This window comes from Miscanthus floridulus, chromosome 3, assembly GCF_019320115.1.
Source record: "Miscanthus floridulus cultivar M001 chromosome 3, ASM1932011v1, whole genome shotgun sequence".
NCBI lineage: Eukaryota > Viridiplantae > Streptophyta > Magnoliopsida > Poales > Poaceae > Miscanthus > Miscanthus floridulus.
The window spans coordinates 16,042,114-16,114,030 of record NC_089582.1 but is presented as its reverse complement, the minus strand read 5'-3'; the positions used below and the strand labels follow the sequence as shown (position 1 = coordinate 16,114,030).

Sequence of the window (71,917 nt, the reverse complement as noted above, 5' to 3'; positions counted from 1 at the left end):
GTTAAGAGTTTAATTGAACAATTACATTTTGGTGATGTTTACCTTAAAGATGGGATGGATAGGGTTCCTTATGTGGGATACTGGTGAGTTGTTGGATTAAAACTTTGTGATTGAGTAAGAAAGATATACATCTTGTCCTAAATATGGATTGATGAGTTGAAATGCCAGTTTGCGTAACCCAATTTGCGGTAAAAGTACATGACCATGTATGTGACAGGGCTTAGCCTAACCCCACCCCACCGGCCTCGCTCTAACCGTCCCCGCCGCGGTCGCGCGGCCGTGCTGCGCCGCTGCAGCAGCGCCTGCGCGCGTGGCCAGCAGGCCACGGACCGCCTCCCGGTACCGCGCGGGCCCGGCGCAGCTCGCCGGCCGGCCAGCCACCTCCGCCGTGGCCATCCCGGCCGCTCTGCTGAGCGTTCATGGGTCTTCCCTTTGTCGCTGGTATTTGGTTCATCAGTATTTGCTGCCGGTACTTGGCTCATCTGGGATCTTCCATTTGCTACTGGTGTTTGGCTCATCAGAGTTTTCTCATTTGGTGTTTGGCTCACCAGCTGCCTTCCATTTGCTGCTGATGTTTGGTTCACCACGGTTGCTACTGGTGTTTGGCTCACCCGGGTTACCTCTGGTGTTTGGTTCACCTGGGGCCTTTCATTTCTATCAACTGGTAGTTGGTTCATCAGGGGCCTTCCGTTGGTTGCGCATCTCTGGTCCTTCAGTCAAGATGAAAAACATATTACCAACTCTTTATGAGTCATAAAATTAAATGTCTATGAAACTCTAGAATGAAACTTTACATTGAGGGAGGGTGTTTTATCAAGTTTCATTTCATTCTATATGATATAACAGTCTTAGAAACAACACTATGAAACTATCTACTGACACTGACCAAAATTGTACTAGACGAAGTAACAAATTTCGTAGCAGTCTCGCCGTCTCGGTCTGGTCCAAACATCTTTAACAGATAGCATACTCAGTCGTCAATTTAATAAGATAAGATGCCGTGCTAAACAATTTCAACTAAATTTTGTTGACCTCGTTCCCTCTCGTGGAAGGAATTAGGAAATCACCATCGTGGTTAATTATGATGTCCTTGCTTTCTCTGGTCCGGTCCACAACGTTTCTGTAACGGTTGAAATCACTGTCAGGGTTAATTGTGTGCACTTGCCATTACTTGGAGGGAATTATGCCTCACTAATCACTATCCCTCCCAAATGGACCTTGCGCACAAATAAATTTGACCGACCACCCAGTGAAACTGAAAAGGAGGAATTTCGTGTGGCTTGAAATTGGCTTAATATATATCATTGTTAAATCGAAGGCATGCTAATAGTGTTTATTTCATAGAGAAATAAATCTGTCACTATTTATAAAACCTTTCATCGTCACCTAACATGTTGACCAGGCAAAGTTGACTTCTATCACATAACATGTATAAATGGGGACGATGTTAGACATTAACTTGCATTTAGAGCATTAGTTTTCTTTACAAAAATATCAAAAAAGTTATGATCGTTTATTTAGTGGGCAGGAGGGGCATACCCCCACTAGTTAGTACAGTATACAGGAAAAAGGTCTAAGACAACAAATATACAAATAAAAAGAAAGTAAAAGGCGAAATAAAAAGGTTACAAATGGGATCTTGGAGACTTTGTGTAGCCATTCTGAGATTTGAAGCCATCTCTGGAAATCACCGATTTCTAGAGGCCTTTGGCCAAAGGAGGGCTAATTAATCGCCTCTAAAAAATTCATTTCGTCCACCTCTAAAAATACATTTTGTAGTAGTGGTATTACTTTTTTATTCCATGATGGATAACCATTGCAGCTGTTTGAGTAATTGAGTGTACTAAGATGTGTTCATTTCTTGCAGTGCAGAGCCTCCAACATTTGAATGAAGAAAGGCACAACTAAGCATGCCTTAAAGAATTAAAGTATCTGATATGAGGGGACTGATTCAGATTTTCATGTTGACAATATTCCAACGTTGTTTCGCAAAGATGCATTGGTAGAAAGTATGTTCCATCGTTTTATCTATCTGTTTTGAGCATAGAACACAATGGTTGGAGGGGATCTGCATGTTCTTTCTCAAAAATATTTGCCTCTCTTTCAAGAGAAGCAAAAAAGAACTAGTTGCAAGATTATCCTTTTTAGTTGTACTGGCTTCCTAGAAGTTGGCACGGGTGGTTAAGAACATTTTTTTTCGAGGCACATGGGTGGTGATATAGTCCGCGCATGGATGGAAACTAGAGTGTGTCTGGTTCCTTGTTTTATGGTTGTGTGTTTTTTAATGGGTAGGGGTCGAAAGAACTTTTGAATGCTTTGTATCACCCTGAGGTGCTGCTCTGGAAATTCTAATAAAATCTTTCTTTAGCGAAAAAGTATCACTATTACAGAAAATATTGGTACAAGTGTTTAGAGAAATGTATCGCTACCTCGATGGCAGAGATATGTAGATTTCGAAAGGGGGAACTGAGAATCAGTTTGTAAAAAATACAAAGCTAAAAAAGGCTCCCAGGACAACTAGGTGGAAATATAATATGTTTTGTTCGTATGAATTGGTTTGGGGTCTTGTTAAGAGTTTAATTGAACAATTACATTTTGGTGATGTTTACCTTAAAGATGGGATGGATAGGGTTCCTTATGTGGGATACTGGTGAGTTGTTGGATTAAAACTTTGTGATTGAGTAAGAAAGATATACATCTTGTCCTAAATATGGATTGATGAGTTGAAATGCCAGTTTGCGTAACCCAATTTGCGGTAAAAGTACATGACCATGTATGTGACAGGGCTTAGCCTAACCCCACCCCACCGGCCTCGCTCTAACCGTCCCCGCCGCGGTCGCGCGGCCGTGCTGCGCCGCTGCAGCAGCGCCTGCGCGCGTGGCCAGCAGGCCACGGACCGCCTCCCGGTACCGCGCGGGCCTGGCGCAGCTCGCCGGCCGGCCAGCCACCTCCGCCGTGGCCATCCCGGCCGCTCTGCTGAGCGTTCATGGGTCTTCCCTTTGTCGCTGGTATTTGGTTCATCAGTATTTGCTGCCGGTACTTGGCTCATCTGGGATCTTCCATTTGCTACTGGTGTTTGGCTCATCAGAGTTTTCTCATTTGGTGTTTGGCTCACCAGCTGCCTTCCATTTGCTGCTGATGTTTGGTTCACCACGGTTGCTACTGGTGTTTGGCTCACCCGGGTTACCTCTGGTGTTTGGTTCACCTGGGGCCTTTCATTTCTATCAACTGGTAGTTGGTTCATCAGGGGCCTTCCGTTGGTTGCGCATCTCTGGTCCTTCAGTCAAGATGAAAAACATATTACCAACTCTTTATGAGTCATAAAATTAAATGTCTATGAAACTCTAGAATGAAACTTTACATTGAGGGAGGGTGTTTTATCAAGTTTCATTTCATTCTATATGATATAACAGTCTTAGAAACAACACTATGAAACTATCTACTGACACTGACCAAAATTGTACTAGACGAAGTAACAAATTTCGTAGCAGTCTCGCCGTCTCGGTCTGGTCCAAACATCTTTAACAGATAGCATACTCAGTCGTCAATTTAATAAGATAAGATGCCGTGCTAAACAATTTCAACTAAATTTTGTTGACCTCGTTCCCTCTCGTGGAAGGAATTAGGAAATCACCATCGTGGTTAATTATGATGTCCTTGCTTTCTCTGGTCCGGTCCACAACGTTTCTGTAACGGTTGAAATCACTGTCAGGGTTAATTGTGTGCACTTGCCATTACTTGGAGGGAATTATGCCTCACTAATCACTATCCCTCCCAAATGGACCTTGCGCACAAATAAATTTGACCGACCACCCAGTGAAACTGAAAAGGAGGAATTTCGTGTGGCTTGAAATTGGCTTAATATATATCATTGTTAAATCGAAGGCATGCTAATAGTGTTTATTTCATAGAGAAATAAATCTGTCACTATTTATAAAACCTTTCATCGTCACCTAACATGTTGACCAGGCAAAGTTGACTTCTATCACATAACATGTATAAATGGGGACGATGTTAGACATTAACTTGCATTTAGAGCATTAGTTTTCTTTACAAAAATATCAAAAAAGTTATGATCGTTTATTTAGTGGGCAGGAGGGGCATACCCCCACTAGTTAGTACAGTATACAGGAAAAAGGTCTAAGACAACAAATATACAAATAAAAAGAAAGTAAAAGGCGAAATAAAAAGGTTACAAATGGGATCTTGGAGACTTTGTGTAGCCATTCTGAGATTTGAAGCCATCTCTGGAAATCACCGATTTCTAGAGGCCTTTGGCCAAAGGAGGGCTAATTAATCGCCTCTAAAAAATTCATTTCGTCCACCTCTAAAAATACATTTTGTAGTAGTGGTATTACTTTTTTATTCCATGATGGATAACCATTGCAGCTGTTTGAGTAATTGAGTGTACTAAGATGTGTTCATTTCTTGCAGTGCAGAGCCTCCAACATTTGAATGAAGAAAGGCACAACTAAGCATGCCTTAAAGAATTAAAGTATCTGATATGAGGGGACTGATTCAGATTTTCATGTTGACAATATTCCAACGTTGTTTCGCAAAGATGCATTGGTAGAAAGTATGTTCCATCGTTTTATCTATCTGTTTTGAGCATAGAACACAATGGTTGGAGGGGATCTGCATGTTCTTTCTCAAAAATATTTGCCTCTCTTTCAAGAGAAGCAAAAAAGAACTAGTTGCAAGATTATCCTTTTTAGTTGTACTGGCTTCCTAGAAGTTGGCACGGGTGGTTAAGAACATTTTTTTTCGAGGCACATGGGTGGTGATATAGTCCGCGCATGGATGGAAACTAGAGTGTGTCTGGTTCCTTGTTTTATGGTTGTGTGTTTTTTAATGGGTAGGGGTCGAAAGAACTTTTGAATGCTTTGTATCACCCTGAGGTGCTGCTCTGGAAATTCTAATAAAATCTTTCTTTAGCGAAAAAGTATCACTATTACAGAAAATATTGGTACAAGTGTTTAGAGAAATGTATCGCTACCTCGATGGCAGAGATATGTAGATTTCGAAAGGGGGAACTGAGAATCAGTTTGTAAAAAATACAAAGCTAAAAAAGGCTCCCAGGACAACTAGGTGGAAATATAATATGTTTTGTTCGTATGAATTGGTTTGGGGTCTTGTTAAGAGTTTAATTGAACAATTACATTTTGGTGATGTTTACCTTAAAGATGGGATGGATAGGGTTCCTTATGTGGGATACTGGTGAGTTGTTGGATTAAAACTTTGTGATTGAGTAAGAAAGATATACATCTTGTCCTAAATATGGATTGATGAGTTGAAATGCCAGTTTGCGTAACCCAATTTGCGGTAAAAGTACATGACCATGTATGTGACAGGGCTTAGCCTAACCCCACCCCACCGGCCTCGCTCTAACCGTCCCCGCCGCGGTCGCGCGGCCGTGCTGCGCCGCTGCAGCAGCGCCTGCGCGCGTGGCCAGCAGGCCACGGACCGCCTCCCGGTACCGCGCGGGCCCGGCGCAGCTCGCCGGCCGGCCAGCCACCTCCGCCGTGGCCATCCCGGCCGCTCTGCTGAGCGTTCATGGGTCTTCCCTTTGTCGCTGGTATTTGGTTCATCAGTATTTGCTGCCGGTACTTGGCTCATCTGGGATCTTCCATTTGCTACTGGTGTTTGGCTCATCAGAGTTTTCTCATTTGGTGTTTGGCTCACCAGCTGCCTTCCATTTGCTGCTGATGTTTGGTTCACCACGGTTGCTACTGGTGTTTGGCTCACCCGGGTTACCTCTGGTGTTTGGTTCACCTGGGGCCTTTCATTTCTATCAACTGGTAGTTGGTTCATCAGGGGCCTTCCGTTGGTTGCGCATCTCTGGTCCTTCAGTCAAGATGAAAAACATATTACCAACTCTTTATGAGTCATAAAATTAAATGTCTATGAAACTCTAGAATGAAACTTTACATTGAGGGAGGGTGTTTTATCAAGTTTCATTTCATTCTATATGATATAACAGTCTTAGAAACAACACTATGAAACTATCTACTGACACTGACCAAAATTGTACTAGACGAAGTAACAAATTTCGTAGCAGTCTCGCCGTCTCGGTCTGGTCCAAACATCTTTAACAGATAGCATACTCAGTCGTCAATTTAATAAGATAAGATGCCGTGCTAAACAATTTCAACTAAATTTTGTTGACCTCGTTCCCTCTCGTGGAAGGAATTAGGAAATCACCATCGTGGTTAATTATGATGTCCTTGCTTTCTCTGGTCCGGTCCACAACGTTTCTGTAACGGTTGAAATCACTGTCAGGGTTAATTGTGTGCACTTGCCATTACTTGGAGGGAATTATGCCTCACTAATCACTATCCCTCCCAAATGGACCTTGCGCACAAATAAATTTGACCGACCACCCAGTGAAACTGAAAAGGAGGAATTTCGTGTGGCTTGAAATTGGCTTAATATATATCATTGTTAAATCGAAGGCATGCTAATAGTGTTTATTTCATAGAGAAATAAATCTGTCACTATTTATAAAACCTTTCATCGTCACCTAACATGTTGACCAGGCAAAGTTGACTTCTATCACATAACATGTATAAATGGGGACGATGTTAGACATTAACTTGCATTTAGAGCATTAGTTTTCTTTACAAAAATATCAAAAAAGTTATGATCGTTTATTTAGTGGGCAGGAGGGGCATACCCCACTACACTAGTAGAGAAACGACCTTTGATCCCAGCTCGAAATTTGGCTTTAGTCCCAGTATTTTTTGCGCCCGGGAGTAGACATACCTTTAGTCCCGGTTTGTAGCTCCAACTGGGACTAAAGGTCCCTGCCCAACGGCTACTGCGGCAGGCTTTTGCTGCAGGGGACCTTTAGTCCCGGTTGGAGCTACCAACCGGGACTAAAGGTTCACTTTTACTCCCGGTTTGTACCTCCAACCGGGAGTAAAAGTCTACCCCCGGCTGGAGGCTTCGTCCGGGACTAGAAAGGGACATTTAGTCCCGATTTCTGTATACAACCGGGACTACAGTTCCTCTCCTATATACCCCTTGTTCCTCCCCGAGCCCGAGCCACTTCGAGCTCAGTGTTCTTGCTTCATCGCCGGCCTCTCTTCTTCCTCATCACCGGTGATCACAAGATTTCTTCCATTCCTCCATCGATTCTTCGGTTCTAAAGGTTACCAACTTTATACTCTCATGTTTCATCAGTAGCTTATTTCATTTTGTGGACTAGATCTATGTGGTTTTTTTTATGGTAGATTTTTTTTATTTGTAAGCCATTTAAGTTCAAAATCACTTTAAAGTTTGCATATTTGGATGAAGGAAGGTTAAAGTAGTTATTCAAAACTAGTATTGAGCTTTCATTTCTAGCATGCATAGCCCACTTCATGCTTTAGAGATATAGAGAATTTTAGAGTTTTTTTTTAATTTTATTTGTTTATAAAATGAGAAATTTATATTATATTAAAAATGAGTATAGAGAGTAGATTGCAACTGCTTCCGGGTCCTCAGCCTCTCATCGGGTTACAAAGCGACTGAGGCCGGACCTCCCTCTCATTGCATGTGGCAAGTGTGAGGAGAAGATTGTGATGGAGTACCGGGTGAGGAAGGAGTGTCCCAACAAGGGCCGTATCTTCTACAAGTGTCCGGATCGCAATGTGAGTTATTTTGTCGCATTTGATGATTATGGTTAATTTATACTTATTTTCATGATGATTGTGATTAAAGTTCTAATTTTTTGTTTAAATTTCAGTGGGATGGCACTGGATGTTCAGGCTGGTACTAGGAGGAAGAGTATGTTGAACACGTGCAAAACTCTCTTGCACAGGCGGTTACGGCGGCTGATGAGGCAGTGATCCTGCGGAAGAAGCCCATAGATGTTGAACAAACGCATGATCTGTCTGTTTTAGTTGGGATTGGTCGCGAAATCCTTATGCTGCTGAAGTGCATTTTAACTTTAGTTTTTTTAGTGATAGTTGGGATTGTCTACATTGTAGCGAGACTTTCATAAATTAATACCTTGTGTGGTGGCATGCATGTCGTATAATTAACTAATTATGTTCTAGGTTTTAATATGGTATGTATGTCATGTAATGTAGATGAGACGGTATTGGATGTACAATGCTGATCGCCGCTCCCAAGAGTTCATTGAGGGCGTGCATTCTTTCTTATGTGTGGCCGAAGCAAACAAACGTGATGGTTTCATGTGCTGCCCATGTGTCATATGTAAGAATTTGAAGGAATATGCTAGCTCAAGGAGTCTTCATTCACACTTGTTGAAGTTGGGTTTCATGCCAAACTATATTTGTTGAACGAAGCATGGAGAAACCGGGGTTATAATGGAAGAAGGTGAAGAACAATGGGACGATGATGACATTATTGCTGAATATGGGGCCTTCAATGATACTGCAATGGGGGAAGCTGAAGAAGAGGTAGGGGCAGAAGATGAGCCCGCTGATGATCTTGGTCAGGCCATTCGTGACGCACAAAGAGAATGCGAAAGTGAAAAGGAGAAGATCAAGTTTGAGCGCATGCTAGAGGATGACAAGAAATTGCTATACCCAACTTGTGATGTGGGGCAGAAAAAGTTGGGTACCACACTGGAATTGCTGCAATGGAAGGCAAAGAATGGTGTATCTGACAAGGAATTTGGGGAGTTACTGAAAATCCAAAAGAAGATGCTTCCGAAGGATAACGAATTGCCCGCCACTACGTATGAAGCAAAACAGGTAGTTTGCCCTTTGGGATTAGAAATCCAGAAGATACATGCATGTCCTAATGACTGCATCCTCTACCGTGGCGAGGAGTACGAGAAGTTAGATGCATGCCCAGTATGTCATGCATCACGGTATAAGATCAGGCGAGATGACCCTGGTGATGTTGAGGGCAAAACGTCCCACGAAGAAAATCCCTACCAAGATTATGTGGTATGCTCCTATAATACCATGCTTGAAATGTCTATTCAGAAACAAAGACCATGCAAAGTTGTTGCGATGGCACAAGAAGACCGTAAGGTAGACAATATGTTGAGACACCCTACTGATGGGTCCCAATGGAGAGCAATCGATAGAGAATTCTTGGAGTTTGCAAATGACGCAAGAAACTTAAGGTTTGCTTTAAGTACGGATGGTATGAATCCTTTCGGGGGAGCAGAGCAGTAGTCATAGCACTTGGCCTGTTACTCTATGTATCTACACACCTTCCTCCCTGGTTATGCATGAAGCGTAAGTTTATTATGATGCCAGTGCTCATCCAAGGCCCAAGGCAACCTGGCAACGACATCGATGTGTACCTGAGGCCACTAGTTGAAGAACTTCTACTTTTGTGGAACAGACTAGGTGTACGTGTGTGGGCTGAGCACAAACAGGAGCACTTTGACCTGCGAGCATTGTTGTTTGTAACAATCAATGATTGGCCTGCTCTAAGTAATCTTTCAGGACAATCAAACAAGGGATATAATGCGTGCACGCACTGTTTCGATGACATTAAAGGTATATTCTTGAAAAAATGTCGAAAGGTCGTGTACCTTGGCCATCGTCGATTTCTTCCTGTGAATCACCCCCTAAGAAAGAAAGGCAAGCATTTTAAAGGTAAGGCAGACCACTAGACCAAGCCAGGCAACCGAACTGGTGAGGATGTACTCAATATGGTCAAGGATGTGAAAGTAGTATTTGGAAAGGCACATGGCAGTGAACCTGTTCCGAACGACACCGACGGTCACGCACCCATGTGGAAGAAGAAGTCCATATTTTGGGTGCTACCCTATTGGCAAGTCCTAGAGGTCCGTAGCGCGATCGACGTGATGCACCTGATGAAGAATCTTTGTGTGAACCTGTTAGGCTTCATGGGTGTGTATGGGAAGCCTAAGGACACACTTGAAGCACGACAGGACCTGCGGTGTTTGAAAGAACGAGACAACTTGCATCCAGAGAAGACAGATGATGGACGCCATTACTTAAGTCCTGCCAGCTACACTCTTAGCAAAGAAGAGAAGGAAAGCATGTTTGAATGCCTAGCAAGCATCAAGGTGATGAGGACATGACACCCATGCATATGACCATGTTTGGCGCAAGGGATAGAGGGGAAGGAGGCCAGCAAGGGTGTCCAAGTCAAGAAGGAGGCCCGAGGCTAATTCGGTTCGAGTCCCCGAGGTAGAGGCCCAAAGCAACTCAAGTTCGAGTCTGCCTCGGAATCCAGGACCAGTCTGCCTTAAACTGGTCACCCAGGACGCATCCGGACTCCGTTTTCGATGATCCACATATGGATGGAAAGATAATTTGATAATGAGGACATGACACCCATGCATATGACCATGTTTGGTGCATGGGATAGAGGGGAAGGAGGCCAGCAAGGGTGTCCAAGTCAAGAAGGAGGCCCAAGGCTAATTCGGTTCGAGTCCCCGAGGTGGAGGCCCAAAGCAACTCAAGTTCGAGTCTGCCTCGGAATCCCGGACCAGTCTGCCTTAAACTGATCACCTAGGACGCATCCGAACTCCGTTTTCAATGATCCACATATGGATGGGAAGATAATTTGATAAGGAAGCCAATCCAAGTGGTTTCACATCAAAAGCTCTTCAGAATCAACGGGAATCTTCGAAACAAGTCAGCGTCCAGAATCTGCCAGGGTGCTGCGACACCTTCTTTTGGTCCGTTGGACCGTGTATCGTGTTTGGGCCCATTAGGGGGCGTGTCCAGGGTAGGCGACGACCCTAAGACCTTTATAATCATATGTTGCCGCCGTCATTAGGGTTTGGGTTTTGCTTAGATTATTCTGTCAAGAACAGTTTCGCCGTTCATCGGTTTGTGAGACCCCAACTTCGTGAGATAATCTTTCATCTGCAATTTGGTTGTGTTCTTTCTTGTTCTTGCTTGTGTTCTTCATTGCACAGGCAAGGATTAGCCTTCTTGGCGAGGTCAACCTAGTCCGTGACTTGGTTGATAACCAAAGGAGCTGTGGTGCTAAGATTACAGGGTTCGATCTTTCAATCTGAAGCCAGATCGGTGTGTCATTCTCCGCCACAACGATAGTTACCATCACCTGACAGAAGATCGGGATCCCCGTCTCCATTACAAGGTACTATCTGGATTCTCCTCGAATATAAAGGGTATAATAAATGTGCCAGAGAAGAAATTCCTAAACTTAAAGTCCATGACTGCCATGTGCTCATGACACAATTGCTTCCCGTTGTATTGACAGGAATTCTACCTCCAAATGTACGTCTAGCCACCGTGAAGCTATGTGCATTCCTAAATACAATTTCTTAGAAGGCAATCGATCCAATGGATCTAGCTAAACTACAGAATGATGTGGTTCAATGTCTTGTTAGCTTTGAGTTGGTGTTCCCTCTTTCCTTCTTTAATATCATGACACACCTCCTAGTTCACCTGGCCAAGGAGATTAGCATTCTCGGTCCTGTGTTCCTGCACAACATGTTGTCCTTTGAGAGGTTCATGGGAGTCCTAAAGAAATATGTTCACAACCATGCTCGACCAGAAGGAAGCATCGCCAAGGGCTATGGAACAGAGGAGGTCATTGAGTTTTGTGTTGACTTTATTCCCGACCTTGACCCGATTGGTGTTCCTGAATCGCGACACGAGGGGAGACTAAGTGGAAAGGGGACACTAGGGAAGAAACCATATATTGGTATGCAGGACAATTATTTTAATAAAGCACACTACACAGTTCTGCAAAACTCCTCTTTGGTGGATCCGTATATCGAGACACATAAAGAGTTGCTCCGATCCGAGTTTTAAGGGAAGTCTGAAGCTTGGATTACGTGTCAGCACATGGAAACTTTCAGCAACTAGTTGCGAAAAGAATATCAGGGTGATGAGAGTATTGATGAGCAACTTTATTTGTTGGCTAGGCAGCCATCGTGGCATATCCTCACATACAAAGGGTACGAGATAAATAGGAATACATTTTACACAGTAGCCCAAGATAAAAGGAGCACCAACCAAAACAGTGGTGTCCGCATAGATGCCACCGACCCTAATGGAAATAAGCAAACATATTATGGCCGCATAGAGGAGATATGGGACCTAAACTATGCACCTACTTTTAAGGTAACTTTGTTCAAGTGCCAATGGGTAAAGGCGACTGGAGGCAGGGTAGCAGTCGACAACCAGTATTGAATGACAACCGTGGACCTCAACAATATTGGGTACAAAGACGAACCGTTCGTCCTTGCCAAGGATGTGAATCAGGTGTTCTATGTCAAGGACATGGCTACAAAACCGAAGAGAGGGAAAAACAACAACGATCCAATCAATGAGCCAAAGCGCCACATAGTTCTTTCAGGGAGAAGAAACATCATCGGAATTGAAGACAAGTCAGACATATCAGAAGACTATGAAAAGGATGACCGAATTTCACCCTTCACAGTGACTAAAGACCCAAGCATCTAGCTAAATGATGAGGACACTCCATGGTTACGGCGCGATCATAACCAAGGGATATATGTTAAGAAAAAGTTCACTACTGTGCCCGCTTGATATATATATAGTGATGTATTAGACCTATTATGTAATAATTGCGACTTCAGATTTTATTGTCGTGTTTTCATATTTTCTACGGTTCAAATGAATTTTCTGCTAGACGGTGGATTTCCCGTGGAGAATGTGTGATGAAAAACCAATTGATGAACGTTAATAAGATGTGAAAACTAATTTCCTGTCGAAAAACAATAGTTTTAATGATTTTAATTAAGTAGTATATTTTTGCATGGTGTAAATTGTAATTATTATTTACACTATGTCAAATATTTATACAGTAAAACAAAAGAGTTTAGTTTACAAATTTTTGTTGCGTATAATAATGCAAAACCAAGTCAAAGAAATTTTTTTATAATTTTTTTGGATAATATTTTATTTATTAGGCAATTAATAACTCTCTGCATATTTATATAAAAGAAATATATAAAAAAGGAAAAAACTTACTTTACTCCCGGGTGGATCAACCACCCGGGACTAAAGGTGGTGCTTTAGTCCCGGGTGTATACACTAGCCGGGACAGATCCCCCTTTACTCCTAGGTGGATCAACCACCCGGGACTAAAGGTAGAGCTACAGTTTTTGCAGCCCGCCCAAATGCCCTTTACTCCCGGGTCGTGGGTACACCCGGGACTAAAGCTCAGACCTTTAGTCTCGGTTGTAATAATAAGCTCCAACCGGGACTAAACGTATCCCTTTATAACCCACGCCCTAGTTCTCTTCCTCTCTGTCTCTGCCATGCTGTCGCCTCATCTTCTCCACCAGATCGATCCAGCAGTGCCGCCGCTCCCAGGCGACCACCCTACCCTCACCTCGTCAGCGCGCCTCTTCTCTGGCCGGCCAGCGTGCTTCTTCTCCGGCCGGCCAGCGTGCTTCTTCTCCGGCCAGCCAGCGCGCCTCGCTCGTCCTCACTGGAGCGTGCGCCGTCCTCGTCCCCGGCCCCAACCTCGCTCGTGCTCACCGGAGCGCGCCGAGCCTTCACCGCGCTGCCTCACCGGAGCTCGCCCGAGCCTTCCCCACACGCGCTGCCTCACCGGAGGGCGGCCGAGTCTTCCCCACGCTGCCACACCGGAGCTCGCCCGAGCCTTCTCCGAGCGCGCTGTCTCACCGGCCGAGCCTTGTAATTAGTTTCGATATCTTGTATGTGCCTGTCTGTAGCATTGTATGTTTGAGCGTGTTTGAGTTTCTGTAAAACGCGACGTGCGGGACGGCGGAGACCTTGTGCTGCCGATTGACTCCACGCGGCTGCGGTGCCCAGTGGTGCGGCTCGTTTCCATCGGTAGCGCCAGGCAGGCGTCAGTCGTCATCGTTCAGCTCTGCCGGTAACGGTTTTGCGGTTGTGTTGCTGTCTTGTGCACTTCGTTCATAGAATCAGAGCCCGAACAGCCGGCCTGACAGTTTTCGTTTCGTTGCTGCGGTCCAGGGTGCAATGCAACGTAATGACAATTGACAATTCGTTGCTAGGTCAAAATATGGTTGTTTCTATGGACTCCGCGACTAAACATTTTATTTTAACTTTTTATGAAATGAAAAACTTAGAAAATAGTTAGAAAATTGTAGAAAATCCGTACTAGTTGAACTTGCGGACCATGATCAGCTCGGCGAGCATGTTCTCTGCCGAGCGGTAGTGGACGTTAAGGAGGAGCTTTGATTCTATGAGGGAGAGCGGCAACGGTCGTGGAAGACCGTGTTCCCTTCCTCGTAGAATCGAAGCTCTTCCTTGGCCACGTACGGTGCCGTCTGGTGGAGAAATGCTCACCGAGATGATCACGTAAGCAAGGTCAACTAGTACGGATGGTTATTTATTGAAACATGTTTTTGAGCTATAATTTTATGGATATTTGATAACTTTAGACCTACAAATGTCACAAATGTTACTATCCTCGGCAACCTAAACGCCCGCGAGCTCACCGATATCGAGCAGGTCACTTAGAATTATTTTTTCCATGAAATGAAATACTTAGAAATCATGCCTTTTATTTTTTAGAATTAATTTTTCCATGAAATGAAAAACTTAGAAAATAGTTAGAAAATTGTAGAAAATCCATATTAGTTGAATTTGCGGACCGTGTTCATCTCGGTGAGCATGTTCTCTGCCGAGCGGTAACGGACGTCAAGGAGGAGCTTTGATTCTACGAGGGATAGCGGCAACAGGTCGTGGAAGACCGTGTTCCCTTCCTCGTAGAATCGGAGCTCTTCCTTGGCCAAGTACGGTGCCGTCTGGTGGAGAAATGCTCGCCGAGATGATCACGTCAGCAAGGTCAACTAGTACGGATGGTTATTTATTGAAACATGTTTTTGAGCTATAATTTGATGGATATTTGATAACTTTTGACCTACAAATGTCATCTGCAAATGTTACTATCCTCGGCAACCTAAACGCCCGCGAGCTCAGCCGATATCGAGCAGGTCACATTAGAATTATTTTTTCATGAAATGAAATACTTAGAAATCATGCCTTTTATTTTTTAGAATTAATTTTTCCATGAAATGAAAAACTTAGAAAATAGTTAGAAAATTGTAGAAAATCCGTACTAGTTGAATTTGCGGACCGTGTTCATCTCGGCGAGCATGTTCTCTGCCGAGCGGTAACGGACGTCAAGGAGGAGCTTTGATTCTACGAGGGAGAGCGGCAACGGTCGTGGAAGACCGTGTTCCCTTCCTCGCAGAATCGGAGCTCTTCCTTGGCCAAGTACGGTGCCGTCCGGTGGAGAAATGCTCGCCGAGATAATCACGTAAGCAAGGTCAACTAGTACGGATGGTTATTTATTGAAACATGTTTTATTTTTTATAGATATATATAGTGGAGTAAAAGCTAGATGGCTGCCCCGAGAGACAACATGGATGAAGAAATGATGAATATTATCAACACCGGACACTCAATTTGCCGATGGTGACCAGCAGGATGTAGATGACGGGAGTCAATACCTGGCTCTTGAAGAAAACCAAGAAAATATTGTGCAAGAAAATACTGGCGAGGTATATATATATTTATATATATATTTGAATATTGTATATATATATTTGAATATCTATCATCTATTATGTGTACACATGATATTTATTTATTCTTTTTTTATACATAGCCCTCTGGATCGACGACCACAACGGCGAAAAGCAAAAATATTCGAGGCCCAAAAAAGCCATTGGAGGGGCGCTACATAATATCGATATTCAATATCGAGACAGGCGAACCACTTGGTCCACATGCAAGGAAATTCGTGCAACACTGTGGGTACCTTGTAAGGGACAGAGTTCCGATCAGTGCCCGTGAATGGAAGCAAAAGATCAACGAGCCTCATGTTAGTTTTGTCTCTGATCTTGATAAGAATTTAATTTGGGATGATATCCTTCAACATTTCACGTTGCAAGCGGATGATTATGATGATATCAACGATCGTGAATTGAAGGAGCTAGTTCGAAAGTGGGCTATGAAGAAGATGGCCACACAATTCCAGACTTGGAAGAAATCCCTATACACGAAATACGTCAAGAAGAACCTAACGCCCAATTTCAATACTAGTGGCCCGCTCGCGAAGTTGAGGCCCTACTGGAATGATTTTGTACAGTACAAGACATCGGAAGAGGGTGAGGAACGGGTCAGAAGGAACCAAGAGAATGCCCGACAGAAGGTATACCACCATGGCATGGGATCTGGTGGCTACGCGACTGCCATTCCCAAGTGGGAAAAAATGGAAGCGGACATTCTTGCCAAGGGTATCACACCAGAATCACTCAATTGGCCCAAACGCGCGAAGAATTGGTTTTTCGCTCATGGGGGAAGACTGGACCTAGAGACCGGGAAGCTGGTTCATGGCCCAAAACTCGAAAGAGCAACACAAAGATTATCTTATGCTCTACAAGCTAAAGCTATTGGTGCGTTCAGGCCCAATAGAGAGAAGGATGAACTGACGTATGCCATCGGGACTGCTGAACACAGTGGCCGAACAAGAGGTTTAGGACGGAACATTTCTTGGGAGCATGGTTTCCCTAACGACAGAGATACCTACAGAAGCCGGCAGAGAAGGAAGGATGAGGAAGCAGCGCTGGATCAGCAGGTTGGAGGAATATGTTCGTGAGTCACGGGAGGCGTTGCTTCAAGCACAAGAGCGCGAAAAAAACATGCAAGCTAGAATGCAAGACGAAATCATAAAGCAAGTGCAAATAGCAATGAGTGCCCAAAGGCAGGCATCAGATGCAGGAATCAACATTAATATTAGCCCCCCTGATCAGTTGAAAAGCAGCTGCGCTTCCACGGAGTTGCCAAATCAAGATGACGCAATGCTACGTTTCCCTGTGGATGACATCACTTGCACCGTTTACATCATGTGAGCTACATATTCCAAAAGAGAATGCCACAATCATGGTGGCTCTCGGTGTTTTTTCTCCTCCAGATCCTACCAAGACACCAAGAATCCATGGGGCAATAATACCACCTGGATATGTTAGCGTCTCAGTGGATAGAGTTAACAAAGGTTTTAGTGATCTGGCTCTTGACATTCCAGGAGGTGATGGGGAGAAGACTCTAGGAGAAGCAGAGAAGACATTCATACTATGGCGCAAGCGCTACATCATTATTCCTGGGGTCTCTAGTCCACCGCCGCTTCCTCAATTGCCAGACAATAGGTGCGGACATAAGTGAACAAAAAAAATTTCACTAATTTTCTATTGACATGCATGATTAAAAATAACAATTTCTTATACCTAATTATTCTTTTTTGTACTCACACAGCAGGGTCTCCGCCAACCTAAGTCCAATTATCCAATCTCCATATCATCATAGTGCTCCGGGAAATCAGGTGGCAACGCCGCCACCGCCGCCACCTCTAAGGAGGTCTCCAACGCCTCCAAAGAGGTCTCCAATGGCTTCCCCGCCTCCCTTGATGACTAAGAAGAAGCCAGCTCCTAAGAGGTCCACCCCGCAAACGAAGCCGTTGGCCCACCAGCCGGCAAAGAAGAAAGCCACATCTAATCCAATTATTCCCCAAAAACTGTCTTACGAGAAAAGTGAAAAGGAATTAAATGCTGCAGTACAAAAAGATGTGGACAGTTTCTTCAAAAAAGTGAAAAAGCAACGAGAAGCGAGGGAGAACCCGGAGAAACCGTACTTCTACCTACCTCCAGATCTTCTAAGAAAGAAGGTGGACCAGAAAAAGCGGGAATCTCAAAAGACCCTGCCAAAATCGGACTACGACCGCTCTCTCACCAAGTCATTTGAGGCGGCGTAGAAAAAGACTAGACCAGGGAAAGGTGTTGCACAACTCGGACAACAATCGCAACAATCAGTCCCCCCTCTTGTCGTTCGTAATGAATATGGTTCGAACTTAGACTTAGACGTCGATTTTGAGGAGCTGGCTCGGTTTTACGAGGAAACTGGTTTGGACCTTGCCCAAGTGCTCGCTGAAGGACCATCTGCTCCGAAAGTGGATCCTTGGAAGAAATTTGAACATGGAAAGAGTCTATGCAACCCTGAGGCCTTAGGTGAATCTGGGTACGCAAATGTACCTGCTAAACAAGTGGTACATGGCGGCGTGTGAACGGGGAGAGGCCTTTGTTCCTGTCAGAGTTAGAAACCAACATTACTTCCGTGGCGATGACGTTATATATGTCGAGTTTGTAGAATTACACCAACTATGCCACCTGGACTCTCTCGACAAAAGTCTCATTAGCTGCTATTGTCTGTAAGTGTGATTATTTTCTACTATTAAAGTGTATATATATAAAGCTACATGTATATATATAAATTATATATCCTCACACTATATTTTTATATATGCAGATATGAGATGACAGAACTCAGAAAGAGAAAGGATAATGATGTTGGTTTCATTGATCCAAATGTCGTATTCAAACACCCTAACCCCCCGCCTCAATGGAAAGCTGAACTCGAGAAAAATCTCATGAGGTTCTTAGTGAACCAACAAAACAAGAACATACTCTTCCCCTACAACTTCAAGTGAGTGTTAAATAATTAATGTCGATCATATGGACATTTGTTCAATTATTTGCTTACTAGCTAAGCTATCTCCCATATATATATATATATATATATATATATATATATATATATATATATATATATATATATATATATATATATATATGTTGACTCTAGTTAATGTCGATCATATTTGTGTATAAAAACATATGCAGCAATCACTGATATTGATGGTCATCGATATGGCCAATAGTCGGTTGAGCATCTTAGACTCGTTAAGAAAAGAGTAAACAGAGTACCAAGACATGATAGATATTATCCAAGGGTAATTTGATCTCTCTAGCAACTATATATACCCCGATCTCTTAACTGCAACAATTATTAAAGGCCAAATTAATTTTTTATTTTATTGGGCGTAGTGTTTGGAAAAGTTTCATTGAGGAACACCACATGAAACATTGCAAAGCGCCACTGGATGTAATCGCACACAAAGTAAGTACTAGCTATATATATATATATATATATATATAATTCAATTAACACCATGCATGCTTTCAATTCACCGGATCTTTTTTCTCGTAAAAGTGGGTTCTGAGGCAAGAACAGGGGAACAACTACTGCGGATACTATGTTTGCGAGTTCATCATGGCGTACGCAAAAAGAACTCCTGAAGAGATCCTCAAAGTACGTTATATAAATATATTCATATATTCACAATTTCTTTTGTTGCTCATATATATAAGTAATCACGTGACCAACACATATATATATTAATACTTTTCCTTTAACTTTTATTGAAGACTCTATGGTTGAAGGAAAAAGTCATACGACGTGACCAGCTGAAAGCAATTTAAGAGACCATAGCAGGATTTCTTAATGACCAGGTCCTCAACCCCGCCGGCGAGTTCTACAATGCCGTCAACGAAACATGGAAGCCAAACCAGATGGAGTGAATTTGTTATCCCAAGGATATGATAGAATATACAATGCAAGCTTTATTTGTAATATATATATATATATATATATATATATATATATATATATATATTATATGTACATAAAATAACGTACAATATATGTATATGCATGTAATATATACGTTAGTTTCATACTTTAGTTTGTACAAAATGTTCAAACATTATAAACGTGTAGAATACGTATATTACAAGCGGCGTAGAATGCGTATTCAAAAACCTATTCGAAAACCAAAACGAATCATCAATTGAAAATAGAAACAAAAAAAAGGAAACCTTTAGTCCCGGTTGGTAATACCAACCGGGACTAAAGGGCCGCCCCACGTGGCCAGGCCGGGAGGCCACCTTTAGTCCCGGGCGAGAAGCCGGGACTAAAGGATGGGCCCTTTAGTCCCGGATTCGTGCTCCCGGTTGGGAAACCGAGACTGAAGGGGTTTTCCAACCGGGAGTAAAGCCCGTTTCTGTACTAGTGCTAGTTAGTACAGTATACAGGAAAAAGGTCTAAGATAACAAATATACAAATAAAAAGAAACTAAAGGCGAAATAAAAAGGTTACAAATGGGATCTTGGAGACTTTGTGTAGCCATTCTGAGATTTGAAGCCATCTCTGGAAATCACCGATTTCTAGAGGCCTTTGGCCAAAGGAGGGCTAATTAATCGCCTCTAAAAAATTCATTTCGTCCACCTCTAAAAATACATTTTGTAGTAGTGGTATTACTTTTTTATTCCATGATGGATAACCATTGCAGCTGTTTGAGTAATTGAGTGTACTAAGATGTGTTCATTTCTTGCAGTGCAGAGCCTCCAACATTTGAATGAAGAAAGGCACAACTAAGCATGCCTTAAAGAATTAAAGTATCTGATATGAGGGGACTGATTCAGATTTTCATGTTGACAATATTCCAACGTTGTTTCGCAAAGATGCATTGGTAGAAAGTATGTTCCATCGTTTTATCTATCTGTTTTGAGCATAGAACACAATGGTTGGAGGGGAGCTGCATGTTCTTTCTCAAAAATATTTGCCTCTCTTTCAAGAGAAGCAAAAAAGAACTAGTTGCAAGATTATCTTTTTTAGTTGTACTGGCTTCCTAGAAGTTGGCACGGGTGGTTAAGAACATTTTTTTTCGAGGCACATGGGTGGTGATATAGTGCGCGCATGGATGGAAACTAGAGTGTGTCTGGTTCCTTGTTTTATGGTTGTGTGTTTTTTAATGGGTAGGGGTCGAAAGAACTTTTGAATGCTTTGTATCACCCTGAGGTGCTGCTCTGGAAATTCTAATAAAATCTTTCTTAAGCGAAAAAGTATCACTATTACAGAAAATATTGGTACAAGTGTTTAGAGAAATGTATCGCTACCTCGATGGCAGAGATATGTAGATTTCGAAAGGGGGAACAGAGAATCAGTTTGTAAAAAATACAAAGCTAAAAAAAGGCTCCCAGGACAACTAGGTGGAAATATAATATGTTTTGTTCGTATGAATTGGTTTGGGGTCTTGTTAAGAGTTTAATTGAACAATTACATTTTGGTGATGTTTACCTTAAAGATGGGATGGATAGGGTTCCTTATGTGGGATACTGGTGAGTTGTTGGATTAAAACTTTGTGATTGAGTAAGAAAGATATACATCTTGTCCTAAATATGGATTGATGAGTTGATATGCCAGTTTGGGTAACCCAATTTGTGGTAAAAAGTACATGACCATGTATGTGACAGGGCTTAGCCTAACCCCCCCCCCCCCCCCATGGTTGTGCTTCTATGCTAAGGCCATGTTTGGATCCCTCCAATTTTTGCCAGTTTCTAAAGATTCAGACATGATAGTTTTTTATGCCAGTTTTTACCAAATTCTTAAAAACCAGGAAGCTGTTGATACCTAGCTTTTATTTGCCATTTTCTTGTGACCCGTAGAGTAATAAATGAAGTCAGATTCTTAAAAACTGGGGGATCTAAACACCACCCCCAATTTTTGCTTAGAATCCAGATTTTAAAAACTAGAGACAAAAACTGATTTTTAAGAATCTAAAATTCATCCAAACAGGGCCTAAATAGATGATTTTTTAATTCTGGGCATGGGAATTAAGGAGGAGGGTAAAATGTGCAGTGCACAAGAAATGATGAGAGATATAGAGATAGAGATATATTGGAAAAAGAGAAAGGTGCTGTTATGACCGGCATTCCCTATAGGCGCAGGCCCAACAGTGGCTAGGGAGGCTGCCGGTCAGAGGAGGCTAAAAGCCCATAGTTATTCTATTTTATAGTATTTTAGAGATAATTTCCTATTATTTATTAGAGATAGGCTTATATATATTGTAAACACCCTTTGGGATTAATTAAGCAGAAACAATTATTGTTTCCGGCTTCCTCAGGGAGCTGGGAGAAACCCTAGTCGCCTTCTTTCTTCTTCCTTCCATGAACAGTACCGTGGCACTGTAGCGACGGAACTGTAGCACCTCCACCCTCTGCCTTCTCGCGCCTGCGCAGCCATGGCGCCTCCGCGCCGTCTTCCTCGCTCGCTCAAGCCTCGACTTCCTCCCTCCCACTCATACAACCTGAGATCAGTTCCCGGTAGGACCAGGGTTCCTATCACCTTGGTATCAGAGATTTCCAGGACGATGTCCACAGCTCCGCAATCCTCCGGCGTCCTGCCGACACCGGTGTTGTCTGTTCCGATGCCGTCCGCGTCCTCCGAACTCTCGGAGACCTCTGGCACCGCTCTCACCCTCGAGGGTTTAGCCGGTGTGATGGAATAATTTGCCCGCAACATGGATCAGATCGGCCGTACGGTGGATGCCCTCAGCCTCAACGTCTCCACCCTGCAGCAATCTGTGGTGGGCCTCCTTCCGCCGCCCCCTCCACCGCCCGCGTCGCAGCCGCCCCCGCCACCGCCTGAGCCGATGACGTCCCTTCCCATGAGTTTTCTCCCTCGGCAGTGCCGCAGGGCAGCCAGGGGGTTCCCCTGCGATAGCTGCGGTGGCCAGCCTCGCCGTCGCCCATCCCGTCGTGGGCACTGATGGGCACGACGCCACCAGTCTACACGTCGGCTACCACCGTGACGCCGTCAGTCGTGTCCACCACCGTCATGCCTTCGGCCACGGCTGTCCGAGACGTTCTACGGGGGCACCGATGGGTCCCTGCTCTACGGCGGACGCTCCTGTCTCGTCTGCCGCTAGGGGCAGCGGCCGCCCCGACGCCCACGCTCCGCCGCGGTTCTACAAACTGGAGTTCGCCACCTACGATGGGGGCGTCGATCCGCTCAACTGGCTCAACCAGTGTGAGCAATTTTTCCTGCGGCCAGCGTACTCTCGCCTCGGATCGCACGTGGCTGGCGTCGTACCATCTCCATGGGGCGGCACAGACCTGGTACTACGCCCTCGAACAGGATGAAGGCATGCCGGCCTGGGAGCGGTTTCGCGAGCTGTGCCGGCTCCGTTTCGGTCCTCCAACGCAGGGCACCCGCTTGGCGGAGCTTGCCCGGCTGCCCTTCACTTCTACGGTGGCGGACTACTCCGAACGCTACAACGCCGTCCTTTGTCATGAACCCGAGCTCAACGCCCGCCAGAAGGCCCAGCTGTATGTGGGGGGCCTTCCCGAGCACATCAAGTGCGATGTGGAGATGCACCACCCGCAAGACCTGCAAACGGCGATGTACTACGCGCGGGCTTTCGAGCGTCGCACGGCGGCGTTCCTCCCTGCCCTCCAGCAGTTGCAGCAGCGGGGGGAGCCGCGGCCCACGCCCCGCGCCGACGACGCCGGCTGCCCTGGCCCCGACCTAGCCGGCTGCCCCTGCTGTTCCCGGCCAGCCGCGCATGATCCGTCGTCTCTCACCGGCCGAACAGGCGGAACGTCGTCGCCAGGGACTGTGCTTCAATTGCGACGAGCCGTTTGTGCGCGGCCACGTGTGCAAACGTCTCTTCTTCCTCGAGACGACTGACTACATAGACGACGAGTCGGGCGACGTAGCGGTTGCGGACGGCCCTACAGCCGCCCATCCGGAGGAGCTAGGCGGCTGACCACGACACCTCGGGCACGGCTAACGCCCTTGTGGTGTCCCTCCACGCCGTTGCTGGTATCCAGCCATCGAACGCCATGCTGCTGCCGGTCGTCGTCAAGGGCGCGCACTTCCTCGCCCTCCTCGACACCGGCTCGACACACAACTTCGTCCAAGGGGCTGCGATGCGCTGCCTCGGTCTCTCTCCCACTGGTGGCGAGCATCTACGTGTCACCGTGGCCAATGGTGATCGCCTGGCATGCGAAGGGATCGCACGTGATGTGCCCATCCGTATCGGCGACGAGGACCTCGCCATGACCTGCGTCGGCCTCAGCTTGGGGGCCTTCGACTTCATCCTCGGCTTCGACTTCATCCGGACACTGGGGCCCGTGCTGTGGGATTGCGACGCTCTCACGCTGTCGTTCTAGCGGAATGGACGACGCGTCACGTGGCAGGGGGTGCCCGGGCCGAGGGCGTCCACCCCCCAGCAGGTTGTGGCCGAGGTCGCGGCTGACCCACGACTGCCGCTGCTGGACCGTCTCCTCCTGCAGTACGACGACATCTTCGCCGAGCCCACGGGGCTCCCTCCGTAGCGCCCGTACGACCACCGCATCCACCTGCTTCCCGGGACTGCACCGATGGCGGTGCGCCCCTACCGCTACCCGCAATTGCAGAAGGATGAGCTCGAGCGTCAGTGTGCTGAGATGCTGGCCCAGGGCATTATTCGGCCAAGCACCTCGCCGTTCTCCACCCCGGTCCTCCTTGTTCGCAAGGTGGACAACTCTTGGAGGTTCTGCATCGACTACCGCGCCCTTAACACGAAGACCTCCAAGGACAAGTTTCCTATACCGGTGGTGGACAGACGAGCTGCATGGCGCTCGCTTCTTCACCAAGCTGGATCTGCGGTCCGGCTATCACCAGGTGCGGATGCACCCTGATGACATCAGCAAGACGGCCTTCTGTACCCATCAGGGTCACTACGAGTTCCTGGTCATGCCATTTGGGCTCTCCAACGCCCCGGCAACATTCCAGGCCCTGATGAACGATGTTCTTCGCCCGTACCTTCGAAGGTTTGTGCTGGTGTTTTTTTATGACATCTTGATTTACAGCTCATCCTGGGCGGAGCACCTGCAGCACGTCGGCGTCGTCCTCAACACTCTCCGCGCCCATCGACTTCACCTGAAGCGCTCTAAGTGCTCATTTGGGGCGACGTTGGTGGCGTACCTCGGCCACATCATCTTCGCCGAGGGGGTCGCCATGGATGCGGAAAAGATTGTGGCGGTCGCTTCCTGGCCTACCCCGCAGTCCGCCCGTGCCTTGCGTGGCTTCCTCAGCCTCGCCGGCTACTACCGGAAGTTCATCCGGGACTTCGGCGTCGTCGCGGCGCCACTGACGCGCCTCTTGCGCCGTGACACGTTCTCCTGGGACGACGAGGCCCAGGCGGCCTTCTCGGCGCTCAAGAGCGCCCTCACCACCGGGCCGGTTTTGCAGATGCCCGACTTCGACAAGGTGTTCGTGGTCGACAGCGACGCTTCGGGTGCGGGGTTCGGCGCCGGTCCCCTCGCGTTCTTCAATCGGCCGTTTGCGGCGCGTGATCTCAAGCTCACTGCCTATGAGCGTGAGCTTATTGGGCTCATGCAGGCGGTGCGGCATTGGCGGCCGTACCTTTGGGGTCGCCACTTCGTTGTGCGGACGGATCACTACAGCCTCAAGTACCTTCTGGATCAGCGCTTGTCGACCGTGCCTCAGCACCAGTGGGTCAGCAAGCTATTTGGCTTCGACTTTGCCGTGGAGTACCGGCCGGGGCGCCTGAACACAGTGGCAGACGCGCTGTCCCGCCGCGACGCTGACCTGACCACGGCGCGTGACGCTTCAGCGACCGCGGCTGCCACGTCGGGGCCTTCGTTCGCCTTCCTCGACGACGTCCGCCGCGCCACTGCTGCTGCCCCAGACGCCAGTTTTATTGCAGGAACGCTTGGCAGCGGGGGAGCTGTCTGCTCCTTGGCGTGTGGACGCCGGTCTCCTGCTGCACGGCCGCCGCATCTTCATCCCCGACGCCAGCGACCTTCGCCATCAGGCCGTCCAGCTTGCCCATGGGGCCGGCCATGAGGGCATCCAGAAGACCTTGCACCGCCTTCGCTCGGATTTCTATATCCCCGGTGATTAGCGCGCTTGTCCAAGACTGGGTGCGCGCCTGCGAGGTGTGCCAGCGCAACAAGACCGACGCCATGCGCCCAGCGGGGCTGCTGCAGCCCCTGGAGGTGCCGTCCCAAGTATGGGCGGACATCTCCATGGACTTTATCGAGGGCCTGCCCAAGGTCAGCGGCAAGTCCGTCATCCTCACCGTCGTGGACCGCTTCTCCAAGTATGCGCATTTTATTGCGCTCGGGCATCCCTACACGGCTGCTACCGTCGCCCGCGCCTTCTTCGACGGCGTCGTCCGCCTCCACGGGTTCCCGACATCCATTGTCAGCGATCGGGACCCCGTGTTTACCGGTCACGTCTGGCGTGATCTCTTCAAAATGGCGGGAGTGACTCTTCGTATGAGCACAGCATTCCATCCTCAGACGGACAGCCAGTCGGAGGTGGTCAACAAGGTGATTGCTATGTACCTACGCTGTGTGACAGGTGATCGGCCTCGCGCATGGGTGGACTGGCTGTCATGGGCGGAGTATTGCTATAATACTTCGTTCCATACGGCTCTTCGCGCGACGCCCTTCGAGGTGGTGTACGGGCGTCCCCCGCCGCCGATTCTGCCTTACCGACCGGGGACTGCCCGTACAGAGGCGGCCGATGCTCTTCTCCGTGGCCGGGATGAGATGTTGGCCGAAGTCCGGCAGCGTCTCGTCCAAGCTCAACAGCTCGCCAAGCGCTACTACGACGCTCATCACAGAGAGGTGGAGTTCGACGTCGGTGCTTGGGTCTGGCTGCGCCTTCTTCACCGTACCGCGCAGTCCCTGGACCCTCGCGCCAGGCAGAAGCTGGGGCCACGGTGGGCTGGCCCCTTCCGCGTCCTGGAACGTATCGGGCGCGTGGCGTATCGCCTACAGCTTCCGGATGGTGCGCGTCTCCATGATGTCTTCCACGTCAGCTTGCTGAAGCAGCACCGCGGCGACCCACCTGCAGCGCCCGGTGCTCTTCTGCCGACTCAGGATGGCCGCATCCTTCCTGCTCCGAAGCGTGCGTTGCGCGCCCAGCAGCGCCGCGGTGTCTGGAAGGTTTTGATTCAGTGGCGTGGCCTGCCTGTTGAAGACGCCACTTGGGAGTTGGTCGCTGAGTTCAAGATGGCCTACCCGGAGTTCCAGCTCGAGGACGAGCTGTTTGTCCAGGCGGGGAGAGATGTTATGACCGGCATTCCCTATAGGCGCAGGCCCAACAGTGGCTAGGGAGGCTGCCGGTAAGAGGGGGCTAAAAGCCCATAGTTATTCTATTTTATAGTATTTTAGAGATACTTTTCTATTATTTATTAGAGAGAGGCTTATATATATTGTAAACACCCTTTGGGATTAATTAAGCAGAAACAATTATTGTTTCCGGCTTCCTCGGTGAGCCGGGAGAAACCCTAGCCGCCTTCTTTCTTCTTCCTTCCATGAACAGTACCGCGGTACTGTAGCGACGGAACTGTAGCGCCTCCACTCTCTGCCTTCTCGCGCCTCCGCGCCGTCTTCCTCGCTCGCTCAAGCCTCGACTTCCTCCCTCCCACTCATACAACCTGAGATCAGTTCCCGGTAGGACCAGGGTTCCTATCAGGTGCATTGAGAGGGAGATGAGATATATTGGAAAAAGATAAAGGTGCATTGAGAAGTGAGAATAACTAATTTGGGACAAGAGTAGACTGCTAGAAGGAAGTATTATGGGATGGAGGGAGTAGGTGGGATAATGCTACGGTGAGCAATGGTTAGTAATATAAGGTTGTGCTATCATGGTGGTTCCATGGTGCGGTGACCTAACCTGTCAATAAAGTGTACATCTCTTCAGAGTAAAATCTATTTGCATAGTTGCATACAGTCTTTGGTGAGTTATGATTCGGGCACAACAAATGGTTGGGTTTGAGAAGTGCGTGCATCGTTTGTGTGAAACCGATGAAAAAGTTGTGGACTTGCTCATAATGACTCTTCTCTCTACTATTGCTAGCGTTAATGGATTGCTTAGTAGCAACTAGAACTTAGATCAACCAGTTTTTCATAATTACTCTCTTATATATGGGAACAATACCATGACGAAATTGGAGATCAGCTCTTCCAGGAGATGAATTTAGAGAAGGGAAGTTTATTCATATATTTTTCCATGTACTTCTTTGGTATCATACAAATAACATGATGAAAATACATGTAACCAGCAAGCCATATTCATCTGTGTCCATTCATAGACACTAAAGAAGCATGAAAATAGTATCCATCATTAAGTCCATGCATCTTATTTTTGTTGCAAAAGCCCAGATGTGTTCTCGATACTCCCCACAGATGAAGGGTATGCCATAATGTATGAGTCGAACCCTTCATTTTGCATCAGTGCCAGCATTTGGAAGCTTGGGTGTGCTGGAACCAGCTCCAGCACGGGCATTTCACCATTGAGGTATTGCAAAACTTGCCTCATACTAGGGCCATGTTTAGTTGGCCCCAAACTCCTGAATTTGATACTATGCAAAAAGAAGATTCTCCATCACATCAAACTTGCGGTACATGTATGGAGTACTAAATGTTGACGAAATCAAAAACTAATTGCACAGTTTGGTTGTACTTTGCGAGACGAACGTTTTGAGTCTAATTAGTCAACGTTTGGACAATTATTACCAAATAAAAACGAAACAACATGTAGATACTGTAGCTACAGGAAAAACGCCGGCGCCGATTCGGTGGCCATCTAAACGCGGCCTAGGCCTTGCTTCAGGAAAGGGATGAGAGCATAACAATCCAATCTTTAGTGCTAGGCAAGCCTCGTCAACATTGAAGTCGCCTTGGAGCTTGGTATCCACCGTCTCGATTAGGGATGCTTTATTCCAATGCTCGACCACCCAATCTACCAAGATTTGGTGGTTATCTTCTGAATCTTGCATAATGGGCTTTTTCCCACAAATGACCTCAAGAACGAATATACCAAAGGAAAATATGTCGGTCAAAGTGGTCGCCTTACTGGTCTGGCTAAGCTCAGGTGCAAGGTATCCTATTGTGCCGACGACATGTGAAGTTTGTGGGTGGGCACTATGGTCATACAACATTGCAAGCCCAAAGTCACCTATTCGACCATTCATGCCTCTATCAAGTAACACGTTGCTCGCCTTGATGTCCCGGTGGACGACAACCTTTTCCCATTCCTCATGGAGGTAGAGCAAGCCTGATGCGATGCCCTTGATTATATTAATCCTTTGAGCCCAACTTATAGTTGGTTTGTCATCCTGACCATACAGGTACTTGTCAAGGCTCCCATTTGACATGTACTCGTACACCAGGAGCAACTCACCTTTTCGACGGCAATAACCAAGTAACTGAACAAGGCTAGGATGCTGCATGCGCCCGATGCTAACGATCTCGGCGACAAATTCCTTCATACCCTGCTTCGAGATGTGTGACACCTTCTTCACGGGCGGCGATCTCAGATTTCGACGCCGGAAGAACTCCCCTGTACACTTTCCCAAATCCCCCAATTCCCAGTAGATTTTTATTCTTAAATCCATCGGTCGCCCGGAACAAATCCTTGTACGAGAACCGGTGCGGCCCAAACTCGACCTCCCAATCTTCCCTCAGTTCACTGTACCGCAGCTGTCTTCTCCTAAGTAGAACAAGAACGGTGCCCACAAATAGAACTAGTGCCGCAGTGGCTATTGGCAAGATGATTTCCATGACCTTGGATCTTGGCTTTGGGAACTCACGGGGAAGTTTTGGCAGCTTGGCGATGTCGATGGCCGGCGCAGGTCCATCCATGGCGAAGCTCCATCCTAGAACATAGTGTCTTGAGCTGAGGGCGCCTGTGGACGATGAGAAGCCAACATATGCCATGTCTGGGATCACCGTTGAGAGGTCGTAGGTTGCCGAGAGCAGCGGCCTGGCAGGTTTGCCCATCGTCAGAGGAGCCAAGGTCACGTCGATCTTCTTGGCCTCGCCGTCGTAGTCCACCCACGCCTGCATCGCCTCGTGGCTGATCAGCGTCAGGCTGTGGAAGCCACCGCCGCTGCCGCTGCCGCTGCCGCTGCCGTCGTCGTCGTGGTAGTAGCCGGCGTTGGTAGAGCTCACCGAGACGAGGCTGTTGACGTCGATCCCGACGTGGTTGTCGCTGATGTCCCTGAACTCGTTGTTCTTCATGGTGTCCAGCTCGATCGCGAAGACACGGTTGGTCGCGTTGCCGTTGTTGCTGATGTTGAAGAGCCCGAGGTACTGTGATGGCATCGCGGCCGAGAAATCCTTGCTCGCTGCGATGAGCAACGCGATGCCGTTTGCGCTCACGTCGGGGTAGGCGGAGAGGATGCCGAACACGAAGGACGCCGAGAAGGACCGCACGGCGCCGGCACCTCCGCCTCCGGGTGCACCGTGGAAGCGCAACGGGGTCGGGTAGATCGCGTGGCCTTTGAGGCGGGTCGTGCCGTTGGTGAGCTCAAGAAGGCCGCTTGCCGTGATGGTAGCTGCGCCGTCGAGGATGAGGTTGCTGCCGGCGAAACCAGAGTAGACGAATCGGTGGTGGGATTCACCGTCGCTGCAGAGTACTACAAGGTTGAGGTTGAGGCCCACGAGGAGCAATAGCAAGCGTACAAGCATAAGCTTCTTGCCGTGGATGGTTGCCATTGCCACTTTGTGTGTTTCGTCGATTCAAGATGCAATTGCGAGCAAGAGAAAGGAACTTGTGAAATATTTATAGGAGCAGTGTGCTGGGTACTTCACGTACTACTTCGCACTCTCACCGAGAGTATATATACACTACACAAGGGTACAACTGTGCAAATGGGTTTGTCTACTCTGTACCCGGACAAAAATCTACTCTGCCACACATGATTTTTTTTCTCTCTTCCATTTACTTTCCCTTTCTTCCCGAGTTCTCAATTTTGTTATTCAAGTTTTTTTTGGCCACACATGAAATTAGAGAAATTGAAATTCATGAAATTATATTTTTAGAGACTTCAACAAGATGTATGTTTTTTTCAAATAATTTCAGATCTAAACAAAATATTAATATGATCTATGACTACACTTCTATTGAGTAGAAGAATATGCAACATAAGAAGTACAAAATATAACTCCAGAGTTGTATATTTAAAATAAAGCTGATGCATTTGTGTAATACGAAATTTCAGATTTTTTTTCTTCCGGCCACCCTTGAAATTACCAACCACTAGGGATGAAAACGGATCGGATACGGACGGATATCACCGATATTACATTTGTTTTCATATTTCTGTCCGGATTCGGATTCGAATATGGATAGTATCAACTATGTCGGATATGATACGATTGGATATCGACATCATAAATATGCGATTTGAGTATTCGGATACGGATGTGGTATCGGATGTTGGATATCCGGACTCGGATACGGACAGATCTTAACCCCTCTAAACGAATTTGGTTTCGAATACGGTCGGAAAATATCCGTACCGTTTTCATCCCTACCAACCACCCTTGAAATTACCAATTTTGTAAAATTTTGCTGAAATTTGGAACCCTATTTACTTCTTCCTAAATATCATGCGTGGAAGGGAATAAAACTGATATTCTAGTGAAGAAAACCTTCTCTGCCACACCCCAATTTCTATTACTGTTAACTTATGCTGGATTTATTTTCATAATCTCAATACTAAGCCCTTGTTTAGTTGGCGAAATTTGGAATTTGGGGTTACTGTAGCACCTTCATTTTTATTTGGCAAATAGTGTCCAAACATTGACTAATTAGGCTCAAAACGTTCGTCTCGCAATTTCCCACCAAACTGTGCAGTTAGTTTTTCTTTTCGTCTACATTTAATGCTCTATGCACGGGCCGCAAATATTCGATGTGACAGATACTGTAGCAACTTTTTGGAAGTTAGGGTGAAACTAAACAAGGGCTAAGTTTGTAATATATGTATCAATCAGTAAGAACAACCATGTGTCAATATCAAATCCGAAGTGCACGTCTCATCCTTTTACAGCAGATGTGTTTCTTTCTGTCCGGTACCTTTCCCCTTTCTCCCTACTCTACACATTCGTTTCATCTCCTTCGAGGCGGAGATGGAAGCTCAGGCGATGGCGACGCGGTCTCGATCTCAGGGCCACACCAGCTGTTCTCCCCTGTTGGCGGCGCGCCTAGTCTCTCCCCCGTCGAAGTGGAGGCGGAGCTCCGTCCACGCCGACGCGGTCTCGATTTTTGGGGCGTTTTCCCCGTCGCGGCCTCGATTCGAGGCGGAGGCAGAGGCAGATTTGAGCTCACTAAGGGCTGAGGAGCGAGGGGCCCCATTGAGTCTGCCGCCTGTCGACATCCAGCGGCTGCAGTCAGGACCGGAAGGAAGGACCCAAACCCTAGGCGACACGACTGTAGACCGCGTCGCTGCGAGGACGTCGACATCGTCACCGGCGATGACCTCCAATGACTCCCGCTTCTCTAGGTACGCGCCGCCACCTCGTCTGCCTGTACGTCCTTCCCCGCTCTTTGCCCCTTTGCTCCCGCTCAGCCTGCATGCAAGCCGTAGTTCATCCGTTGGTGGCCATCATGGTGCTGCGAGAGGAGGGAGGTGACGGAGGTCACTGGCTTCGGCATCCCAGCGTGCCCCGGCGGCGGCCGGAGGAGCTGGGTGTTGTGCTGTTTGAGGCTGGGGCGTATTGCGTTTCTGACTTGCTAGCTGCTGCTGCCTCTGCTAGCCTGCTCAGGCTACGGAGCTCAGATTCAGATAGGAAAATATCTGATGATACATTCCCCATTTCTGCTTAGAGTCCCATTTTTTGATAAATAAATAAATTGTATTTAAATCTAGTTATAAATTTGCTCGAACTTTTCCCAGTTTAATAATTTTGGACAGAACTGGAAGTCTGCAAGTGTAGTTGATGACCCTCTGCTTAATTATTACTAAATACTAATTGAAGAGATGCAAAATGCTTATTCAATTCAGTCAATAGGAATATGGAAGTGTAGTTGCAGAATTTACCACATCGCTACAATTTAAAAACTTGTTCCCAGCTGTGAGTAGATGCATCTAGTAGTGCTAGCGCAAGTGCTACTGCTAGTTCTGTCCTCCCTTTGCTTACACTGAATCTTGTTCTATGTAGGGATGAAGATGACCAAACAGCTTGTATCACCTTGCTCACCCAATGGATAGGGTCTAGTACCCACATAAGCGTTTCAGATCCTTTCAACAGCCTTGCAAATTTCCTCCTCTTTTCGGCTGTTTGTTCTGAATGTTGAACACATCATAACATAGGCATCCCAGGTGGCAGCGTTCTCTCCTGTGCTGCTATGAAATTGATTTTGGACTCATCAGTCCGGAGGCGGTGCCCTCTCCTGTGTTGCTGTAAAATTGATTATGGACTCATCAGTCTGGAGGTGGCTCGACCAGGTGCGTAGTTCTTGAGATTTTGCCTCTCTTTTTTCTATTTTTGTATATTTATTTTCCTTTGTTGCTTGTGAAATCCCTAGGACCATAGTTCAATTTAGTAGTTCGAAATTACAACACCTACTGAATTTGGGCCAGTATGAGTAGAATGAATTGCATGATTTGATATGAATTGCTAATGTTAGGAAGTTCAACTTGCTAATTCCTAGTTATGATTTGTATTTTAATTTATAAAATTGTGTTTGGTGCATTTGGTTAATAATCATTCTCCTAGTGGTGTTTTCATTTCATGTTTTGTATGTAGCAGTGCAGGTTTAGGGCCAAATAATTGTCACTTGAGTAGCACAAGTAATATTCCAGTAGCAGCATGCAGAACAGACCAGCTAAGAGGCCAAATCTGGTCTGTAAACTGCAGAACAAACCAGTACAAGTTTAGGCCAAATAATTGTGATATGTTTTTTATTTAATATTGTAAACTGTTGGATCTCTTGCATAAAGATTGATGATGATAAACTGTTGGATATCATTGTTGTCATGCAAGTAATCTTTATTTGGTATATCAGGTTGTCATCAGACTCACGGTTTTTTATTATAATATTATAATATGTGATAAATGATTTTTCAAAATCACCAAAGCATATACACCATTTTGGTTGTTTAATTTGTGTACTCCTAAATGTCGTCGTAGCGTTAGCACGGGCAATATACTAGTTTATATAGTTGTCTAGCTTATTGGCATTGGCTTATCTTGACTTATGTCCATGCTATCTTCAGATTATTGCAACTTTTTTTCGCTTTGTGTTGATTCTAAAAAACAAGGGCTAAATGTCAATGCCACATTGTTATTCTCGAGGATATTGCACACACCCTGGCATTTAAAATAGAGAGACGGAAGGGGAAGAACTAGCGTGGGGATCGTGAGGGTGTTTTACGTTGCCTCTTTGAAATGCTAGGGTGTGGGGCTAACTGCAAATGCCCATGCGGTGCCACTATATTTATGTTGCCTCTGTTTTGTCCACTCTTATAAGATAGGATTCCTTTGTTCACTTATTTGTATGTGCTCATGTGTTTTTTGTATTTTCTTATCAGGCAAAAGTAGTACCTGTAATGAGATAGAGACAAAACCTGTTGTCATACTCAAGTCCTTATTTTTGGGATGGAAATCATGTTAAAATAGGTATGTCATGATGGTGCTGCTCCCATCTGTTATATAATTTTGCCTTGCCAATTTTTCAGGATTCAACAGCTAGCTATTCTGTTAAAAGTTGGGATTATAAAAATAGCATTGAAATGACACTTTTTCTCGGCCAACGCAGCACATGAGCCACACGTGAGGATGGATGATCTAGATTCAATAATTTGATCCTTTGTAATACATTAAAATCATTGGTTGAAGTTAAGAAACCTCTGCTTATCAAGTACATTCATGGCTTTCATTTCAACCTCTTTCTATGATTGCTCCAAACTGATGCTCTTATGCAATAAGCCACTAGTCTATGTTGAACGTAAATGTCTTCGAGTGTTAGAAGTAATAATCCATATGCAACATGAAGCAGGTTACAACATACAACTGTTAAGGTGATCTTCATTTTTCTAATTCTCTATACAAATGTAAAGTTTGAAATTACAAAGTTTCAAAGCTTGAATACAAAGTTTTAAATGTGCTAGTCTAAAATTCTTGAATTTTAAGAATAAAGTTTGAAATTACAAAGTTTTAGATCTTAAAGTATAAAGTTTTAAATCTTCTAGTATAAAGTTCCTGAATTTAAAATGTAAACTTTGAAATTACAAAGCTTTTATAGCTTGAATACAAAGTTTTAAATGTGCTAGTATAAAGTTCCTAAATTTTAAAAATAAAATTACAAATTACAAAGTTTTAAATCTTAAAGTAAACAGTTTTAAATGTGTTAGTATAGAGTTCCTGAATTTAAAGTGTAAAGTTGAAAAATTACACATTTGAAGTTTGACATACAAAGTTTTAAATGCGCTAGTATAAAGTTTTATACGTGCTAGTATAAAGTTCCTGAAACTGCAATACAGATATGTGAGTCCAAAGTTAACAGGTATCCATTGCAATGTTAATGTCCTTACTATTCAGGTTTCAACTTAGTTATTTCTTATTATATTGTTTTTTGATACTACCAGAAAATCTTCTTTTGGGTGTAACAAGCGACGTAGTTGTTTTGCTAACCAGTGTTTCCGTGAAAGAATGGAGAAGAAGGTATGTTCAATTTTTTTGATTTGCATGGCAATTTTTAACTATTATTCCTTATGCAATGTGATGTTGCACATGCATGTTACTGCCATATGTTCTAATTAGATATTTTGTAGTGCCAAGTTTAGAATTACTAAGTCTCTAAACAAGTCGCACTCTAGTATGAAGGTCCTCATAGTTGGGTGCAAGATAAATTTTTTATTCTTGCAGTTCAATTTTTTCTGGTGAACTACAACAAAGTTTCACAATTTAGAGTGCAAATCTTTAAAAACTAAAGTATAATGTTTCAACTTTCCTAGTACAAAGTATTAAATGTTGTAGTATAAAGTTCCTGAATTTCAAAAGTAAAGTTTGAAATTACAAAGTTTTAAATCTTAAAGTATAAAGTTTTAAATGTGCTAGTATATAGTTCTTAAATTGAAAATATAAAGTTTGAAATTACAAAGTTCTAAATCTTGAAATATAAAGTTCTAAATGTGCTAGTATAAAGTTTCTGGATTTTAAAAATAAAGATTGAAATTAAAAAGTTTTAAATCTTAAAGTACAAACTTTTAAGTGTGCTAGTATAAAGTTTCTGAATTTAAAACATAAAGTTTGAAATTACAAAGACATAAATCTTGAAATACAAAGTTTTATATGTCATAGTATAAAGTTGTAGAATTTAAAATATAAAGTTTCGAATTACAAAGTTCTAAATCTTTGAAATTTAAAGTTTTAAATGTGCTCGTATAAGGTTTCCGGATTTTAAAAATAAAGATTGAAATTACAAAGTTTTAAATCTTATAGTACAAACTTTTAAGTGTGCTAGTATAAAGTTTCTAAATTTAAAATATAAAGTTTGAAATTAGAAAGACTTAAATCTTAAAATACAAAGTTTTATACGTGCTAGTATAAAGTTCCAGAATTTAAAATGTAAAGTTTGAAATTACAAAGTCCTAAATCTTGACATATAAAGTTTTAAATATGCTAGTATAAAGTTTCTAGATTTTAAAAATAAAGATTGAAATTACAAAGTTTTAAATCTTAAAGTACAAACTTTTAAGTGTGCTAGTGTAAAGTTTCTGAATTTAAAATATAAAGTTTGAAGTTACAAAGACTTAAATTTTGAAATACAAAGTTTTATACGTGCTAGTATAAAGTTCCTGAATGTGCTAGTATAAATTTTATAGAGTCATAGTTCAAAGTTTATAGATTTGGTGACTGAAGGTCGAGTTCGGTTTTTCAGGCTACAGAAGTTGAAAGTTTTTTAATTACTTTTTGTATCTTCAAGTACAAAAGTTTGGATGCTGGTAATAAAAAGTATATAGTGTCCTGCTTCAAAGTTTGTAGATTCAGAGTGCAAGTATTTATATCGAACCAGTGGTTACAAAGTTTTTAAAGCCAAACTTGAAAGTTTTCTACAACTTTGGGGCGAATTTTTTCATATATGGAAGTGTAAAGTCTGGAATCAATTTTATAATTTGGGTAGTACTCATTTTTTTACATATCTCCTACTACAACTAAAAAGAATAAAGCGTGGACACTTTTTGGTGCGACATTCCAACGTGAGCCCATAGTCCTGCCTGCTGCGTTCCTGCAGCCCTCGCTCCTACACCCATCCCTTGCAACAAAATTCTTCCTTCTAAATTAGTCATGCACAATTATAGCAATACAATTTGCTAAAATGAGGACTATATATACGAATGATTGATTATAGGCCAATCTCCATTCTTTTTTTTTTTGAAGGAACAAAGAATATCAAGGATCACGTGAAACCGAGCAACCAGACCACCTTCCATGCACGGCACCACAATGGTGCATGCAAACAGGAATCGTGCATGTGCAATCAAGAAGGAAGCCATGCAACCAATCAAGAAGGAAACTACCATCATCAAAGACCACACCAACCACAAGTGGCACGTTAGCATGGCTCACCAATCTCTTCTCTCACGTCTAAAAAGACTAAAAAGTGGACACCGTTTTGGTGCGACAATCCAACGTCGAGTCGTTGGTCTGTCTGCGTGCGATCCCATGCTCGTTATCCCACCCGGCGTCGTCGCCCCCCACAATGGCCCACACGGCGCTTCTTCCCTAAAAATGCCACTCCACGCGAGAATTATGTGATCACGTCTCATCATATGCCACTAATAGACGGAAACCTACGGCCAAATGGCGTCCACTAGTCGTAAGCGCTTGTGAAAAAATCTCAAATTGCTTGGTCGAATAGGAAGGAGGGGAAACGGACGTCCATCTGGGCGTAATTAACGCTCGTGGAAAAAAAATCTCACGTCTCCGGCCGGCCAAATAGGAAGGGAAGAAACGGATGTCCATCCGGCATAATTAAGACTTGCGGAAAAATATGTCACTTCTCTTTCTTAAAATCACGTTACATGCAAGCCCGGATTTTCATATTCTCTCCTCTCTTTCCTTGTAGCGACAACCACACAAAAGAGAGGCAGACGAGGTCAGACGCCATATCCTGCTTGCCCATCCCACCACGAACCATGGTCGCTCTGGCCGTCATCGATCATCGTAGTGGATCGATCATGGCGCAAGCCACCGTTTAGCTCGTCCTGCCCGTGGAAGAAAGGAAAGGAACTGTGGCCAACGGAACAGCTAGCATGCGTCTCTGCCAGGCCCTCCCCACCGGCTCGCCGTCGTCAAAGGATCAGTACGTCTCCGCCAGCGTCTTCCACAGCTGTTGCCCTCTTGGTAGGGCAAAGTCCACTGTCCTCGTCAGTTTGACAGTTTGGCTGCCGTACCCATCGATCTCGGCAGTACTAGGCGTAACCGCGCATAACCCCGCCTACCGCATCATCACCCAGGTATGTATGTCTCCAAAACTTTCGTGGCCAATCATCACTTGGTTAGTATTCAGGTTGCTTCTCCAGCTTTCAAGTGCAATTCTTGTTTGGACGTTCCCTATAGTATTGAGGTTGCTTCTCCGCTTTCATTTTTTTTAGGCCTCCATTTAGGTTCTATGTCATCCAACTAAACAAACCAGTTAGGAGCAGGTACCGCAATACAAATTTATATTTTTGTTTATGATAATTAATGTTACTTTAGCTTTAAACAATAATTGTTTATATGCTGGGCCATACTTTCATAAACAGGACAGGTGCAGGTGACATATTAAGATCAAGTTTTGTCCTGGCAGTTTGCAATAAGATTGCTTTGATTTCTTCAAAAAATAAGATTGTTTCGATTTTATGCTAAAACTTAAATTATATTTTAATTGTTCACATGAAGATGGATTTAAAAAAACAAACGTTCTGAACATCTCTTAAATTACATTTTAATTGTTCATGCATCATGCTTATGTCGACCCTGTGCATGCTGGAGCTTTGGCCAGCAGATGGCAGGGCAGTAGCTATAGGAATTAATATGCTCTATTTAATTATTTTTTGCAATATTATTTGCTTGATCAAAAGGCATAAGAGCAGGAGAGCATATCAGTTCTGTTTTAGTTCAGTAGTTGAGTCATCTTGCGAACAGAAGCACAGTGCAATTTATGCATGATTCAAATTCTGTGTTTTTGGAGCTTCCTAGAATTTTCGTTCTGATCCACATATAGTTTTCGTGTTGCAGAGGCTGTACTACAAGGAGGAAGAAAGCCGCAATAGCTGGTATTGTTGTGGCGGTTCCCACGGTGTGTAATTGTTTTAGTGTTATTAGTAGTATATATTTAGTTTATGTGGACTTCCTACCAATAAATTAATGAACATGCTTAAGAGGGTATATCATCATTTCGTTTTCTTTTGGGGAAATATATGCATCATTTTGGTATTCAGATCAAGCAGTGGCGATCCAGCCTCGAATAACCGCGCTAGGCTAGCGGGCGCAAACTTCGTGGCACTCGTGTTCGCCCGGTAACGCAACACTCGCGCATCCTCCTCTTCGGCATCGTCTCCCTCCCTCCACCGCCGCAACTGCTGGGACACGCAAAGGTGCGATCTTAACACCGGATTCGACTCCCCTCGCGCCATTGGTCCCCAAAGGCATCACCTTTGCTCTGATATGTGGTTTTGTGTGGTCATGGGTTGCTTGTGATCTCTTCTCCGGGGACGGTTTTCCGGTCGGTTACTGACTTAATGTTGTGGGGCCGGAAGTGGGTCGCTAGGCTATAGTTCATGCTGTCGTGGAACGCCAAATCTGGAGCCTAGAGTAGAGTGGAGGCCTCCGCGCCTCGTCGATGTCCGGTTAAGGCTATCCATGTAGAATGAGATGTACTTTGATCAGCTTCATAGCAAGTGGTGATTTTGAGTAGTTAATACCTTGCTAGATATATTTTAATCTACCTAGGTAGTGGGGAAATAACAAATGACATAGGAATACCTTCATATTTTAAGTTTTTCTTTTGCATAATACTATATAAAACTTGACTGTGAGCAGGGGCCATGACAGCTTAGGAAGCCGTCTGCAAGGATCATCTCCTATTATAGAGTCACTGAAAAATGTTCAAGTTACAAAAAATTAGAAATAGATGCTTCTTGTTTGACTACACTGTCTATCCTTTCTTCTATATACAACACCGAGTTCTGAAATCTGAATTGCATTGAAATTTTGCTTGCCTCTTGTAACTACTTGTGTTCTAGAAAGGGTGAGTAGCTTTGTTGCAATTTCATGATCTGTGACTTCTTAAGTATGATAATCCCATTATAGTATGCTAGAATTATAGTCTGTTCATTACAAGTCTTTTATATTGAATTAAATAATTGCCTACATCTCATTGAGTTACTAATAGAACAATGTTTCAAAGCGGCAAAGGCATACTAAACTGGATCATAATTCAATACTAGGGGCATATGGTTGAAGGCATGTTTTGTTATTATCTAAAATATGAAGGGTGGCCTTGATATACCAGTCCTGTATGAAGCAAACTGATAATTCATGGAGATGGTTAGTTTTAAAAGGTTGATGAATCAATTAATCTTGTTACAGTGATATGAACTTTTATGTGTGTATGCACAAATGTACAATACTATAAATGCATACATTGATGATTGCAAACCATCGATGAGAGTTTTAGCCATGCACTAGATTCAATTTGTAATATTGAACATCATGCTCGTATTATCGTTTTTTTAACAATACAACATGTTCATGCTCAAATTATTAGGACATTATTTATCCTGTTGCAATGCACGAAAAGATCTATACAGTAGAGTTGGTGAGCTTGCGACGCCGCGCTCTCCGTGAGAGTGTTAATTTCATGAACTTTGCTTTTTGGATTAAATATTACTTTAACGTCGGTATTTAATTTCACAGTATTGTTATCTTATCGTGCGATCCGTGTGTTTTTAGTACAAAAGTTATGTTAATTTCACGAAATTTGCTTTTTGGATTAAATGTTATTTTAACGTCGGTATTTAATTTCATAGTGTTGTTATCTTATCGTGCGATATATGTGTTTTTAATACAAAAGTTTAGTTGTCTCGTAGCAACGCACGGGCACACTATCTAGTATAAATGTAAAGTTTAATGTAACTTCATATATTTTTAATTTGTTTATCTTATCTTGCTTTTTTTTAGGTATTAATGCCAATTACTATAACTCAAAACGGAAGTCAGATGTCTTTTCTATTAGCTATCTACAAAGACATCTTCTACTACAACTAAAAAGAACAAAGTGTGGATATTTTTTGGTGCGACATTTGTTTTGGTTCATCCATCTGCCCACGCCTGCGATCCCACGACATCTCACGCATGCTATCCATATACACATTGCATGTTTGCATGCACCAGTATATATGGCAACGAGCGAAAGGAAATAGAATTAACACAGAAGGAAAGAGAACTAAGACAAAAGGAACATCTTTGTATTTCTGAGAACCTTGCCAAATCTGCCTATATTTAATTACTTCCCCTCTTTATATTCGCAAAAGGAACAGCTTTTTCCTTCTTCATTTGGTTTCACGCTCACGTGTTCCATCGCCCTCGCTCGCTGTTTTTCCTACAACTAAAAAGAACAAAAGTAATATAATTTTTTGGTGCGACTTTTTTTTAGGGTCGCTCCTTCCTTCCGGCCATACGATACCCCGCGCGATAGAAAAAGAAAGTGCCATCCTTGCGATCCCCGCCTACTTTGAAGGAAACAAATCGATCACCTGAGGCCACATGCATGGAAGAAAACAATAATCATGCATGGAAGGAAACAATCATGCGGTGCCCCTCTCTCGCTCGGTCAGATATCTTTTATCTCCACGTAAACTGGATCGTATGGTATTGTCCATAATTTGGAGGGTACTAAATTTAGGCTGGGTGCATAGTAGGCCACCTAGCTTTATTCTTGCAACTTCTACCTCTTTATGTGTTAGTCTTTGCCAATGGTATAATTTGTTCGCAAAGCTCAAGCAAGACAATTGGCAAAGATCAAGCAAGACGACTCACTGAGGTTGGCCCTTAATTTTAGTGTTTTCAGCATGCAGACCTGAAATTAAAAAATAGTTGCTCCTTAAGAACATCAGTGATGCCAAATAAAATATGTGCAGGTTATACATGGTGAGACCGGTGAACCTTCTGTAATTTTCTAAACGAATATTCCCACCATTAGTATATAGGCCAATTCCCCTGCGTTTCTTCGTGCTCCCATTAGCATATAATATAAAAATATTGTTGTGTTCATCACGACTTCCAGTTGACTACTCCTGTTAGCATATACCTCCTCCGCCCTAAAATATAAGTCGTTATGGGATGCGTGCAGGACAAACTTTCTCAACTTTGACAAGATTTATAAAAAATACATGCAACATTTATATCTCCAAATAAGTTTATTATGAAAATATATTCAATGGTCTATGTAATGATACTAATTATGTATTATAAATATTAATATTCTTTGATATATAATTGGTCGAAGTTAAAAAAAGTTGGCTCTTGGAAAACGAGAATGAATTCTATTTTAGGACAGAGGGAGTATATGAAAGCAGTGTTGAAAATATTTTAACAATCAAGTTTATCTCTGTCTGATTGGTAAGCTTTGACATCATAATGGCATAAAAAATTTCGACTCTCATGGACACCCTCATGGATCAGTGCAAAGCATCCTAATCCTACAGCATACACAAATGACAACCTTAAAGTTATGATATTTTCAAAGGGTGGACAATAAAGACCATCTTAAGCGTTCTGGCATTAGAGTATATACGTGCAGGTACATAGGCATGGTGGTGCAAGTGAGCAGCCAGCAGGAGTCGACAGTTAGGGGGTGTTTGGATCCCAGGACTAAACTTTAGCCCCTGTCACATTGAATTTTTAGATATAAATTAGGAGGACTAAACATGAGCTAATTATAAAACTAATTACATAAGTTGTGGCTAATTCGCTTGCCAGCGCCGTGTACAGGATGGTATGGAATGTGGTGGAACTTATTCGTGGATTTGTTGGCGCACGAAAGAAATGAATATCGGAAATCTCTTCCTGCCGGTATAAAAAATGATCTTAGTTGCATCACGGAAAGATCTACACAGTAGAGTTTGTGAGCCTGCGACGCCACGCTCTCTGTGACTGTGTAAATTTCACGAACTTAGCTTTTTGGATTAAATATCACTTTAACGTCGGTTATATACTTTTACAGTATTATTATCTTGTCATACGATCCATGTGTTTTTAGTATAAAAGTTTAGCTGACCCGTAGCAACGCACAGGCAAGAACCTATTTACATATATACACGAACCTGTGTGTACATGATTATATGGAGATGCAGCGGAGCTTATTCACGGATTTATTAGCGCATGAAAGAAATGGATATCGTAGAATTCTTTCTGCCGATATAAAATATTATCTTAGCCGTATCACGAAAAAGTCTATACAGTAGAGTTTGTGAGCCTGCGACGTCGCGCTCTCCGTGACTGTGTTAATTTCACGAACTTTGCTTTTTGAATTAAATGTCACTTTGACGTTGGTATTTAATTTAACAGTATTGATATCTTCGGTCTGTTCGCTTGGTCGTAAATGATCGTAAATTTCTAGCCAGAACAGTATTTTTCTCTCACACCAAACCAACCAGCAGTAATAATCCACGATCGTATACGATCGTTTCAGCCCCAGCCGAACAGGCTGCTTATCGTGTGATCCGTGTGTTTTTAGTACAAAAGATTTAGTTGTCCCGTAGCAACGCACAGACATGCTACCTAGTATATCTTGATAAATGAGATGTACTCTATTCTTTTTTTTTTGTGCCGATAACTTTGCCTGTCTTTTATAGACCATTTTTATTTTTCTGTATCGTTTGAATCATCAGTCCCATGCAAAGTATTATATGGATGTCAAACCATCCCCGTCCTTTTTCATCTCCCACGTCCCCGCTATCCCGAAAGAGAACAAAAAAAACTCGTAGAATTCAATTATTGGGTCGTGAATCTAGACAAAAGAAAGATAAAATGCTAAATGGGACGGACATGAGAAGAGACAAAGAAATCTGCTTCTCGGCCCGCATATCGCAACTCATCAACCCACCTCCAGCGTATTGAGAATGGATGCGTTGCTCAGAGTCCGTACGCAAGCGCGCCGCTAATTATTCTGGTGCGCGCGCGTCGGTACCGCTACCAGCGCACGCGCGCCGAGCAGGACCTCCGTCTCCAAAAAGGTAAGGAAGGACAACTCCGTTTCTTGCATGACTAGAAGATTTTTTTTTTTTTGGGGGGTCTTTTTCCTTTTTCTTTGGTTATTAATTTATTTAACTAATTTATAAAATATAAAACATTAATGGTCTTTATTTAAGTTATTACCACCTATTAGGTAATGGAGTACCATAGCATTGTCCTTGAATAAAAGAATCAGTGTTTTGTCAAATATAACATAATTTCAACTGAACCATATTTTCCTACATGAAACACTTCACTCTACTGAAATTATGGCCATCCGGTCGATGGCAGCGACAACTCCGCCACACACCGTCTCAAGAGCTTCACCGAGTGAGTGCTGAAGAAGGTGTGTTGGTTATAATCGGGATATAGGCCAAGTTCTTTTCGGCAAAGAATTTTAGTTAGCTTCCATTCACCCCACTGTGGTTGTCTTTACGGTCCTTCAATTGTCATGAACAAAACTTGAATTGTATTAGCATTGCATATATAGTACGTATTATATATATATATATATATATATATATATATATATATATATATATATAGAGAGAGAGAGAGAGAGAGAGAGAGAGAGAGAGAGAGAGAGAGAGAGTAACAATAACACCAAGGAAAATATAACACTACGGGCGTCATCTCCCCCCTGAGAGGTCGGATATGATGCTGGGGGCGCTCATCACTGTCGACGAGGACGGGCATGACATGATGTGCAACGCTTTCCTTTGCATGAGGGCTAGCATACTGAAGCTCAGCTCTGCGCCCGTCATGTCCGGTAGCAGCGCCTCCCTTTCAAGATACTGCAAAGCTTGCAGCATGCTGGGCCTCGCAGCGGCAGACGGTTGCGAGCACAGCAGCCCAATCTTGAGCACCAGGCACACTTCTTCAGAACTGAACTCACCTTGCAGCCTTGGATCCACTGTCTGAAGGAGTGAATCGCTGTGCCAATGCTGGAGCACCCAGTCGACCAGCAAGATCTGGTTACCTTGCTCATCTTGCCTGATCGGCCTCTGCCCGCATGTGACCTCGAGCATGAACGTGCCGAAGGCGAAAACATCGGTGAGAGGGGTGGCCTTCCCTGTTCGCAAGAGCTCCGGCGCTAGGTACCCCGTGGTGCCAACCACATGAGTGGTCTGGGGGTTGGCGCCATGGTCGTGCAACTTTGCAAGGCCAAAGTCGCCTAGCCGCCCGTTCATCTCGCCGTCGAGGAGCACGTTGCTGGTCTTGATGTCTCGGTGGACGACGACCTTCTCCCACCTCTCGTGCAGGTAGTGTAAGCCAGACGCGATGTCCTTGATGACACGGAACCTCCGAGCCCAGTCCAAGGTTGGGCCGTCGTTGTCGTCTCCTTGGCCGCCGTGGAGATACGTGTCGAGGCTGCCGTTCGGCATGTAGTCGTACACCAGGATGAGCTCATCTTTTCGCCGGCAGTAACCAAGTAGCTGCACAAGGCTGCGGTGCCTGATGCGTCCGATGCTCACGATCTCAGCGATGAACTCCTTCATCCCTTGCTTGGAGCCATGGGACATCTTCTTCACGGCGACCTCCACACCAGACGCCGGGAGAACTCCCCTGTACACCATGCCAAACCCTCCTGCGCCAAGAAGATAGCTGTCTTTGAAGCCTTTTGTTGCGTGGAACAAGTCTTTGTATCTGAACCGATGCGGTCCGAACTCGGTCTCCCAATCTTCCCTCAGCTCCCTGTACCTCAGCCTCCTTCTCACGAGTAGGACTAGGGCAGTGCCCGCGGCGAGCACGAGCACCGCGCTAGCTATTGGCAGGGTTATCTCCAAAATTCTTGAGTAGGGCTTGGACTCCAACCGGGGCAGCTTGGGCAGTTTTGAGACATCGATGACCGGAGCTGACCTGTTGAGGCCAAAGCTCCAGCCTAGGACATAGTGCCTTGAGTTCCCGGGCCCGGTCGCCGACGAGAAACCGATGTAGGACGGCTCCATTAGCACCGTCGACAGGTTGTAGGTGGTAGAGATCAACGGCCTCTTGGGTTTCACCATGTCAAGGGGAGCCATGGTGACATTGATCAGCGTGGCGTCTCTGTCGTAGTCCACCCACACCTGCATCGCCTCACGGCTGATGAGGCTTAGCCTGTGAAAGCTGCCGCTGCTGTCGACGTAGTAGCCTGCTTCGTGAGGCTGCACGGAGATGAGGCTGTTGACGTCGACGCCGACATGGTTGTCGTTGATGTCGCGGAAGTCCATGTTCAGCGAGGTGTCCAGCTCGACGGCGAACATGTGGTTGCTCACGTTGCCGTCGTCCACGGCGTTGGTGAGGCCAAGGTACTGGTCCGTCAGCGCGGTCGACAGGTTCATGCTCGGCGCGAACACGAGGGCCATGCCATGGGTGCTGAAGTCGGTGTAGCTCGAGATGATGCCGAAGACGAAGGCGACGGAGAAGGAGCGTACCACGCCGTCCGGGGACTCGTGGAGGTGCAGCGGTGTCCGGTGGAAGGCGTGGCCTTTCTGGTGCGTGGTGCCGTTGGTGAGCTCAAGGAGGCCGTTCGCCATGACCGTGGCTGTGCCATCGACGTTAAGGTTTGTATTAGTGAAGCCGGTGTAGATGAACTGGTCGGCGCCTTTGCTGGCAGTGGCATCCAGGGATGCAAGAAGGCAAAGGCCAAGGAACAGGATTTGGAATAGATGGCAGGACATTGTTTGTGATTGTGAGTGAGAAAATTGAAGGCTAGCTGCTCCGTAGAGAGTAGAGCTGTAGAGGCCGATGCAAGTGTTAATATATACTGTCTCCTTCTCTATTTAATTGTCGCCGTGCGAAACGTGTCCATCAAACTTTTCCAAATTTGCCTAAGTTAGTAGAAAATATTAGCAACATTCACTAGTACACAGAACATTAGAATTGGTGGTTCTAAATTTATTTTTACTCGCGTTTTTCCCAACCGTCAGTGTGAAAGGCCTGTGAAAATCGCGCACTTTATAGGCGTCTTATAGAGAACCGCCACTATAAATATTTACACTGGCGGATTTACAATGGTTGTTTTCTTAAGAAAACCGCCACTATAAATGTTTTTCTAAAATTGCAAATCAGGCGAAAAAGTAGCAAAAAAATTTTGTTATCCGAGGAGGCTCGCATGAGGCAAACCACACTCGGTTGTGAGCATTTTCATTCATTTTCGCGAAAAATCCAAGCATATGCAACCTCTAGGAATCAAACTCAGCACCTCAAGCCTCGCATGTTACACCCCTTACCACTGCACCCAAAGTCACTTGTGACTAAATAGCAGAACTATTCCTTAGTATTCACCCCGGCAGATTTTGAAATGGAGATTTAAAGCCCTAAACGAATTCAAATAAAAAAGTTTCAACTACAAAGTATTAGATCTCGTCGAGATCTACAACATTGCTTTTAATCGTTTTCTCCATCCGAGATCATTTGGCAAACTCAAAAAATTAATTTTAATTATTTGTAGCGACGCTAGGTTATGAAAACCGCCAGTATAAATGCACTTTTACTCGATGTTTTCTTAAGGCTACCGCAAGTAGACATCATGTATTTTTACTGGCGGTAGTATTAAGAGAATTACCAATAAAAATAGATTTACACTGACAGTTCATGGCTTGGACCCACAGTTTTATCTAGTGGCGTCTATACTTTATGAACCGCCGGTAAAAAAAAAAAAACATCGGCGAAAATCAATTGTGGACTAGTGATTTTTTATCTCCAAATAAATTTATTATGAAAATAGATTCAATGATCTATCTAATGATATTAATTATGTACTATAAATATTAATATTTTCTTTTATATATTTATTCAAGGTTAAGTTTGTTTGACTTCCTACGAAGGGAGAACGATAGATAAAAAGGGTTAGAGGGAGTAGTATTGAATGCGTTGGACTAGATTCTAGTCCTCATTACTAAAAAAGTAGGAGGCACAATCAAAATTTAAATGAGCATGCCATAACTTTGAGGCAACTGTTATATGGACATCTTCTCCAAACATGGATGGATATTTATTGATAGACTTCATGATTACTACTCCCTCCATTTTAAATTATAAGTCATTCGGTCTTTTCTAGATATATAGCTTTTGCTACACATCTAGATATAGTGTATATCTAACTGTATAGTAAAAGTTATGTATCTTGAAAAGCCAAAATGACTAATAATTTGAAATAGATGGAGTATCTTGCATTTGTTTCATATTCTTTTTTTAAAATGGTAGATAGGAGTAGCATCTCGTTATTTATTAGCTTTTTGATAGAATGGCTAAACTTGTAAGAGTGGATAGTTGAATGCATGGCATGTGCAGAGGCCATAATACAATTTTCTTCTTATAAAAGGAATTGTTATGGTTGGATCTTAACAAACTATATTTGAACTATTTGCTATACTAGAACAATGCAAACGATCTGTTCCATTCCATAAGATGTTCCAACAATGTGATTTATTGTCGTATGTTATATATTATATTGTTCATCAAGTAGTCATAATTCTTTATTTCATATATTTGCACTGTGTCAATTATATATGACAATTCATTATCCCCTAGCATATTTAAATTATTCTAGTAGTAGTAAACTTCATTGTTCTGTGATATATTTTGGATTGTTCCAACATGAAAAAACTCATTTCTTTGGCATTATTTTATTATTGTTCTGCTTTCAATACCATAATAAAATTCAGGTTTCGTTCACAAAAGAAATCATTTTATGCAAGCATATTTTAATTCTAGAATAAAAATGTTTTCCTAAGAAAAATCAACAAATAATGTGTGCTCGCTCCGTCTCTCTCTCCCCCATGGCCATGATGTCATGTTCTCTGCGTTGCTCTGCTCAAACAAAGAACAATAGAAACGTAAGCAGCCCAACAGGCTGAATCGTGCACGACACATGTTTAAAGCCCAATCGCCTAGTGATAATGAAGCCCACCACTGGTTAGAGCCCAGACTGGTTTGCGTGTGTTTCATTTCTTATTCCATTATTAAAATCAATTTTTATATATTTTTTATTATTCATGGTTTATTTTGTGTTTTGGAAGTCCCTCAACAATTCGTCTCAAAAAAAAGTCCCTCAACAATTAAGAACATTTAATTAAAGAATTTTCAAACCTAAGTAAACATGTCAATTATCCCATTGAAACATTTTAGATAAGATGCAGAGGTTGCATATTCAACATATTGAGCTACTATACTGTGTATACCATAGCCAATCTATACTTGAAATAGTAGTTTTAACATTTTAACAGCTCGTATAGACCACGCCATATTTCAAAATGTTGATTTTAATAGCTCGAAATGTCGCCTATACATATTAATAGCCCATACTGTATTTAAATGTTCAATACAGTAGCATATTCAAAAAAAATGTTGAAACTATTATTTAAAAATGTCGCCTATATTCTGAATGCATCCTGAATACATTGTTTCATTATTTCGATTTTTAATGTGCTTTTGGGGTCTTAATATGGGCTATATGAGCTGTTAAAATGAAAAGAATTGGACTTGAAAGGAAATGTAAAAGGTGTAGAAATTGTCTCTACAAAAAATGAAAATGTGTGTACATAAATCGAATTGGTTTGGTCCAAAATATTTTTGGGCTTGCGATTGGGCTTAGCCTAGAACTTATTGGTATACAAACAATGCCAAAACTGACTGTAAGGTGAAGTGGTATGGTAGGGTTGCGCGATGATAGAGTTTGCATCTTGCGCGGCGTCCTATATTTCTAACCATCTCTAAACATCAATTTATTGTTTAGAAAAAGAATTTTTATTTTGGTCTCTGCATAAGTTATGCACAGAACCATCCATCATTAAAAAAATAGAATCACACTAAAACCAACTTTCTCTCATTGAGCGACACAAAAAAAGTAAACAGTTGTATATCTATCTCTAAAAATCATAATATCTAGAAACACTCGAGTAGAGGCGTCTGGAAGATCTGACTCTAGAAATTGTTTGTCACCGTCTGAAAATGGTTTATGTGATAGTGTAACAGAATCCTTGTTATCCTAACATAATATTTACACTTGAAAAAAACTGTAGTATAGCAAGTTTGGTCGTACATTATTAATAGGTACGCCTAGCGTCCGGACGTCCGGCGTCAGGACGCGTCCGAACACTCCAGCATCCGTGTACGGAAAACCGCGCCAGCAAGCGTACGCGCGTCCCCATCCACGCCCTATCTCCTCCACACCCCCATCCCGCCACCGCGCTGCCATCTCAGGCGTTGCAAGCCCCCACGCCGTACTCCCTCCGCAGCCCCTGCAGCGCCGCGCCCGCTTCGCGCTACACGCGAGATCCGCGCTGCCCGAGTGATAAGAGGCGAAGGGCATGCGGCGCCTCCGATTGGGAAGGACCCAGCCGCGCCGTCGTATGGATGCCCTGCCAGCTCTGGGAGAGTCGATGCAGTAGAAGGTGGGGGAGGAGAGATGCAACGCTTGATCTACTTTTGAAACATCCAAATACAACAGTTGCAATATACGTCTGAAGGTAGTTGAAACACTTGAAACATGCTTCTGAAACACTTGAAAAAACACATGAAACACACACTACTATAGGAATTTTAACCGTGGCGGGCATTTTGGGTTAACCGAGGTGGTTTTCGCAACCGCCTCGGCCGAAAGGCCACGGTTAATCGTGGCCTTAACTGAGGCGGTTGCCCTGCCCGCCTCGGTTAATCAAATAAAAAACAAAAAATGAAAACATGTGGATAAGCCTAGCAAGCCCATCCACGGGCCGCCGTCGTCGTTCGCTCGCTGGATTCTCCGCCAGGGATCTAATGTAGAGGTGGAGGGGGAGGAGCGCCGCCACGGGGAGGCCCATGATGCCGTCGGAGTTGATGTAGAGGTGGAGGGGAAGGCTGGATCCGGCCTCCACGCCGCCGCCGAAGTTGATGTAGAGGTGGAAGGAGAGGAGCGCCGCCATAGGGAGGCCATATCCGACCTCCACGCCGCCCGCCTCGGATCCGGAGGAAGGAGGGCCACCGCCGCCACTGCCACCGGATCTCGCGCCAGGAAGAGGGCCGCAACCGCCACCGGATCTCGCACCGGAGGAAGGAGGAGAGGGGCGGCAGGATGGGGAGGGGGAGCCGCCGGGAGGGGAAGGGGAGGGGGCACCACCGGGAGGGGAAAGGAGAGGGGCGGCGGGATGGGGAGGGGGCGCCGCTAGGAGGAGAAGAGAAAGGGGCGTCGCCGGGCAGGGAGGGGAGGGGAGAGGGGCGGTGGGATGGGGAGGGGAGGGAGGGAGCGCGTGAGAGCACCGCGCGCCTCTGCGTGACTTCGGTGTGGGAGGGAGGGAGCGACGCTTCTGGAGAGAGAGAGAGAGGGGGGGTGGAGTTATTCTGAAACCCTAAGTGACCATATTTATATTCGGAGGACGATATTGAGCTGAAAACAGTAGCGGGCTGGGCCAGAACTTTGGAGGCGAGCCTTATAGTAGACCGCCTCGGTTAATCGATTAACGGAGGCGGTTGCGTTACATAACAGCCTCGGTTAATAGGCATTAATCGAGGTGGTTGTTGGGCTGGCTGCCCTGCTTAGAATAACCGAGGCGGGCAACCAGGCCAACCGCCTCGGAGCCCCAAAGTGAAACGTTGTGCAAAATCTTTTGTGTAGTAGTGACAATTGAAAACCATTGCTCAACATCCAGATAACACACTTGTAACATGCATCTGGAAAACACAGATGAAACTTACTTCTGAAAATATCTAAAACACTCGAAACATACGCTTACAATGTGCCTCTAAAAACAATTGCAACATATGCAACATGTGCAACATCTCCCGATCTACTTTTGCAACATCCATATGATTCCACTGCAACATATACCTTTGAAACGATCGAAACAATTGAAACATGCAATTGCAATAAAGGGGGGAGAGAGCCTGGTGCGGGGAGGGCCATGGTTGCCGGATCTGAGGGTGTTGGGAAATCCCTATGGGGGAGGACGCCGGTGTCGAGGGAGGGGTGCCGCTAGGGTGGGGGAGGAGGACGTCGGGGTAGGGGAAGGAGCCATCAGAGTGGTGGAGGAGGACGCCGGGGTCAGAGAAAGAGCCGCTGGTTGGGGGAAGGAGGACGCCGCGGTGGGCGAGGACCCGGAGTGGGGGAGGGCGCGCCGGAATGGGTGAGAGCACTGCCACCGGCTAGGGAAGGAGCAGTGCAGTGAATGCGAGCTAGCCGGCGGAGAGGATAGGCACAAGCAACGGAGAAGCGCGAGAGGGGCGAGAACGCGAGCCAGCCAGCGGAGAGGATAGGACGGCCCATTTTTTAATTAGGCATAACACACGCGGGGATTGATCCGTCCGTTCGGACGTCCTCAACCAAGTATTACCGATTTTTTTTAATACAGGCAAATTGTAAAAGGAACAGACAACGGTACAGACTTTTGTTTCGATTATCCGGTAACCCTCCTGTGCTGCTTTTACTGAGTTTGGGCCAACTCCTGTACGTTCCAGCCCAGCTACACGAGCAGCCACCACCAGGCCCTGCAACGTCTTCTTGGGCTTGCAACAAAACAACACGTCCGTCAAGGATCACGTGGAGTGCCAATGTGCCACGGAGCGGGCGGCGCCGCCGACCGTACGTGAACGCCGCCGCGATAACCACGATAGATTCCACTTCACCTCGCGCTGGTGTGCCTCAAGCCGTTGAAACCGCCGGCCTGGTTGCACTTGCACGACGCCATGTCGCCATGACGTAGGACGAGCAGCGTGTGGTCGACAGGGAAGAAGACCGTGCAGCGGTGACGACGGTTGGCGAGGCCGCCGAATTTTTTACTTTTTTAACATTTTTTTTTTGAAAATTTTTCATAAATATATCCTCGAAGGTAAGATTTTAAAATCTGGACTCTTAGCTCAGAGTCATCGTTGCTGGCGTCGAGCTCTTAGGCTCGACGCTGACATGGCAGTGATTTGACAGGCAGCTCGACGCCGTAGATCTTGGCGCCGAGCTTGGCGCCGTTGTTACTGGCGCCACATGGTTGCTGTTGCGGGCGTAACACTGCAGCGGCGCGAGCGCCGGGCAGGCAGGGTCGCGACACGCACTACGGGAGACGCGCTTTTTGCCGAGTGCTCGACGCTTTACCTAGTGTCGAAACACGGGCACTTGGCAAAGAGGCAGTTTGCCGAGTGCCGCACTCGGCAAAGCCGGCATTCAGCAAAGGCCGTCTTTGCCGAGTGCCAAACACTCGGCAAAGAGGGACACTCGGCAAACGTCCTCTTTGTCGAGTGTCAGGCACTCGGCAAAGAATAACCCTCGACAAAATACATCAGCCGACGCTGGTGGCCCCTCCGTCATCCTTTGCCGAGTGCTGACCGTTAGCACTCGGCAAACATTCTGTCTTTGCCGAGTGCTGCAAGTCTGGCACTCGGCAAAGAGGTTCCTTTGCCGAGTGCCAATTCCGACACTCGGCGAAGTATACTTTTTTTTTGTTTTCAAATTTTTTCTGTGGTATTTATACAGTACCTTGAAGCACATGTTCTAATTTGGAACTTTTCTATGACTTTTTGGTATATTTTTTAAATTTTTTATGTTTACTTGAATTTTTCTCAAAAAAGTAAATTTGAACTGCAGGTGCACGAAATATTGGAATTTAGCGATTCAAAAAATGATATTCATGTTTTTGAGTGTATTTTGAGGCCGTGTGCAGGGACATTCGTGAAATTTCAAACATCTGTTTCACGAAACATGACCACCAACTTGTTAAAAAAATGTTTTTAATTATATAAAATGCAAACGAAGTCCGAAAATCACGAAACTTGTCGAGGTGTCGTGTCATCGCATGTAGAGGCTGTGGTAAAAAATTTAGAAGTTTCCAAGCAAGTTGTGATGAGATGTCTGGGTTTTAGGCATCGTACATCACAACTTGCTCGGAAACTTCTAAATTTTTTACCACAGCCTCTACATGCGATGACACGACACCTCGACAAGTTTCATGATTTTCGGACTTCGTTTGCATATATAATTAAAAAACACTTTTTTAACAAGTTTGTGGTCATGTTTCGTGAAACAGATGTTCGAAATTTCACGAATGTCCCTGCACACAGCCTCAAAATACACTCAAAAACATGAATACCATTTTTTGAATCGCTAAATTCCAATATTTCATGCACCTGCAGTTCAAATTTACTTTTTCGAGAAAAATTCAAGTAAACATAAAAAATTTAAAAAAATACCAAAAAGTCATAGAAAAGTTCCAAATTGGAACATGTGCTTCAAGGTACTGTATAAATGCCACAGAAAAAATTTGAAAACAAAAAAATACTTTGCCGAGTGTCGGAATTGGCACTCGGCAAAGGAACCTCTTTGGCGAGTGCCACGCTTGAAGCACTCGGCAAAGAATATTCAGTATTTTTTTTTCTTCTTTCGGATTAAAAGAACCCCTCAATTTCTTTGCCGAGTGCCCGAATCTCGGCACTTGGCAAAGCGCCGCCCCACTTAACCCTAGCGGGCCGGCCAGCCCGCTCCCACTCTCGCACTCTCTCACAGCCGCGCGCCCCGACCGCCTTGCCCCGCCGCCGCGGACCACCGGCGCCGCCGGACCTCCGCCGTGGCCGGCCCGCGCCCGGGTCTGCCCTCCCCGGCTGGTGGTGCGCCGCCCCGCCCCGCCGTCGCCCGCAGCCGGCCCCGCCTCGGCCCCACTCCGCCGCCGCGGACCATCGACGCTGCTGGACCTCCACCGCGGCCGGCCCACGCCCGGGTCTGCCCTCCCCGGCCGGTGGTGCGCCGCCCCGCCCCGCCGCCGTGAGACCTCTACCGCAGCCGGCCCCGCCCCGGCCGCGCTCCGCCGCTAGACACGGACTGTCGGTGGTGCCCTGCCCCGGCTGCTCCTCGCCCCTGAACCACCGGTAGTGGAGGAGAGGAGGAGCAGGGGAGTAGAGGAGAGAAGGGAGGTGGAGGAGAGGAGAAGGGAGAAGGAAGAAGGAGAAGGGAGGAGAAGGAGAAGGGAGGAGGAGGAGCCTCGACCGCCGGCCACGCCCCTCGCCGTTCGTCCCCGCCCCTCGCTGGAGACGAAGGTGACCCCGGCACCGCGTCGCTCGACTCCACTGCCACCCAAGGTATAAAGCCCCCCCCCGGTTATCGGCCTTCGTGCCTTGTATGTCATTGGCGGCCTTCGTGCCGTACGTGGATGTGTGGGCCTTCGTGCCGTACGTGGATGTGTGGGCCTTCGTGCCGTATATATGCTGTCGGCCATCGTGCCGGCTTTTTTCTTGCAGGTTTTGGAAACCTCCCCATACAGGGGAGGTTCTGCCGAAATTTTGAACTTATAATATTATAATTCTTCTTTTGCAGAGCAGGACCCGTCGGAGGGGACCCAGAGTATGTAGGCGACCCCGATTGTCTTCGTCGACACTATGGTCCTGCCTGTACAGCGTCGCCTCGCCACTGCCCCGCTAGCCTGACTCCATCGCCACCCTAGGTATAAATAACCTCTCTTCCTTATCGTTGTCGTAGATCGGTGTAACCCAGTTAGGCGTCTCCCATTCGAAACATATACGGTTGGAGGTATGCGGATCTTCGCATATCTAAGACCGTATCTGTTTCAGATTGTCCACTTTTTTGGACAGCCCGCGGATGCGTAGATGGGGTAGTTTCCATGTTCTGCTTTGATCTGAGATAGAGTTTCGGCACCACCTCCCTGTTGTTCTCCGGATATACACTCTCCCTTCCAGGACGTGTATCGGGAGAACAGTGGGGAGGTGCTGCCGAAATTCTGTCTCGGATCAGAGTAGAGCATGTAAACTAACCTCATCTATGCATCCGTGGGTGGGATTAGGACCTATCCTCACCCATTAGATAGTAGGCACGCCGTTCAGATGCAATTGGTGGTTATATTACTCGCTCATGTATATGCTAGAGGATGGATAACCGTGAGTGGATGTATATGGGCCACCCAAGTCAGGCTGAAATCACCCCTGAATGGATGGACAAGACCGAGGGTTTCTTGAACCAAGCATTTGGCAAGGTAGCTAATGGAGCGAGAGACACATTCTGTCCCTGTAGCGAATGCAGAAACAGGAAAAGAAAAACAAGGAAGATCATGGGGGAACATCTTTGCAAGTATGGATTTACGCCAAACTATACCCGGTGGGTGTTCCATGGTGAAGCCCATCGTACTAGAGAGGAGGTGGTGAGACCACGCTTGGAGGCGTTTGATGCTGATGGCGGGGTAGCAGGATGGTTAGGTGACTTTCATGAAGCAACATTCGCTGAAAGATCTATGGAGGAGGAGGAGGAGAAGGAGGATGAGGAGGAGGAGCCAGAGCCAACCAGAAAGGCGTTCTACCAAATGTTGTCTTTGGCACGGAAGCTCCTACACGAGAAGGCAACGGTTTCTCAACTGGATGCCATTGGACGCCTAATGGGGTTGAAGTCCTAGTACAACATGAGTCGAGCTTGCTTTGATGGTATGTTGGCAGTTATTGGTGGGCTGCTTCTGGAGGGTCATATTCTACCGAGCAGCTTCTACGAGTCATAGCGACTCCTTCGTGCACTTAAGATGATGTATGAGCAGATACATTGTTGTCTAAAGGGGTGCGTCCTATTTAGGAAAGATCACAAGGATGCAAAGTACTGTCCAAAGTATAAATCCTCTAGGTATGTGGAGGTAGACAAATGTGATGGCCAGAAGGAGCAACTTGAGATCCCCATGAAAGTCCTACGGCACCTTTCGATCATACCGAGGCTCCAACGGCTATTCATGACCGAGGAGTCCGCAAAATAGATGGCATGGCACAAGAATGGCATTCGATACAATCCTGACAAGATGGTACATCCAGCTGATGGTGAAGCATGGAAAAGCTTTAATCGCAAGCATCGTGACAAAGATCTTGAGGCCCGTAATGTATGTGTTGCGTTGGCAACAGATGGGTTCAATCCTTATGGAATGATGTTGGCCCCATACACTTGTTGGCCCATGTTCGCTATCCCCCTCAATCTCCCCCCGGGGTCCTCCTTCAACGGCAAAACATATTCTTGACGTTGATAATTCCTGGACATCCGGAAAACAAAATGGGTGTGTACATGGAGCCTGTTTATGATGGATTGATTAGTGCTTGGAATGAAGGGGTATGGACTTATGACCGAGCTACAAAGAAAAACTTCAAAATGTATGTTTGGTACCAGTACTCCATGCATGACTTCCTGGCATATGGGATATTCAGCGCCTGGTGTGTCCATGGGAAGTTCCCATGCTCGGTATGCAAGACAACTCTGGAGTTCATTTGGTTGAAGAAGGGTGGCAAGTTTTCGTCGTTCGACAAGCATCGACAGTTCCTCCCTCTTAACCATGCATTCAGAAAAGACACCAAGAACTTCACGAAAGGTGTCAAGGTGACCGACCCTAAACCTCAGAAGATGACTGGTGCCCAGGTTCATGCTCAGATAGATGCTCTCGTGGTCAATCCACAGAAAGATAGTTGAAAGAAAGATTGCTTTGTGGGATATGGAGTCGAACATATGTGGACTCATAAGTCGAGCTTGGAGAGGCTTCCCTATTTTGATGACCTTCTCCTTCCACATAATATAGATGTAATGCACACTGAGAAGAATGTCGCCGAAGCACTTTGGGCAACACTCATGGACATTCCTGACAAGACAAAGGACAACCCTAAGGCTAGAGTGGACCTAGCAATGCTATGCGATAGACCAAAGCTAGAGATGCTGCCTCCAAGAGATGGCGAGCCATGGAAAAGGCCTAAGGCCGATTACGTCTTAGACAAGAAGCACAGGATGGAAGTGATACAATGCATGCAGACGTTAAAGTTCTCGGATGGGTATGCAGCGAATCTGAGGAGGGGAGCGAACCTAGAGACTGGCCGAGTCTTAGGGATGAAGAGTCATGACTACCACATATGGATTGAGCGGCTTCTTCCATCGATTGTTCGAGGCTACGTCCCTGAGAATGTTTGGAAGGTGCTGGCAGAGTTGAGCTTTTTCTTCCGTTAGCTTTGTGCCAAGGAGGTATCTGTGAAAGTGGTTGAGGAGTTGGAAAAAGCGGCACCTCTGTTGCTCTGTAAGTTGGAGAAGATCTTTCCACCTGGCTTTTTCTTGTCGATGCAGCATTTGATTTTGCACCTCCCATCCGAGGCACGAACGGGGGGCCTATGCAGAATCGTTGGTGCTATCCAATCGAGAGATGTCTAAAGACTATTCGCAAGAAATGTGGAAACAAAGGCAGGATTGAGGCTTCCATTGCTGAGGCATTCATTCATGAGGAGGTGTCAAACTTCACAACAACATACTATAATGAGAACCTTCCTAGCGTGCATGATCCACCCGCTCGATACAACGAGGACGAAAATGAATCGACCCTTAGCCTTTTCAAAGGGCCACGCGGGAGAGCAAGTGGAGCGACCACAAAGACCTTGAGCTATGAAGAGTGACGCAAGATCATGCTCTACGTGTTGACCAACCTTGACGAAGTGGAAACGTATCTAGGGTAAGTTCTCAACGAACTTGTTACATACTCCGTAACTTTTGTACATCCAACAACATTGTTCCTTGTCAGTGTAGGGAATTTTTTGATGAATCCTGGCATCATTCAAGGCCACCTTCTGACCATGAACGAGAGACCCTGCTTCAACATGGTTCACCTGATTTCATTACATGGTTCCAAAAAAAGGTACCGGCCAACTTAGCTCTTACTAAGTTTGACGTTCCAAGTTGCCTAATTTCATTTCTCTCCTGCTTGAACTTGCAGTGCCAAAGGGATGTGTCTATAAGTGTTGAATTACGATAGGTGGCCAATGGCTTTGACTATAAGGTCTTGTCATTTAACGCTTATGACGTGAATGGATATCGCTTCCACACAACAAGGTACGAGCAGAGTCGTCCCAATCCAAGGACCACGAATACCGAAGTATTTACGCCCGACACTGATCAGGAGGAGTATTATGGGACAGTTGAAGAAATATACGAGCTCAACTATCGTGGTTCCAAAGCACATAATCTTGTCATATTCAAATGCCAGTGGTTTGATCCTGCAGTATCGAGAAAGTCCCATCAACTTGGGATAGTCGAAACTCGACAGGATTCCTTCTATCTAGGAGAAGATGTCTATATTGTGGCTCAACAAGCCACACAAGTTTATTATTGTCCATATGCTTGCAAAACCGACCCACGTCTTCAGGGTTGGTATATTGTGCACAAGGTATCACCACACGGTAGATTACCTCGCCCAAACCCTGATGATTACAACTTGAACCCAAACACGCATGACGGAGAGTTCTATCAACAAGAAGAGGGGCTACCAGGGATGCTTGAGATAGACTTAACCGGAGAGATTGCACACCCAATTTTAAGGATAAAATTGAATGCACAAAACTCGTGTGTGCCCAGGGATCAATCACACACACAAGCTGACAAATTACATAAAGTATCATCACGGTGTCTCTTACATCAGATCCATAATATAACTTAGTCTTACATCACACAGTGGAATATAAAAAGGTAACTCTCTCGTGGGGCTTCATCATAGGGAAGGTCAACTGGTTGACCACAAGCCTTAAAATCCTCAGGGAAATCCTCATACCCGTTGTCATCTGTTACCCATCCGGGATTTTTATCCAAATAAAGAAAATAAACAAGCGTAAGTACATCCCGTACTTAACAAGTTAACATGGGGTTATGAAGCTCAAAAAGGTTGACACTGGTTTACTGCAGTTAGCATTTTTAGTAGGTCAAGCTTTTATTATCAGGTATTATCATATTATGCTTAAACTCCCCTTTAATCCCATATGAACAATTATCAGGGTCAAGTGTATCATATAACATCATAGAACATCTTAAATGATCATCAACAAGTAACCAGTTATTCTGTGAGTTTTCCAGGCCGCTCGTGACCGTGAGCATGGCTGTTATAACAGTTTGTTACCCTCTGCAGAGGTGGTGCACATTCACCGCGAGTCATGATTCCCATATGCCCGGGTTAATTACTCCCATGTCACTGCCAAGGTGAGCGGGTAGGGTACACTATGAAGCCATTTCATAGGTTTCTCTAACAAGTTAGGGTCGCTAGGTTTCCTTGGCAGGCAGATGTAGGAACCCCCCTTTCCTGTGGCACATATTCATCGCGGCTATACACATAGGAATAGAGGCAGCCCTATACCCAACGTGGCAAGCCCCATTTGCGCCAAGAAGGTAACCTCTAACTAGCTAGAAAAGGTCCTATTACTGAGCTAAAGTCAGAGCCATATGACTCTCCCGGTTGCACTGTCAGTCCCAGCTTTTGCCGACAGATAAGTCCTTATGGAGGGCCGGGAGCAACATGATAAATAGTCATTTGCCCCTTCGCCCTATGGATCAGTTGTTATAAAACATGTTATACTATTGGTTCCATAGAACCATTCATCATCATTTAGATCATGTTTAGTTAGAGCACTAGCAATCTACCCATATGCAATTACCCCATAGGAGCCAAGGGAACAAGTCATCAACTGTCTAGAATGTCCTTAGGGTTATCAAAATTAGACACATGCACATGAGTAATTGATTAAAGTGAAATAGGACATCAAGGTAGGCCCATGCTATACTTGCCTTGGTTCACAAACTCTTGCTGGTCCTGCTGGTCGTCGAAGAATTCTTGGTCTCCAACGTTCTCCGCACCGTCTGAACGCGACCAACACGGCAACATACAACATTCCAAAGGCATTTCATGCAAAGCAAACATTCCTATAATTAGAACAGTACACCAACAGTGTAGAAAACAAGATAAAATAGTTATGAAAATAATCTACGTCTCGCTATGATCACGTCAACGCGAAGTTCATAAAAAACGGAGCTAGAATGCGTAAGTTATGATTTAAACGGGATTTCCTATAGCAATATATTTAATTAAATCTAACCATGAAATTTAAAAGTTCCAAACTTGACTAACAGTGGTTCTAACATGTAGATTATGAAATTACGAAGCTAACGCGATTTGAACGGATCAATTCGGAGCTAAAACGATGATTTTATAAGCAAAACAGTTCAAATGGCATTTCTGTAAATACTGAAAACGTACTTTGAACTAAAACAGTTAACTTTACGCTTTCAAAACGAGAAAGCGTACACGGGGAAATACGCTAAGGACGGTGGGTTCTATTTCGGGAAAAGGGAGGGGCTCTTTAACAAATTTGCCACGGCGAAAGGGTATCGGCCATCCTAGGCCGTAGATCACGCGATGGACGGTTGAGATTAAAACAGAGGAGAGAGAACAAGGGGGGCTAGCCGGAACAGTGTTCCAGGCGGCTAGGCGCCATGGCTGACGGTGAGGACCCGCCGGCGAGCTCGGTTAGGGGGCCACGGTCCACGGAATGCGTATCCGAAGGCACCGGGAAAATGCGAAGGGGCAGGGGATCACGGCTAGGCCAAAAAGGTGGCCGGAGGGGAAGGCCGAGGCGGCGGTCGTCATGGCCGGTGGCCAAGAGCTTCCCGGCCGCACGCGAAACGGCCATACAAGTCACCAAACGCCAAAGGAAAAGGTCGGGGAGAGAGAGGGGAGCATGGGGGTCTCACCGCGGGGAAGAAAGGGGTCGGAGACGGCTTGGGGAAGGCGGGTCACGGCAGACGGCGGACGGCGGCCTTCGGAGCTTCTCCGTGCAGCGGTTGTGGCCTCCGAGGCGGTTGCGGCGTCGGTTCCATGCGACTCGGGCGTGGGACGAAGGTGGGGGAACGCGCTGACGGGCGGGGCCGGGTGTCAGCGGCAGAACGCGGGGAAGGGAGGCGCGGCGGCAGTTGCTGCAACGCTGGGCTGGCGTGGAGCTGGGCTAGCGCGGTTGCTGGGCCAGCGCAGGGCGCCAGGGGGAGGCTGAGCCGGGCTGGCGCGGCTGCTCGGGCTGGGCCTCGGCTAGAAATGAGGAGAAGGGGGAGGGGAGAGGGAGCTGGGCTGGCAGGAGGAGTGGGCCGAGAATCAAGGAAGGGAGGGAGAGGAAAAAAATAATTCTTTTCCTTTTTCCAACAATTTTCCAAATCCATTTTCAATTAGATTTTGAATTCATTTGGACTTTGAATCAAAACCATTCATCACAAAAATAAATATGCAGCAGCATGTATGCATCACTTGTAGCTAATCTTATATTTAATTTTAGTTTTATAAAAATTATTACTTTCCTATGTTTGAATGCTCACATAAATTGCTTAAATAAATCAATTTGGCTATATTTTTTGGAAAATGCAAAATTAGGGTGTTACAGAGATCGAAATGGAAGCAGACGAGGAATGGGTTGTTGACGAGGACGCTGCAAATGAGGTGCATGATCCGAAGGACTTGGAAATGCTTGATGGACTACGACTAGGCAATGACAACGATGAGGATGAGGCTATTGAGGATTTGGACAATCTTGATAGTGATGACGATACCTATCGTCCAGATAATCCCGATCATGAAGAATATTAGAAATACATGTAATACTATGTTATTTTGTAATTACATTTTCTTTATTTTGCATCTCTTACTAAGTATGTCTCGTTTATCTGTACTTACTGGTTTACTCTTTTTAATTGCAGGTGATGGGGCCCACTAGGAGGAGCTGCCCCTCGGTTTACGCCAACCGGAGGGACATGGCGGCGGCTGAGGAGGCGGAGGCTACAGAGAGGCCGAGGAGGCCGAGAGGCAGGCCCAGGCGGGAGCCATTGACTGACCATGGGCGTAGCTCCTCACGCGACTCTGTGCACGACGACGACCTTCAGCACACGGTGGACGGGGACGGGGGTCCACAAACGGAGGACGAGGAGGCGGTTCCAGCGACGGAGGACGAGGAGGCGGCGACGGTAGGGGGTTCCACTTCCTCTGGTACGTCGAAGCCCTACCAACGAGGTCCCGCAAAGCTCCCGAAGCGACCGATACCTGTTGAGAGGCGCCCACTGATTGCACCCGAGGGCGATAGGTAAGTAACTTCATATGTTCTTCATTTGATATGTTGAAAAATCATAATAACAACTAATAACTATTGTGGACCACTTGTGCAGGAATTGGGTGCTTGTGGACCAGGCGGCCCAGCACGCAATGTGAATGGCATCTTGGGACTTCTGTGCAAGGAACACTTCCCTGGCCTGGTTAGGAAAGGAGATTAGGATTGGGAGCCGGCCTAGACGTTCGACCACTATGCCCTCGTGCAGGATGCTCTAGATCATAATGGCATCCGCTGCAGAAACAAGGCAGATCGGGTGATTAGGGAGTTGTGGGTAAGTCTTTCTTGCACTACATTCCTCAATTCCTCGCATTCATTGGACATTCTTGAAATAAAATAATGGATACCTCGTGTCTTTATGCAGGACTTCTTCAGAATCCAGGAGGGACAGAAGGAAAGTGCGTATCAGGTGGCTTACGCTTCCTGTAAAAGGCGTGTCACAGACTTGCACTATGAGTCCCGCCTCCAGGCCCACATAGACTACAACGCCAAGTTCCTACTCAGACGTGTCAACATAGAGGAGGCAAGACGGATGACACTGACAAGGGAGCAGTACATATAGGTAAATACAAAACATGAATATTCATTTCTTTTGAGATTAAGTATGCCTAATTTGATCTTCTGATATGTTGTCTACTTGATGTCCTATAGGCGATTCCAAGCTGGTGCGCCACCCACCCCGATTGCTGGGAATATATTGTGGACACCTGGTTGGATGGGGACTGGCAGAAGAAGCACGAGGAGGCCCGCGATAGCGTTTGCAGATGCCAAGTGTACCTCACCATAAGGACAGCCGCAGCCTCAGCAAATATGCAAAGGCATATGTAAGTCTCTGCCATTGCTCTAATCTAGCCGCGCTCAATTCTGCATCATTTCTAACCACATGTTATTGTCTTTCTCGTAGTCGGATGCACACGGTGGCCAGCTAGTTGGTTAACTCAAGGCATATGCTCTGGCTCACATGGGCAAGGCGACGGCCGACATCGAGTATGACCCAGATGCCCCGCTTGAGGCGTACACCAACTCCAGCGTCCACACCCGCCTCTCTTCGTACACGGAGGTGGCAAGGTCAGTCCATGGGCCGGGCTACGATCCAAGAACCGAGGAGCGCCTTGATCCTCAGCTCGTGATGAGGGTGGGGCAAGGCAAGAAGCATGGGCGGTTCTAGATTGGAGACGGCGTCCTCGACACGGCCTCTACTCCTCCTCTCCACCAGCTCCGAGCAGCGAGCACGAGCTCAAGCGTGCCCATACGCCAACGGCCGACCGTGGTGTCGGCACTCTAGGTAAACATTCCTGTTTCATTCGTCGTTCTTTGACTTTTACATACCTTACCTATGCATTATTGAAACATTAGGGTCAAATGCTGCAGGCCCAGGTGCAGGAACTACAGGCCGAGCGGGAGGTCGAGCGGCAGAGGCTACAGGCTTTGGAGGCCCAGCGGGAGCAAGATCAGCGGCAGATGGCCGAGATGGTCAAGTTGATGCAGCAAATTGGCCAGCAACAAGGTTGGGCGATCCCACAGACGCTGCTTGCTCCAGATCCACCTCCACAACGACCTGATTCTACCCCGGTGAGTATAAGTACGAAGTTTTACTTTCTATGCTGAAACTTAGAGAAACCTAGTGAAACCTAGAGAAACCTAGTGGTGGTGGTGGTGGTGTGGTGGTCATGGTGGTGGTGGTGGTGTGGTGTTGGTGGTGGTGGTCACGGTGTTGTGGTGCTCATGGTGGTGGTGGTGGTGTGGTGGTGGTGGTGGTCATAGTGGTGATATGGTGGTGGTGGTGGTGGTGGTGGTGGTGTGGTGGTGGTGGTGGTGGTGGTGGTGAAGTGTTGGTGAAGTGTTGGTGATGGCGGTGATGTGGTGGTGGTGGTGGTAGTGGCGGATATTTATCTTGCATATTTATCTCTTCTCTTGTCGCTCACGTGCAATCTCTTCTATTTTATGCAGCATCAATCGGGGGCGGCGTCGAACCACCTCGGAGGGTCGCCGGGATCGCACGTTTGGTCATCCCAACCCGGACCGTCGCCGTGAGCTTCAAATGGCAGCCATTGTGATATAATGCACTTGTGAACTTTGTGAACTATGCTTGTGTGTTTGGACTTTGGACTTGAGAGTCGAGATTGTGATACTTGTATGCTATGTTTGTGTTTGTGGTGGATTGTGATATACATTTGTGTGATATACATTTGTGTGATATATAGTTGTGTTATATATATATATATATATGTATATATATATATATGTATGTATATATATATGATGTATATCTTGTTTGCAACGATGGAAGACAAAAAACCAAAAAAAAATTGAATTTTTTCACTTCTTTGCCGAGTGTCATGACCATGACACTCGGCAAAGCTGGGAATCTGCGACACTCAGCTTCCCAGCTTTGCCGAGTGCCATGGGCAAGGCACTCGGCAAAGAAAATTCAAAGAAAAAACTGCTTTGCCGAGTGCCTAACTGCAGCACTCGGCAAAGAAAATCCAAAAAAAAGAAAACAATCTTTGCCGAGTGCCAGATGCGGGCACTCGGCAAAGCATTTAAAAAAATAAAAAAAACACATTTCTTTGCCGAGTGCCGACGCGTGGCACTCGGCAAAGGGGCCGTCATCGTGACCTGGCCGTCACGACGGCTTTTCTTTGCCGAGTGCCGTCGTGGCACTCGGGAAATCCTTTGCCAAGTGCCCGACATGCGGCACTCGGCAAAGAAGCCTTTGCCGTGAAGGGATATGCCGACAGCTTTTTGCCGAGTGCAGCACTCGGCAAAGGCTTTGCCGAGTGCAAAGCCTTCTTTGCCGAGTGCAACACGTGTATGCTGTAGTGACGCAGGTCCCTGCTCATCTTCCTCTTCGCATGTGCCGGGGGCTGCTCCACAGCTCCCGTACTCCCTGTCTTATCGACTGCCGATGTGTCAACCAACGACAAACAAATACGGTCTTACTGTACCATCCTCTGTGCGTACTGTACGTACGTACGTACTCCTACTTGTATGGACCTCCAGTCGATGGATGGATCGAATCCGATCCTCCTGTGCCGTGATATCAGGTCTGTTGCGCGCTAGAAAGGCTACCCTCGGCCTACACCGCCAGTGTCGCTGCCAACCGTGCACTACTGCACTGCAGCATGCCTGACGTGAACGTGACCAAAAAAGTGAGCACGTACGTACGGTGGTCGATTCTCGCAGCGCATGCAGCAGGCCTTCGAATTTCCCTTTCAGCCAGCCTCGCCAAACGGCACGGGCCGCTACCGCCGGCACGGGCACGTAGGTGTTTGTGTTTGTGTGTTCGCAAGTGGTGGCAAGTTGAAATCTGTCGTCTCTCGAGAGACTGAACAAATCTCTCGGGGCGCCGCGGCAATGCTTCCTGCCTGCCATGCCCGGTTCCTGTCGAGGGACCGATGCATGCACGCATAGGAGTAGATGCATCTGGCCGCCGTCGGGGGTTTTGATTTGACAACGGCATCGGCATCCATGATGCCGGTGGTAGTTCCAACGTCCCGCCGGTGATGAACCGTCGAGACGAGCGGGGGTGGCTTGAATTGAATCTATTTCAGGCGACACCCAGCGTTAGATCGCCATGTGCTGATAGCCGGATAGGAGGAAGAGCACTAGTGTTTTTTTATTTTATTTTTATCATTTCTTGCGGCCAAGTTGCTCCAACAACATGCGCAACGCAAATCCCTTGATCATCCCTTCATTCCTTTGAATAAATATTCCATCTGCGTCGCTGTGAGGAAAAACAAGTGGCACGCGACGACTCTGCATGCTGCAGTCCTTCACGTTCGCTTGCGCATTGACAAACCGTTGAGAGTTGCAGATTGTATTATTACTCGCGATTGATATATATAAACTCCCAGTTTCTTGTCAACGACGTTAGCTGGTTTAATTATACTAGTATATATACTGGCTTTTCTGTATGCAACGTATCTGAGCCAGCTATTTCCTTGCTTAAATAAAATTAGCTGCTCATTTGCGCAGTATAGTATATAACTAGACGCGTATGTATGGTGAATTCAGAATTCCCCGACTCGGTTTGCTGCGCGGGATATGCTATACATGCAACACCAACCACAACGAACGTCTCTATCAGTGCCTGTACTGCTACTACAACTGCTAGTAGCATCTTGACCCAATAAACAAATGCAGGCAGATTGTTTTTCTCTGTTTGGGTTAATATACATGCATGCCACTTGGCCATCAACGTCCCTGCATCTGCATCCCGTCCGCGCGTATACGCTGGCCGGTGGCGCGTAGCAACTGGCGCCGAGCTCGGTGTCAAAATCTACAGTGTTGAACTGCCTGTCAAATTACCATCACATCAGCGTTGAGCCTAAGAGCTCCGCGCCAGCAACGATGGCACCGAGCTAAGGGTCTAGATTTTAAAATCTTACCTTCAGAGCATATTTGTGAATTTTTTTTAAAAAAAAGGCTAAAAATAAAAAATTTGGGCGAGGCCGCAACTAGCGTGCCGCCGGGCGCCACCTGCCGTTGCGTGTTTCGATCGGAGACGCAGCCAGCGTGTGTGGATGGTTTCGTATGTTCCTTGACCCGGTGATCATAATCTCCTGACGAGAGATTGCATCCTCTGCTGTGACTGTTTGCTGACGACACTGTTCATGAGCAGTGATCGACAGTCCATCCAATCACACACGCCATCACCATGCGTACACCCACCAACTTGCGTTGACACGACATATATAGATAGAATCAGGCAGCATAATGGTACCTATATATAAAGCATATATAAACCCCCCCTACAGCGAGCTAGCTCTACTGCTGCCGACAACAGTTGCCATCAGCTCTGCCCAGAAGAGAAAAAAGAGGAAGAGTAACAGTAACAAGGAAACCGATGGCTGTTGTTGCTGAAAGATTTGGTCGATCTTGATTTCTTGACAGCGCAGTCAATCAAGCAAGGAAGGAAAGCATATTTGTGGTGCTCTGACACGACGGCCCGTCTAACTCCTGCTCCATTTCTGTGCGAGGTTGCCTGGCTCTCGATGGATATGCATGGCTTGCCCGTCCCAGCAGGGCAGGCAAGGCAACGGCAGCCACTTGCATGCCCCGGCCCGGCCGTAGCTTTCCTACTGTCCCGGCACGCACGTACTATGAACGGCGACGCGTCAGCGAACGGTGGTCATGCGCAGCGCAGCATTTCGGCGTCATCCTTTTACAGCATGTTTCAACCGTCAGTTGTTGGGGAGCACACTGGGCTTTCAACAGTGCAAGCGAGCGTGGATCCTAGGCCTGGTTCAGTTTGTAATTTTTTTTAACCCGATGAATAGTATCATTTTCGTCTTATTTGACAAATATTATCCAATCGTGGACCAACTAGGCTCAAAAGATTCATCTCGTGATTTCCAACTAAACTGTGTAATTAGTTATTTTTTTTACCTACATTTAATACTCCATGCAAGCGACTAAAAATTGATGTGATGGAGAGAAAGTGAAAAAACTTAGAATTTGGATGGCATCTAAACAAGGCCATAGCCTTTTTACAGTCTCAGTCTGCAGTCCTCGTCATGGAACGCCAGCATTTTGCTTTCTGCCTGTCAGGCAAGACAGCGTCTGCATCTGCATCTGCATCTGCATCCATCAGGGTAGGAGTATGTATATATGGCCGTGTTTAGTTGGCCTGCGCTGCTAGGAATACTGTAGCAACACTGTAGCTACAATGTTGTTTTGTTTTTATTTGATAATAATTGTTCAGTCGTTGACTAATTAGGCTTAAAACGTTCGTCTCGCAAGTACAACTAAACTGTGCAATTAGTTTTTGATTTCGTCAACATTTAGTACTCCATGTATATACCGCAAGTTTGATGTGACAGGGAATCTTCTTTTTACATAGTGTCAAAGTTGAGAATTTGGAGTGAACTAAACATGGCCTATGTATGCTTGCTGACTGTGGATCCAGGTCCAGGGAGTTGGAACATGCCTATCCATAGTAGGCACTGCACTGCACTAGCTCCTGTGTTACTGTCACTCAAGTACCACAGGTACTATTGTTGGTGAACTGAACTGAAGCAGCAGTAACAAACAGTAACCGGGGCAGCAGTGGCCACCCGATCTTTCCTTTCCTCACAAAGCAAACAGCTCACTCCAACAAACAGCTCGATCGCAGCCAACATTCATGCATGCCATGAGAGGGATATTATACACCTGAACATGAATGAATGGATCCATGGTTTCTGGTTAGGTTAGGTCCGTGGCCACTGCGACAGCGGAATGATTCTCCGGGCAATACGCTGCAATAACGTACGCCAGTGATTACCGGAGAGCATTTCGTCTCATTGATTCGTTCGTGGAACGGGCACTGCTCCCACGCGCCTCGTTCGCTTGTCTTATAAGCCGTACTTTTTCGACGAACGAACAGTATTTTTCTCCCACAACAAATCAGCCAATAGTACTTTCAGCCATGGCTTATCAGCCAAACGAACATGGTCGCCATGATCGGGACACTGTTCAATCTCGTTGCAGAGGTACTGCCCATCTGCCATGAATATGCATGCATGTTTCCTCTGATCGTCCTCTCTACCGTCAGACCCAACTGCCTTTGAAAATCTATTTGCCCCATGCCCCCTTGCCCAAAAAGATGATCCACTTTTAATCATGTTTATTTGTTTTCTATATCTTTGACTGACTGAAGATTTTTAGTTTTTTTGTTTACGCACTGAGATATCGTTAACCTTGGTAGGTAAGGTAAGCACCTCTAGGCTAGGCTTAGAGTTCCTCATCCACATGCTATCAGCATTCAGCAGAATGCAAGAACTTTGTCACAAGAGAGCTGATGAAGAAAGACGGCCAGTTCTACTAGGCCAGCCGGCCAACTGCAGCAGCAGTATAATATAGCCAGAAGCCAGAAGCCAGCACGACAAGAATAGCATTATAGACACAATGCAGACACTACCACATTTATTTGTTTTCCATATCTTTGACTGACTGATCTTTTTTGTTTTTAGGCTATTTTCTGGGCTAGAGTTTCTCATCCACATGCTATCAGCATTCATCAGGCAAGACAGTTTTCACAAGAAGGCTGATGAAGAAAGACGCCCAATTCAGTGTAGTAGCCAACTGCAGCAGCAGTATAGTACAGCCAGCACAAGAATAGCATTGCAGACACAATGCAGACATGCAGTACCACATTCAGATCCACGAAAGAAACGCCAGCACGACATGCATGAACGTTGTCAACTTTGTGTGGATCTTCAGACACAATTGTGATTTATCTGTTGGTGTATTTAGTTCATACTTATATGTATTGATATTAGGAGTTATTAAATCATTTGAGAATGCTTAATAATATTAAGTTAATTATTGTAGAAATTTTTGTGGTAAATTGGTGATAGCTTTAGTCCTGAAATTTGTATGGTAGCTTTATTGTATTATTATGTGCTCACTGTAATTTTTGTAGCCTTACAATAGACTAAGCATTAGGGTAGTTAAATGCTCTTTGTTTCAATATACATTAAATCACTAGTAGAAATAAAGATATATTTTTAATTTGTCAAACTAAGGGTTTGTTAGTTGAACCCAACACTTTGCTTGATGAAGATGATAGTTAGCTTAGTATCTTAGTCATTAGAGCTAGCTTAGTAGCTTGGTGTGCGTATTCTTATTTTAAGAGTTGATGTTGTCTAAATGCTAAATGGTTGCATCATCATCGCATGCATGTAGAGAACGAGTTGGTGGAGATTGTGACCACAGACGATCGCGAGTTCGAGGAAATCATCGAGGAATACGAGGAGGAGGTCCTCGTGAGGGAGGAGGTCCTGGAGCCACCACCGACTGACTCGGCTGACACCGCGCCTGTCCAAGGCAAGCCCCGGTGCATAACCCTTATTTTTTATAGTCATTATATCTATATATGTGATGTGCATTTACGTTACATGATTTTTATGAAAACCACATGCATATATATATATATATATATATATATATATATATATATATATATATATATATATATATATATATATATATATATATATATATATCTATCCTATGAGTCTTACTAATATAGGTTCGAGTAGCTGCTATGCTTAGGTGTGGCAGAACCTCTTAAGTTATAGGGCCCACATGCACCTGTCACTGTCCAACGACCTTTGACATTTATGCATATGTTTCCATTAACTTAAAAAGACTGTCGGGTGTCCTCGGGGAACCCCGAATCATCCACGATTTCCGAGCAGGATCACGTTACAGAGTCATTGCAGTATTACAACATTTATTCAAGTATCAGCACCAGAGTAAAAACAGCGGAAGTCTTACGATAACATAGTTTACAAACCATTTGTTTCAAACCTTACAAACTAAGTTCGATAATTATTACAAACCTTAGTAGTAGTGGAGTGGCATTATAACATATTACAGAACACACAAATAAACTGCCCTGCCCAAGAGCCACACATTTACATATCGTCATTACATTGAACAATAGTCATGCAGCACGGTCCAAAGCAGACCTGCTCATGAGCCTCACCTGCAACAAGGATCAACGAACCCTGAGTACAAAAGTACTCAACAAGACTTAACCGAAATAACACTGATAAGACTCAGGAATGCAGGCTCAGGGATTCAAGGTATGGCTTTAGCAATAATCAAAGTTCTTTTGCGTAAAAGCTCTTTAACAAAATTCTTTATGTCGACATTTAAAACTTCATAAGATCATATACAAAGCTGACACGATCCGTATTGAGATCATGAAACTTCGTATCCAACACTTTCTCAAACCTTATTTGAGTTCCAGTTATTAGTACTACGATGATGAACAATGAGTTGAGTCTCCATAACCGAGGAGCAACGACGATTCGAACCGATTAAAACCCAGCTGGGGATTCCAGACCACACGACATATGCAGGTCCCTGACCTACATATACCAACCTACCCTTGGATCCTCTAAAACAAGAACGGGTCCGCGCCACCCGAGAATACAGCACACCTCCAATCCGGCCACATTCTAGCCACGAGGGTACACGCTATTCCCGCCATCTCTCCACTCCCAGTGCGCGAGTAGCCATTCTCGTAACAGAATCGCCAAGTTCAGGCTTACCGGAGTATGTGGTTAGTACTACAAATTCTCACCTCATGCAATTCAACAACGGACGTGCCTTAATCGACACAGGCGGAAAGAACCCGCTCACAAGACCTCCATGTCTTGTGGCTCACACACACCGAGTCCGCCCGGTCTAGATTTATTACTCCACATTCCCATATCACATGCTAACATAATTAACCAAGGTTCCATTTGAAACTTGCATGTGACAATTAATCACCTGACTTCATCGTTCTACGCATAGCTAAGCAAAACTAGGCATATACGAATTTAGAACTGGTAATATGGTAAATATGGAATAACAAGGTTGGTAATGCACCAATTAGGCTCTTACTTAACTCCTAATCACTTAATGCAGTAACAGAAA

General features: G+C 45.5%; 3 protein-coding genes and 1 pseudogene across 6 annotated transcripts; 2 read left to right on the top strand and 2 right to left on the bottom strand.

Moving 5' to 3' along the window:
• Positions 1 to 27,637: 27,637 nt before the first annotated feature.
• LOC136541398 (L-type lectin-domain containing receptor kinase SIT2-like) lies at positions 27,638 to 30,198 on the bottom strand (annotated as a pseudogene).
• Positions 30,199 to 31,493: 1,295 nt separating this feature from the next.
• Positions 31,494 to 39,564, top strand: LOC136541397 (uncharacterized). Of its 4 annotated transcripts, XM_066533251.1 has the most exons (7): positions 31,494 to 31,926; positions 32,585 to 32,871; positions 33,958 to 34,045; positions 35,014 to 35,089; positions 36,809 to 37,887; positions 38,651 to 38,711; positions 38,854 to 39,564. In XM_066533251.1, exons 5-7 carry the CDS (start codon positions 37,684 to 37,686, stop codon positions 38,895 to 38,897), a joined length of 309 nt encoding a protein of 102 aa, XP_066389348.1. In that variant the 5' UTR covers positions 31,494 to 31,926; positions 32,585 to 32,871; positions 33,958 to 34,045; positions 35,014 to 35,089; positions 36,809 to 37,683; the 3' UTR covers positions 38,898 to 39,564. The 4 variants fall into 4 exon arrangements, 1 of the variants encoding a protein (XP_066389348.1); XR_010780350.1 differs by having other exon boundaries at positions 31,502 to 31,926; positions 37,497 to 37,887; positions 38,651 to 39,564; XR_010780352.1 differs by lacking the exon at positions 36,809 to 37,887 and having other exon boundaries at positions 31,506 to 31,926.
• Positions 39,565 to 44,252: 4,688 nt separating this feature from the next.
• LOC136541388 (L-type lectin-domain containing receptor kinase SIT2-like) lies at positions 44,253 to 46,324 on the bottom strand. The gene has a single exon (XM_066533233.1). It carries the CDS (start codon positions 46,306 to 46,308, stop codon positions 44,278 to 44,280), a length of 2,031 nt encoding a protein of 676 aa, XP_066389330.1. The 5' UTR covers positions 46,309 to 46,324; the 3' UTR covers positions 44,253 to 44,277.
• Positions 46,325 to 50,684: 4,360 nt separating this feature from the next.
• LOC136543251 (oleosin-B6-like) lies at positions 50,685 to 54,400 on the top strand. Its single transcript, XM_066535749.1, has 2 exons — positions 50,685 to 50,859; positions 53,985 to 54,400. The coding sequence occupies exons 1-2, from the start codon at positions 50,685 to 50,687 to the stop codon at positions 54,398 to 54,400; spliced, it is 591 nt and encodes a 196-aa protein (XP_066391846.1).
• The last annotated feature ends 17,517 nt before the right edge of the window (positions 54,401 to 71,917 follow it).

Coding starts and splice junctions, on each gene's coding strand:
- LOC136541397 (XM_066533251.1), top strand. CDS start 37,684: ATGCGTCTCTGCCAGGCCCTCCCCACCGGCTCGCCGTCGTCAAAGGAT. Junction 37,888..38,650: donor CCTACCGCATCATCACCCAG/GTATGTATGTCT, acceptor TTCGTGTTGCAG/AGGCTGTACTACAAGGAGGA. Junction 38,712..38,853: donor TTGTTGTGGCGGTTCCCACG/GTGTGTAATTGT, acceptor TTTGGTATTCAG/ATCAAGCAGTGGCGATCCAG.
- LOC136541388 (XM_066533233.1), bottom strand. CDS start 46,308: ATGTCCTGCCATCTATTCCAAATCCTGTTCCTTGGCCTTTGCCTTCTT.
- LOC136543251 (XM_066535749.1), top strand. CDS start 50,685: ATGGGGAGGGGGAGCCGCCGGGAGGGGAAGGGGAGGGGGCACCACCGG. Junction 50,860..53,984: donor GGAGGGGAGGGAGGGAGCGC/GTGAGAGCACCG, acceptor TCGGATTAAAAG/AACCCCTCAATTTCTTTGCC.